Source organism: Scardinius erythrophthalmus (assembly GCF_964197995.2).
Source record: "Scardinius erythrophthalmus genome assembly, chromosome: 2".
Classification (NCBI taxonomy): domain Eukaryota; kingdom Metazoa; phylum Chordata; class Actinopteri; order Cypriniformes; family Leuciscidae; genus Scardinius; species Scardinius erythrophthalmus.
Window position 1 is genome coordinate 57,928,945 of NC_138222.1, and position 72,089 is coordinate 58,001,033.

At 36.7% G+C, this 72,089-nt stretch overlaps 4 protein-coding genes across 7 annotated transcripts in view; 1 reads left to right on the plus strand and 3 right to left on the minus strand.

Annotated features, from left to right (window-relative positions):
* Positions 1-7,453: 7,453 nt before the first annotated feature.
* On the minus strand, positions 7,454-18,723 carry LOC308706202 (uncharacterized protein). The gene is made up of 3 exons (XM_081391626.1): positions 18,512-18,723; positions 16,633-17,397; positions 7,454-14,991 (listed from the first exon to the last, which is right to left on the minus strand). Exons 1-3 carry the CDS (start codon positions 18,543-18,545, stop codon positions 9,566-9,568), a joined length of 6,225 nt encoding a protein of 2,074 aa, XP_081247752.1. The 5' UTR covers positions 18,546-18,723; the 3' UTR covers positions 7,454-9,565.
* A 1,291-nt stretch (positions 18,724-20,014) lies between these two features.
* f13a1b (coagulation factor XIII, A1 polypeptide b) lies at positions 20,015-35,335 on the plus strand. Its single transcript, XM_081391662.1, has 15 exons — positions 20,015-20,157; positions 22,816-23,075; positions 24,612-24,800; positions 26,801-27,049; positions 27,205-27,323; positions 27,816-27,923; positions 29,313-29,490; positions 29,891-30,029; positions 30,789-30,892; positions 31,075-31,163; positions 31,933-32,086; positions 32,162-32,437; positions 33,134-33,294; positions 33,914-34,050; positions 34,794-35,335. The coding sequence occupies exons 2-15, from the start codon at positions 22,820-22,822 to the stop codon at positions 34,933-34,935; spliced, it is 2,301 nt and encodes a 766-aa protein (XP_081247788.1). The 5' UTR covers positions 20,015-20,157; positions 22,816-22,819; the 3' UTR covers positions 34,936-35,335.
* A 12,640-nt stretch (positions 35,336-47,975) lies between these two features.
* LOC308684288 (permeability factor 2-like) lies at positions 47,976-49,644 on the minus strand. Its single transcript, XM_081355414.1, has 4 exons — positions 49,391-49,644; positions 49,178-49,304; positions 48,450-48,518; positions 47,976-48,276 (listed from the first exon to the last, which is right to left on the minus strand). Exons 1-4 carry the CDS (start codon positions 49,458-49,460, stop codon positions 48,210-48,212), a joined length of 333 nt encoding a protein of 110 aa, XP_081211540.1. The 5' UTR covers positions 49,461-49,644; the 3' UTR covers positions 47,976-48,209.
* A 15,455-nt stretch (positions 49,645-65,099) lies between these two features.
* LOC308684462 (tRNA methyltransferase 10 homolog B-like) overlaps positions 65,100-72,089 on the minus strand; it is a 7,097-nt gene continuing 107 nt past the window's right edge. The window contains exons 2-10 of one of the 4 annotated variants that reach the window (XM_081355697.1): positions 71,958-72,009; positions 71,718-71,864; positions 71,532-71,637; positions 68,007-68,134; positions 67,741-67,893; positions 67,560-67,638; positions 66,483-66,550; positions 66,271-66,394; positions 65,100-66,178 (exon numbers count right to left, since the gene is read on the minus strand). In XM_081355697.1, coding sequence (XP_081211823.1) covers positions 66,000-66,178; positions 66,271-66,394; positions 66,483-66,550; positions 67,560-67,638; positions 67,741-67,893; positions 68,007-68,134; positions 71,532-71,637; positions 71,718-71,864 — 984 coding nt within the window. In that variant the 5' untranslated portion in view covers positions 71,958-72,009 and the 3' untranslated portion in view covers positions 65,100-65,999. Of the gene's footprint in view, positions 66,179-66,270; positions 66,395-66,482; positions 66,551-67,559; positions 67,639-67,740; positions 67,894-68,006; positions 68,135-71,531; positions 71,638-71,717; positions 71,876-71,957 lie in introns of all 4 variants that reach the window. The other 3 variants (XM_081355696.1, XM_081355695.1, XM_081355694.1) reach the window with 3 other exon arrangements.

Genomic DNA, 72,089 nt, shown 5'->3' on the forward strand with positions numbered 1-72,089 from the left:
TGTTTGGATTAAGCGAGAGCCCCAAAACGAATTTAATTAAAAAAATAATCATTTATTTTCATTATCAGAATCAATTATAGCTAGTATTACTAATCTGCATAGAAAATCACGAACCAAAAAAAAAAAAAAAAAACGTTCTTAAAACATTTTTAAAATAGCCTACTGGATGTTTTTAACGTTCAGAAAAATAAAGTTCTTGTAACTTAAAGGAAACGTTAGCAAAACATTTTCAGAACATATTTTTGTTAGCTGGGCTTTTGGTAAAACAAAGGAGGTCAAAGAAACACTGAACAAATTTATTTGAAGTTTTATTTTCGTCATCAGAATCAATTATAACTATCACTAATCTGCATTGAAAATCACAGAGAATGTTCTCAGAACTTCTCTAATGTTCTGGCAAGGTTCTCTCAAAGTTATGAATAAACATTTATCCAGTAACATTTATCGAATGTTCATTCACAAGTTATCTGGTCTTTGATAATGTTCTCAAAACGTTAGCACAAAACATTATCTACATCATTCATGGAATGTTTCAATAAATATGACTAATTGTTTCAGAACATTCAGAGAACGTTAAAAGTAACCCATAATTTTTGCTACATGATAAAAAGTAATGTTCCCCATAACGTTTGCATAACCAAGAAAAAAATGTCTTTTTTTGTTTTAACTTGATGTTCAGAAAAATAAAGTTCTCGTAACTTAATGGAAACTTAAGCAAAACATTTTTTTAGAACATATTTCTGTTAGCTGGTTTTGTGGTAAAAAAAAGGAGGTCAAAGAAACACTCAAAAGCAAATGAATAGTTTAATTTCAAAATTATTATGTCCCCCCCAAAGCATGGGGGTCTCTGGGACTCTAAGCATAAAGAAAATGAAGTCTTTATATGGCTAAACTGATCCAGATGTAACAGACGTAGGCTAGTAAGAGCTGTGCGTGTAAACCTCACTCCCCTGATCTCAAGAGGTGAGCTAACGACTGACGCTGGAAGATGCTGTCTTTTACTTGTTAGCGCCCGCCTCCCATGCCAGAGACCCGGGTTTGAATCCTGCTCGGAGCAGAGAGGACCGGATACACGGACCCAGGCCTTCTCAAAGCAGAGCACTGACTCACTGGTTTTTGGCTCAGTAGTGAACACAGTCAGTGTGTCTTCCTTTGGTTGCAGCACGAACACGCGCTCACAGACACAAGTGTTCACGCTCCCACCTCCGCTACCCTTTCAGGCGAGACCTCATTACATGATCAATCTTTAATCTGCTCCACAGAAATGCTACCATGCACTCTCAACGCCAGCATCAAAATTTCATGCAGGTAATTGAGATAAAACCAAAATGGAGGGTGCTCTGTCTCCGTTACCCTTCGCTCGTCAAAAATACATTTCTGTGCGGTAGAAACGTAGATGGTGTTAGACAGTGCTAGACTGTGATTTTTAGGAAGAGACCAGTCACACCTGCCACCAAACACACAGAATAAACTTGCTTTGAATGCTGAATGTGGTGCCTACTTAGTACTAGGGGTGTAACAATATACCGTGTCAGAATATATCGCAATACAAAAATGCAACAATATGTATCGTGGATAGTGACAATATGTATTGTGTATAGTTCACCCAAAAACTACTGTGCATAAAAAATTCAAGTTTACAGAGTTTTAGTGTCAGTAATACATTAAACTACTAATTATAATGTTGAATATAATACATAATAATGCAATGGGGGAATATTTGTGGGTCCTGATAATATATTTGTGGGGCCAGATATCTTATTTTACCAGTAAAAGTGGTATTTAAAATCAAAAGGTTGATTTTAAATATATCTAGTCAGTGAAAGAGTGCAAGCATATTCATCTAAAATAGTATTTTCAGCTTTAGAATCATGAATATTTGTATTCGGGTGTCACTATTGTCCTGTGCGTTGGGTTAACAGCACCAAGTCCAAGCCTATTCATTTACACACAATGTAATATCAAATGTAGCATTTTAATCAACAGTTTATTTTTTGTTAACCTTTTACCATATGTCTTAAAGTATCGCAAAAATATCATATTGTAAGTTCAGTATCGTGATATGTATCGAATCGTGACATGAGGGAATTGTTACACCACTACTTAGTACTAATAAAATGGTGTAGTAAACAAACACACACAACGAACCGTTAAGTCTTCTTTCAGGATGCAGACTGTTCAAAGGTTTGCAACCTAATTTATTTGGCATACAGCTCTTTTGAGCAAAATAAGCTATATCTCTGGACAAATTCCAGTCAGAATGATCAAGGGAAATGATATATTACATAAACAGATGGAGAACATATGTGTATGAGTGTGGACTCCAAATGTGACGCATAATTAAATGCGTCATGATTCAATATGCTTAATTCTTCCACTAGGTGGCTTACAGTTGAACTTTTGACTTCTGCGCTAATGCCAAAGGCAATACTCTTGAATACGACTATGGATCGTTTAGGTTGAACAAATCAAAGCCATACACTAATAATATTGCAAATAAACCGAATATGAGTGTATGTTAACAAATAGCGAAAAACACCAGACACATCTGTTATTTTCAAACGATGACAAGATGACCTGAACTTACGACCCTCGATACTTTCCCGCGTTGTTTACAGATCCCGAGGCGAGTGTGTTCACATCCCAGACACACTGCCATGTGGAAGTCACTCAGAGGTCATGTGATTCTGCTTGTTTTGGGCACCTCACCTGAGACCCGTGAGTTTTACATTGTGCATAGGCGCATTCGCACGCATTTAACTGTTTTCTAAAACTATATGACCTTGCTTTTAACCCATAGCAGATGATGCCTCACCGACTGACAGACAAGAGGGATAATTGGAGAGGGAGAGAGAGAGAGAGAGAGAGAGAGAGAGAGAGAGAGAGAGAGAGAGAGAGAGAGAGAGAACTAAGTGAAGAGAACAGTGCCACCTAGTGCTCACCAGACTATAGCTGAATAAAAGAACCAATTAAAAAGTTTAGTGCACCCGTTCATGAAATTTCTCTCATAGTTTTTTCATTCCAGAGCTGAATGCTTTTTACTCTCGTGGAACTCATAAGTAGATTTTTAAAGAATAGTCTTTGAAATGCAACTCATGCAGCTTTGAAATGAACAGACAAGAAATCATTATGAAATATATAAAGTATTTTACAGCAAAAAGAAGCAGATGTTTTGATGATTTCATTGTTGTCATGATTTGCATTTTTGCCCTTATAAAATTCTAAGGCCTCTAAATTATCAAAAACTGATTAAAACTGCTGAAAAAGTGTTGTACTACAAAGTCCACATGCTTTCTGTCGTCTGTTAATGTTTTTAGGAAGTAGAAGGCCTTTATTGCATTGACTGTTTGCTGTGAAATCTTGACTGATTTTTATAAAGAATAACTTTTAAATTGTTAGTAATATTTCAGGATGAACAACTTACTGACTATCCATAAATCTTTTTTTGAGAAATCATGTTAAAATGTGTATCAAATATGATCCATCAGGCTTTTGAGGAAAGTTTATTTGTTAATTTCTCAATCATCAATATATTGCATTGAATTATATGTTTTGTCCCCGACAATAAAAGATACAGAGCTTTGATAATAAAACTAAGCATTTTACTAGACATATTATTGGGAGATAGAGTGACAATTGATATTTATATGCATTGCACGTAAGTTGTATGTTATACTTTTATTGTCAGGTTTATGTTCTGTTTTGGTTTAGTTTCATGGTTTCCCGTTCCTGTTTGTCTTGGTTGACCAAGGTTGCGTCCGAAAGCTTAAAATGCTGCATTCCAGTGTAGGAAGGCATCAAGGCACATCCAAATCCAATGTTAGCTCCACTGTCTCCTGACCGGATATACATTCATCTGATCAATTTTTGAAGGCAGCAGATGTATCCTTCACTATTTTAGTAGTTAAATATTAAGTTAGTTCTCACCAAACTCGCTCTATTTTGCTGTAGATCATTAAACCGTTACACTGCCTCAGGAGTCTGTCCGAAATCAGTTTCGTGAAGAACTGTGCGCAAACGCTGCCTACAAGTCATTGGTAGGCTACAAACATTATGTAACAAGAGAAGTATGTCCAAATTCATAGTACTCATAAAAGAGTAGACAAAAAGTCCCCGGATGACCTTCTTCCGGCGAGATTCTGAAGTGTGCAAATGATAAAGACTTTACTATCCCATGAGGCCGTTGGGAGAGGATTTGTGAATGAGAGTGAAGTGATGATGGTAGGTCACATGATAATGACAACATGGCGAATATAGTACGTCCAGATTACATTCAAACTACACACATCAATACTATATAGAACATACTTTTTTAGCAGTCGTAAAGTACTGAGTCAAAATTTCAGATGCAGCCCCAGTGTTGTTTATATCTGTTCCCATGGCAACCTGTTGTGTCCACCTGTTCCTCGTTATCTCACTAATTTAGTCCTGTGTAATCCTGTTTATTGTCTGTTGTCAGTTCTCTTTGGGCTAGTCTCATTACGAATAAATACTATGGTAATGCCGTAAATAAGCCCTCCTACCTGTCACAAACTTCTCTTATAGGATCGCCTTTTTATCATAGTAAAATCTACATATCATTTACAACAAAAGTATTGTTTAGCATAAAACATGGCCAAGATCAGTTGGCGGGCACTCTAGGATTTTCCCGTACCGAAAATGCTAGTTAATGTTGCTTCATTGGACAAAATTTTACTGACTTTACTCACCCAGTTTAACAACTTCTCAAAAAAAATTATACTTTTTGTGAGTGCGTTTTGTCCCCATTGGTTAAAAAATGACAGGGCAAAGCATTCGCAGCTTATGTGAACCTGGTATACATTAGTCTGTGGTGTTTGTTTAATATTTGTTCTGAGAACATGACACGGTTTTCCTCACTGGAATTCCTACACAACTTGCAACAATTCTAACACAAAGAGGACAAAGAGGACATTAGAATTCTGCCAAAAGTGTGTCCGATGTTTTCAGCGATTAGATTATAAAGCTTACAAAATGTTTATCATGCGAAGAGTAAGAATACATTTAAGTATAATTACCAGTTAGTTTGTGTTGTCTGATTCCGGGTGCGAAGGGAGACGAAGATAAAACGTGCTTGGGCTTCCGGTATACTGTCAAGGTCTTGGCGCCACCGGAAAGGTAGGCTACTATCTTACATAATTGTGTGATGTGGGAAATGTTGTTGGGTTTATGTTAATTGATGTTGGTATGATTTTGTATAGGTTTATTTATTTTTGGTGTTGATTATATGGGTGCGAGTTTACTTGAGCACCGTAAACTTTCATACTCCCCCTGGTTTTTGTAAATGGTTGACTCCAATAGGGAGGAACCAAAATGTGGCGGGATTTATAAAAAAATAAACTAGACGGTGCAAATATGTGCGCACGCACGGATACTACGCACTCATCTACTTGGTGAGCATTGAGCTTTAAATTGTGTTCTAAAAAGCAGAACTCTTAAAATACTTTTGTGCGAATAATGATCAGCGCTTGAATCCGTGCTGAATGCTGTGTCCCACCGAATTTTGTGACCCTATAGGCGCTGTATTAAGATCATCCGATTTAGCCTACTCCTACCCAATCCTAATCCTATACGATCACAACAGCACCTATAGGGTCACAGAATTCGGCACTACACCTGTTTGAATAAGTCCGATGATTTACTTAAAACCTCTGGGTGTCGTGCACAGACAGTAGCCTAATGATAACCATTGTTGGGGTCTTCCCAATATTGTGAAAATACAATTATATTTGAAGCATAGAATTTGAAGGAAACTGTAGGATATGCACTTTTTTATTATTTTAAATGTTTTGTCAGTGGCGCAATAGTCAGACAATTATTTACACTGAAAAAAATAAGGCCTATCTGTTTCCATTAAAACACATATAAACCATCATTAAATACATGTTTACCTTATAGGCAAAAATTGCATAAATTTGATTTGCTTAAATCTATTAAACATTGCCTATTTGGCCAGTAGAAATTAAAGACTGAGAATAACTCTTCTCTGTAAACTTTCTCTGAAATGTATTTTATACAATGATTTATTTATTCTAAAACAAGGCAAGGATAAAAAATGATTTTTAGTGTTGTATTGTGACGGCACATAGTCCTTTTCTTATATTTTCCTAATGTCTTGTGTTAAACGTGGTATGGTGTGCAGTTAACATTAATGCATAAAAATAGGCATTGTATGAGCCATATATGCTAATTTCAGGGAGGAGATCCATAAAAATCTTCCATAAAAAACTGGGGTTTTAATCAAACACATCTCAATTTTCTGACTACCTGACGAGCTGATCTTGGGAAGAAGTTCATCAGATGTAAGTATATTTCAAAGACAAGCACTTATGAAGTACAGGCTAATTTATGTAGCAAACGGCTTGAAACTCTGCAGGAGGTTAATAGGACAAGTATAAATGGTGAAACCTTTGTGCGCAAAAAAAGAAAATCCAAGTTCTTTAAATCATAGAATCTGAATAAAAAAACATTTGAGTCTTGCTGTGTAAAATTATTTATTGACCATTTTAGAATTCATCTATCAGGTTTTTCCATATGTGTATATATATATATACACATCAATCATTGGTACATCAGCATCATGCTTCAAATCAATCTTCATCGCTCAATAATACCACCACTTTTTCCTCTGTATTATAAATATATTTTAAAACCCCTGAAACTCACTTGCTTCTTAGTAAAAAGTTAATTTTATTATAAAGATAGGCATGATGATGCGGTCGGGCCTTGAATTTGGGAAATGTTTATCAAACTTTTGCATGATTTTTTTTTTTTTAACTGCACTGTTCTGTGAAGTGTGGACAAAGTTATATTTGATAATCCGTAAAACCATTTGCCCACATTCTTGTCCAGGTCTGAGTCGAGATGCAATATGCGCATTCAATATGAAACTTTTCAAGATACAATAAAAAAATGCCTAAAATTGTCTTTGCTTCATGGCCCATGTGTAAATGTGGCTAAAGGTTGGCCTTTACTCACAAATATGCTGATCTGAGATCAGTTCTGTAGTTTTCTCAAAGTAGGATGATAGATTTTGGGATCGGAAAACTGTTCCCGGATCAGCATTTACGAGAAGACATTATTTAGAGTGTTGCTCCTCATGGTCCATCAGAATTGATATGTCTGCCCTCAGAGACATCGGGTTGACCTTTATAAGTTCGCTGCACACTGTGCATGCAGACAGCATCTGAAGTTCCAAAGGGGCATTTTAAAGGGCATCTGGAGGGTCAGGGTCTCTCAAAGTTCGATCGGCCTATGCCTAACAAGTGACTACAATAATAAAGCATTATTTGGAATCTGTGTATTAAAACCTCTTGCATGATAATTACAAGCTGTACATAAATGGATTCCTTTACTCTTGTTTAATATTATCATATTTATTGCTATTGTGTCTATCAGGATGGACCCTTTGCAAAATAACGAACTTCATAAAGATAGCAGTTATTTTTATTTTATTTTTTAATATGTACATTTATACCATTATGTTCAGTTCAGCCAGGCTGAATTTATAGCAAATTATACAAAAAATACAGCAAAAATACTGCAAAACATTACAAATACAGCAATACTGTGAAATATTTATACATTTTAAAATAATTGTTTTCTATTTGAATATGCGTTAAAATTTAATTTATTCCTGTGATCAATTACTCCAGTCTTCAGTGTCACATGATCCTTCAGAAATCATGATGATTTGCTGCTCAAGAAACATTCCTTATTTTTTTTATGTTAAAAATTGCTTCATATTTTATGGAACTGAGGGAGTGACTGAATTTGACATGACTGCCACAAATCATCTTTTTTTCTTATTTTGAAAATGGGAATGCAATGGTGGATTTCCCCCTCTTGCTCTTAGAGTAATGCAACAATTATATGCTATATTGTCTCTCCAGAAGTTTACCCTGCTTATAGACCCAGAAAGTTGAAAAGTGCACCATTTTATGTGCATTTGTATTTGTATGTTAGTCTCCTGGAGTCACGGTATTTAGATGCCTTTCCTATCATTTGAGACAAACAACAATGCACCTACTTTGACTTGTGACTTTGCATGTTGGGAATCTGGAAGAATCCACATTTATTTGGGAAAAGTTTCTTGTAGTCAAACTAAAACAGTGTAATTCTAATTTGAAACATGAATGGAGTGAGTGTTTTACATCCTCTTATAAAAACCTTAACATTGCTTGATCTGATCTGACCAAAAAGAGAAATGGGCACATATGATAATTGCAGTGAATTTAGGCTAATTAGAATTGTCAAGAGGTTTTATCATCCATTAGAGATAGCAGGGTTTACTACACATACAATAAGCATGCCAATGAATGCACATCTAGTAGTTTAAGAGGAGACTGAAATTTGAAGTTTCTGCTGATGAAATGTTAGCTTGGCCATGTTCATTACCTTAAAAAGCTATAGTGCAGATAATGACTAGAAAACCCCAAATAGCAATTAATGGGCAAATGAAAGAAGTCGACTAATGCACTCAGACTGACACACTTTCAGTTAGATTGCATATTATTTTCGTCTAATTGAAGTGTTTTCCTAAAATCTAACAATGTTGGTCTTATAAAATAAAATCTGTAACCTACTTGATGTCAAGTGAAAAATTATAGATTCTTTCAAACGACTTGAAAATAGACCCATTCAGACACATATAAACGTCGTGGGGGAAACGACACGCTGTTGAGGAATTATTTCATCTGTTTGACGCGCGTAATAGCGAGGCGGAGGAATACTATCCTCGCGTAATTACCTCAGATTATATGTAAGCGTTTGGGTTTTCTGTGTGTGGGCCATAAAAGAGAATTTCATTTTAAATGTGTGTTTTCACTCGATGGGAAGGGTTTCTCTTTCAGACGAAACTGACCAATATTTTTAAGGTAATAATTTACCTGTCAGGATCGCAGCGGAAGCACAGCAAGACGCCACTTCACCGAGGCACTAATGGAAAGTAGCCTACATTCTGTTTATGTTCCGGAGAATCTCTGAATATGCTTGAATCGGAGTTAAATGTGAGTAATTTGTCGTCTTTATATCGTTCCAATCTCGCAACACATTATGAGGAGCTCGGCTTCTTTATGGGTCATTTTTAGACTGAAATGATCGTTAAACATAAAAAAAAGTTATGTTTACGTGAGGCGTTTTGGAAATTAACCATGCACTTTACTCATTGTATTGTATTACAAAGAGAGAAAATAGCGTATTCTTCCTCACATTTGCTAATAAATTAGCTAAAGATTATAAAATACTGTGAAAAGCAGTATTGTTTGTGAAACGACCTAGTGGAACTTTTAGTACAAGTGCGCCACCGTCTGTTAAGAGTGTGAATTACATACTTGCATGTTTGCTGTAGTTCGGCCTACTCTGTTGTACATAACACATTTTGCTCTAAAGTCTTTTGAAAATCTTGTTTATTTTCATTTTCACTTCTAAACACATAAATATTGTTTAATGCCAAGAATGTTAAGACAATCTACCAGGTAGGTCTATATCATAATTTAAATGTCATACACAGTCATTAAGGCTCTCTTTAAATTCCCAACACTCTTTTTCAGTCCAGTTTGTAGTAACATCCATTGTTTCCTCCAAGCATCTCCTCAACCTTCTCCAGCAACTTAACCACATGAGATTCCCGATATCTGTTGTCAAGCACGTGGCATCTATTCCCACACCTCCGAACCAGCCGCTCCAGGTCACTGTTTCTCTTCACGTGCTGCTGGCCGCTCTCTCCTAATGTTTCCCCCCAGGTGAGCAGAACAATAGTGTGGCTCCATGATGCTTCTCCTAAAGCTGATACGGTACGTTCCACTGCACGCCTGTACTGACCAGTGAAGGATAAATAAGCGGGAATCACCAGGATGAATGCATGCGGTCCAGGTTGACACAGAGAGACACTTTGAGAGAGATGTTTTTGAAACGTGCCTTTACTGTCAATCCCAGATCTCCATTTCAGGCCCTGAGGCTCTACAATAGTGACTTGCCTGCCGAAAATCTCTCCTCTCCAAGGGTTGCATCCATTTGCATCAGGCCCCACGATGGTGCATCTCGCTGGATGACGGGACGACCAGGAGTCTCCTAAAAGCATAAGCCTTAGATCAGATACGGGCCAGGGTGAACGTCCGGTAGGTTGGAAATTGATGCTTGAAGATTCAAAGAAGTCTTCCTCACTTTCGCCTTCAGAATTTTCAATCTCACCATCTTCCTCATTTTGCTTGGCCTTCAGAATTCGTTTAACCCTCTCCGATCTGTTGTTTGCACAGTTTTTAGTAGCCAACACCAATCGCTCTTCACATCTTGTGTCTTTTGCATCGCAAATGCCACCATCCACTCCTATTTCTTGATGCATTTGATGGATGTCTTCACCTTCCATTTGTTTCCCATTCATTTCAGCGCTGTTTGTCCATGGGCGATACCCCGAGGAAGGCTCTTTGTGTATCAATTTGAGCTCTGTGTTATACAAATACTTCTCCCATTTCTCAAGTTCCTCTCGTTTCTTTTCCAGCTTGTCTTGTTCATTATTTACCTCCTGCGTTCTGCCGTCCAGTTGGTTTTGACGTTCCTCAAGCTCCTTTTCTCTCACGTCTAGTGTTGATTTTAGGAGCTCTAACATTTGGGCTTTGGCCTCAGAATCGCTCTCTTTGTTCTTTAGATCTAATTCTTGGTTCTGCAGAAATTTGTTTTTATTATCTTTCGTAGCGAGCTCCAGTTCCAGCTGACGCAGGTCTGTTTCTCTGGTGTCTAAAGAGCGTTCTCTGTCTTTCAAAACATCCTGCTGTTTCTTCAGACCACGTAACAAGTCTTCATGCTGTTCTTCCCGTTTTTGCATGACTTGCTCTCTTTTCTCTAAATAGATTTCTTCACTTTTCAGCTTTTGCTCTCTTTGAGAAAGCACTTCTTCACCTTTTATCAGCACTTGCTCCCTTTTTCCTAACGCTTCTCTAATGCTCTCAAGCTCCAGGTCATGTTCATGCTGAGTATTGTCCCGTTTTTCCATGTCTCGTTGTTGCTCCTTCAGCCTTTGACCTTTGAGTTCAAGTTCTCGCTCCCTTTCTTGTAATCCTTTTATTTTTTGCAGAAGATCATTTTCCTCATTGCTCAACTCGGCTTGCCGTTTCTCTGCGTTGTGTTTGTTATTTTCAAGTTCCTCTGAGCTCTTTAAAAGTTCATGGGTTTTTACTTCCCACATCTGCTCTCGTTTATTTAGCTCATTTTCTCTCGTTTCCAGATTTGCTTTGAGCATCTCCAAGGATTTTTCTTCTCCCGTAAGCCTGTGTTGTTCTTTAACAAATGTCTCCTCCATTTCAAACAGCTCTTGCTCTCTCCTTTCTATCTGCTCTCTACGATTTTCCATATTTTTCTCCTGCTTTTCAGTCAGGTCTTTCATTTCCAACTCCTTGTTCTCCAATATCCTCTCCATTGCTTGTAGTTCATCCTTCCGACATTTTATCTGCTGCTCTTGCTCCTTTAATTTTTCCTCTCGAACCATAAGCTCTTCTGCTCTTTTCTCAATCTCTTCTCTCATTCTCATCAGATCTACAGCTAAACGTTCGTTATTCTGGCCCTCGTTTTCCAGATTCTTCTCCTCTTCTCTAATCCTGTACATTTGCACCTCCAAATCCTGCTTTTCATCTGTTAGCGCTTGTTCTCTCCTATTAATTTCACCCTCTCTAGTTAACAAATCTTGTTTGTTTTGAGCTAATTTCTCTTCTTTCTTTTCTACCTCCCTCTCTCTCCTGCAAAGCTCTTGTTCTTTCTCCGTCTCATGCTCTTCATGCCTTTCTCTCAGTCTTTTCTCATAATACACCTTCATGTCTTGCACATCACTCTCTTTCTCTTTCTCATTCTCCTCCAGCAGCCGTTTTAACTCGTCTAGCTGTTGTTCTAACCCGTTCATTTCTTTCATCTGTAACTCATTGCGCTCAGCTGAAGTCTTCAACTGAGTCTGAAGTCCCTCACACTTGCACTTCAGCTCTTCGAATTCTTTCTCCAGTTCTGCGTTCACGTTTTGTAGGGCGTCGTTACGCATTTGCTCTTTACTACGCTGTTGTTTCAGCTCTTCGGAGCGTCTTTCATTGTCTGCGTGTTGCTGTTGTAACTGACTGATGATATTCTCTTTCATCTCAATTATTACTCTTGCTTCCTCACACTGTTTCTTTATATTTTCCATCTCCTTTTCCATCACCGTATTCTTTCTTTTATAGACCTCCATCTTTACGTCGAACTCCTCCTCTAGAAGTTTTAGTTGAACAGCACCTTGTTCAGTATTTGCTTGAATGCTGTTTTTCAACTTTTCTATGTCTCTTATATGCTTTTCATTGATTGTTTGCAGCAGTGTGTCTTTTTCCATATCTCCCTGGTTTAATTTGGTTATTTCTTCTTCTTTTGTTTGTAGCTCCTCCTCTAAATGTTTTAGGCGAGCTGCACTTTCCTCAATATGTGCTTGAAAACTCTCTCTTAACTTTTCAATGTCTTTTTGTTTTTCGCAAATATTTTCATGCAGTGTGTTCATTTCTCTGTCTTTCTCCAGGTCTCTTGTTCTTAATTGGATTATTTCCTCATCTTTTATTTTGAATTCGTCATCTAAACGTTTCAATTGAGCTGCACTTTCTTCAATATTTGACTGAATGCTTTCTTTCAATTTTTCAGCGTCCTGCTGTTGGCCAATAATATTCATCTTAAGTGTGTGAATTTCATTGTCTTTCTCCTGGTCTCTTTGTTTGAATTTGGTTATTTCCTCTTCTTTTATTTTCAGCTCTTCCTCTAAATGCTTCAGTTGAGCCGCACTTTCTTCAGTATGCGACTCAATACAGTCTCTTAACTTTTCAATGTCTTTCTGTTTTTCACTAATGTTTTGCCTAAGAATGTCAATTTCTCTTTCTTTCTCCTGGTCTCTCTGTCTTAATTTTTTATTTTCCTCTTCTATTACTTTGATTTCCTCCTGTTGATGTTTTAGTTGAGCTGCATTTTCTTCAGTATGTGCCTGAACACTGTCTTTTAACTTTTCAATGTCATTTTGTTTTTCGCTAATGTTTTGTTTTAGTTTATCAATGCATTTGTCATTCTCTAGGTTTCTTTGCTTTAACTTGTCAATTTCATCTTCTTTTGCTTTCAACTCTTCCTTCAAAACTTTAAGTTCTGCTGTGTGTTTATCAGTATTTGCCTGCACAGTGTCTTTTAACTTTTCTGTATCCCTCTGTTTTTCGGCAATGTTTTGCTTCAACGTCTCCAATTCTCTGTCCTTTTCCTGATCTCTTTGTCTCAATTTGACTATTTCGTCGTCTTTTTGCTGAAGCTTCTCTTGCGTTTCAGCATTTCGATTCAGCTCTTTTTCCTTCTCTCTCATCGTTCGCTCTATTTCTTTGTCTTTCCCTACAAGTTTATCAATGAGCGTGTTGTATTTCTCCATAACGTCTCCATGCATTTCTCTCTCGGCTTCTGTTGTTTTCACTTGCTCTCGATAGGACATTCGTAGCTCCTCCATCTCTTTTGTCATCATCTCTATTACCTCTCTCAGCTTGTCCATCTCTTTCTCTCTCTTCTCAACTTTTTCCCTGAATATCTCACCTTGTTCTCTTTCTCTGCTCTCAGCCTTAAGTTTCACCTCCTCGATTTCTCTTAAAATGTTTTCAATTTCACTGTCCTTCTCTTTCAGTTTGCTCTCCATCTCTTGCTTTTGCTGCCTGGCCTCTTCTTCGTACCTGCATTGTGATGCATCCATCTCTTTTTGAGTTTCCTCAGCCTTTCCTCTCATCCTATCATTCTCTTTCTCAGCATCCAACAATTTGTTTTTAAGTTCATTCTTCTCATCCAAGTGTGCTCGCTGAATTTCGGCCTCTCTCTCTTTTCGTTCTTGCTCTTTCGCGGTACCCAAGCGCTCCAGTTCTAGCAGTTTAATTTGAAGCTCGTCCACTTTCTCTTTAAGTTCTTCCCCCTCGCGCTCTCGTTCCTCTAATCTCATTAGCAGTTGCTCTTTCTCTTTCAGTACCTGATGGTGAGTCACCGTGACTTTGCTTATTTCAGTGCTCAGGTCTTGTATCTCTCGCTCCTTGTCTTCCGTTAACCACGCCATCCTCTCTTCCAGCTCGCCCATCATACTTCTCCTGTCGTCTTCGCCTTTATACGGCGCCTCTTCCCTCTCGGCCTTCCCGGGAGACTGCACTTTGTCCTTCTTGCGTCTTTCGAAGAACCACCGAATGCTCTTGACCTCTCGTTCCTTCATCTTCTTCAGTTCTTCGTCCTGCCGTTGAAGCTTCTCATTAAACTCCTTGACCTTCAGTTGAAATTTCTCATTTTTTTGTCTTCCTAACTCTTGAATCTCATGCACTAGTGGCGAGAAGGCCTCACATCGATTTCCCGCCACCATCTTTTCAATCTTCTCCAGAAGTTCCGTTATTTGTGTCTTGGAATTCCGAGGTTCCAAATAAGAATTGCTGCTGATGACGTGGAACCTATTTGAACATCGTTCCACCAGCCAGCGAAGTTCCTTTCCTCCTCCTTGTATGTGCTGCTCAATCGTGACTCCCTCTCGTAGCTGGTCGCCCCTCGTGAACAGAAGAAACGTATGTCTCCAAACCGTCTCCCCCAGAAGCTCCAAGTGCTCCCGTACCGACTGGGCTTGGACAAACGCATCTACGCGCAACGTCAAAAGAAAGGCGTGAGGTCCGGGAGGACACAGCATCACACTCATTCCGATCTCTCGCTTCACTCTCTCTGGAGTTGTTCCCTCCGGTCCGCCCTCCCATCCCGGCACATCCACCACCGTCACCAGTCTGTTAGAAACCTCCATCTGCTGTCTCGAACACTCCTCCGTCGCCTCTCCACTTTGAAAGTATTCCGGTCCTCCGAGGATGGCGTTCCCAGCCGAGCTTTTCCCCGTCTCTCTCTCTCCCAGCAGAACCAGTCTCAGCTCCGGGAGACGCCGTGAACCTCTGGAGAAGAGATTCCTCTCATCCATGTCTTCAGTTTGAGTATTATCGTCTAGCAGGGACAGGAGGCACAACACACAGAAACAACCAAATTAAGTGGTTACTTGTGAATAATGGCTTTTGTTGACATATCATTTAGATGCATTTTTATTATTAAGTCTTTTTGCCAAACAAAGGTTATCTACATCACTGTGTTAATGTATTATGTAGGCCTATATTTAAATCGTACAAAAATTTTAGTGCATGCATGCATTCAAGTCACATTTAGAATTTATGTAATTCCATAATTTGGATTTACATAATGGTTCATTTTAAATGTTCAGTATGTTTATTTTTTATTTTTATTTTTTTGAGGAGAAAAAGATTGTTTGCTGTAACAGCACTAATATACATGTGACTGTTTTTAACTACATATTAATGCTGACAAATAAATAATTTGACAAATCTTTTAGTTGCTCCTACTCATCTTGTTCCAAACTAGTGTGTTGTTTTGTGTGAGGAACAATGCTGATTTACATCAGGGACATCACACCTAGTGCAATGTGTGTAAATGGGCCAAGCTTGAATTAAACTCAAGCATGAATTATGTTTTAAGCTATGACGTGGACTGGAAGATTTTTCCATAGTAGTCATAGAGGTATTTTTATGTTTTTTCTTTTATGGTTCTTTTGTTTGTTTGCTTGTTTTGTTTTGCAGTGTGTGAAAACGTGCAACATTAACTGTGTGTGTGTGTGTGTGTGTGTGTGTGTGTGTGTGTGTGTGTGTGTGTGTGTGTGTGTGTGTGTGTTTCACAGATGTATATGAATACATATGCATTTGGAACAACATGAGGTGAGTAAATCATGATAAAATGTTCATTTCTAGGTGATGAAAATGTGTCTTGTACACTGCCGTAGCAAAATTAATGGAATTAAGTCTAAAGTAATAGACATTTCTATAGTGAATTATTTTTTTTGTACCTAATAACTATGCTCTGCTCTAAAATTTTCATCAGCTAGAGTAAGATGTTTGTATAAATCATTCTTTTGTGACTGAATATTTTTTTAAAACTAGTTTCTTTTCAATTGGTTATTTTAGTGAATTTATCCATCTGAATACTGAAAACTGAATAGTTTTCCTCTGTAGAGAAACAAGTATCCCAAACTCACAGTTAGAATTTTACTTTTAAAGTAAAAAAAAAGTACTTTTATCTTGTTTTCCAATTTTCTAAATATTTTTAAATTAAGATGCATGATATTCTGAAAAAATAAATAAATATATTGTATATTGTTAAATATTATATTCCCAAAATAAAGTGAGTTTAGGCTTAAAACAAGAAAAAAAAATCACTTTATTTAATTAATTAATTAATTAAAAGGCAAAACAAGTTTATTTTTCTTACACCCTTGACATTTTTTATAGCATATACTCATTTCATTTAGGTACATTTTTAAGGCTTAATATCTTATGTAATTTTGCTTCTAAAGTAAATAAAGTATCTCAATTTAACCCTTAATCCTCTGTTCGGGTCTTTTTGACCCAAACAAATGTTATTTAGTAGTACCAGACCTTGCTTAAGCATGTTTAGATATTTGTATTGGAAAACAAGGCAAAAATACGGAGGAAGAACACTTTTCACATGCATTGTATTTATATGATATCTATCTATCTTTATGTATATATATATTTATAAATCTGCATGCCGTCCACTCACTCGTCAGCACAGCTCTGATGGTTCCTCTGTGCGTCTGCGCCTCCATCAGCCTCTGTTTCTTCCTCCTTTCTCTCGCCCTCCGTTTACTCTCCACCTCCAGCTCCAGAAGCAGCACATCCATCTCATAATATCTCCCTCCTCTCTCTCCGACCATCTCATCCAACTTCTTTATCAGTTCCTTCACCTGCGATCCATCATCGACGCGCCTCTTGTTCTCCAGAACGTGAAACCGGTTCCCACATCGTTCCAGGAGCCTCTGGAAGGCCTTGCCGCCGTTTCGAATCCTCTGTTCGATGGGAACGGAGCCCAGTTCGTCCCCGCGTGTGAACAGCACCAGTGTGTGATCCCACACCGCTTTTCCCAGAAGCTCCAGGTGCTCCTCGATCTGCTGATGGTAGTCGGCTGTCACTGACGTACAGGATCGCACCACTAAAAGAACGGCATGAGGGCCTGGTGGACACAAGGACATGCTTCGCTTCGTTTCTCTCCTCACCCAACCGGGAGTCCCGTTCACCGGATAGTACCATTCCCATCCTGGTGTGTCCACAACCGTGACGCGCCTTCCCTCCACGTCGGCGCGCCTCTTCACACACTCCTCGGTCGCTTTATTCGACTCAAACCCTCCTGCCAGGCCTAGAATGGTATTTCCAGCTGAGCTCTTCCCGGCACCTTTGCGGCCGAGTAAAACCACACGAAGTTCAGGAAGAGGAGACGGCTGGTGACTAAGACTTCCTCCATTCGCCTCAACTGTCTGCGGCCTCCTGTCTGTGACGGATAGGTACGGTTTAGTTTTAATGCACTGCCGTTCAAAAGTAATTCATGCTTTCATTCAGCAAGGATGTATTAAATTAGGCAAAGGTGAAGATATTTAAAAGATATTTATATTATTTATATATCTTTATATTTTAAAGATATTTATAATGTACAAAACATTTCAATTTGAATAAATGCTGTTCTTTTGAACTCTCTGTTCATCAAAGAATCATGAAAAAAATGTATCATAGTTTCTACAAAAATATAATTCATCATATTAGAATGATTACTGAAGGATCACATGACACTGAGGAATGGAGTAATGATGATACACATTCAGCTTTGATCACAGGAATAAATTACATCTTAATATATTCAATTAGATAAACTGTTAAATTTTTTTAAATTTGATCAAAAAATGCTGCCTTGTTGAGCATAAGAGACTTAAATCTGACCTGCACTCAAACTTCTGAATGGTAGTATATATGCATGTATTGTATTTTATATTTAAATAAGTGTAATTTTTTATTATTATATTCTTAAAAAAAAATTTTTTTTTTGGAGACAAAGCCTGAATCTCCCTTTGGAAGAAGATATTATGCAGTGACCCCAAAAGTTATTTACAGACCTAAGCCACACTTAAAAATATCTGTTTTATTGCATTAGATTGCAAAATATTAAAGCAAGTATCATTAATTTAAAGTATGATAGCAAAAACGCACCTTTCAAGCAAAACATTTGACATAAAGCCATTTGGGTGTTGAAAATGAGTCAGTCCATACACTCTCAGACAAAAAAGGTACAAAAGCTGTTAGTGGGGCAGTACCAAATGTACTAATATGTTTAAGTACTAACATGTACCTTTAAGGTACTAATATGCAGCCTTTAGGGGTAAATAAGGTCCAAAAATGTACCTTTTGAAAAGAGGTTCCTCTTATTCCTGAGTATTGTGACACTTTGTGTTGGTTTGTCGTTAGTAAATGAAAAAAAGGCTCTGAAGATACAAACACTTGCTTTGATATATCGTTTGTCTAATGCAAAGAAGTTCAGACATGTTTTCACAAATGTGTGTATGTGTACATCAGCTTCAGTGGTCTCTCTTCAATCATGATCATACTTTGCTCACCCAAGAACGAGGGATCCTCCTTCTGTTTCTCCATCTCTGTCTGTCTGTCTTCGTCCTCCTCCGCTCTTCGTTTTGAGCTGTATTGTTTTACATTGGCATCGTTTTACGCCTCAGTATCTTTCAAGCATAATCGATTCACTTCCTATATGCATGGAACGACAGCAGAGCGGAACAAAGCGCTGAACGTGGAAGCTTGTTCACGTGACTAACCTGTGGTTTTCTGAAACTCGCACAGGAAACGCCATGTTCTGCTCGCATGGGTATGGCGGAAATCAAAAGGAGCCTTGTGGTCAGTGTTGCTCATTTCAGATGTGCATTTACTAGCTCTATATCATAAAGCTTTGTTTCGAATCATTATTTGGTCTCATTTGTGTTTTTTGATGTTGTATTTCAGGGGAAGTGTCTTGATCAGGTGTATATATGCATATAATACATGCACATAACATATATGCTCATAACCCTAACCTTTTAGTTTTGGCCCACCAAAAATGTTCATGAAAAGCCCATTTATAAGCCGTGGACTGCATCCACCCTCTGTTATGCAACTAGATGTAACTTGCTAAGGTCAAACTGCTTTGACAAGCACTCGTATTGTACCAAAAGCATTACATCTTCTGAATTAAAGTTCATGGTGAAAGAAAGTTGCCTGTTCTCCAATGTAAAGGTGAGCTCATGCCTGTGACTCATAGTCTCCCAAAGCATCCGAAGGGGTCTGAACAGCATGTTTTCCCTCAGAAACATTGGCAAAATGGGATTTTTCCATATAGAATGACTGAAGCAATGACTCAAACTGCCCATTAGAGCCATAATGCAGTGAGAAAATGGAACAAGATGAAATGCTCTTATATTCTGTGCTTAATATCTTATGCATCATCGTTTGCTTCTCAGGTGAATATATCTTGCTTTAAGGATGTCTAGATGTTTTTCACTGGTAAGCAAAGAGACTGATCTGATGAAAAGTAATGGTTTACTGTAGAAATACAGAAAACTGTTCAGTATTATAAATCATATCTGTACTTATACTGCCAAACAAAGGCAATATCCAGTAATTTTGAAGCACTGGGATTTAGAAAAAATGGCTTTGATGTTATTATGATTGATTTTTATATACATTTTTCAACTTTTTTTATCAGATCACAATCTAAGAGACACTATTTCAGTTATATATCAGTAAAATTATGATTTTTATTGAAAGTTACTATGTTTTGCCTTTTGTACAGCAATATAGCATTTGCAAGTTTTGCAAAAAAATGAAACTGAATATTTTAGGCATTGATTGTAAAGTGTCTCTGCGTGTTTTGAGTCGTTGCCTAAAGAGTGTGTGTCACACAATGTGTCACATTCTACACTTTATGGCCTCATTTCTGGTCACTACAAGCCTCACACACTCACACACACACGCAGTGGTTTGCACTTCCACTCTAATCTCACACATACACAACACACCCAGTGCTTTATAATGCCATGCTAATCTGCATACATAGACACACCCACCATGAGGTTACACACACACACACACACACACACACACACAGTTATTCCAGCCCTATATAAAAGTGAAGGCAGAAGTCGTCCTGGTGTGATCCCGGACTCCAGCTTCCAGTGTCTGCAGACCAGTGCCGCCTTTCTGCCTAAACATAAACCAGGTTAGTTTACTTTTACATATTTAATAGTAAAGAGTTCACTCTAGAAGATGGAAATTGACAACTACTGTTCAAAAGTTTGAGTACTTATTAAGGCTGCATTTATTTGATCAGAAATACAGTAAAAACAGTAATATTGGGAAATATTTTTTTACGATTTAAAATAACTGTTTTCTATGTGGATATCTTTTAAAATGTAATTTATTCCTGTGATCAAAGCTGAATTTTCAGCATCATTACTCCAGTCTTCAGTGTCTTCAATGATCACATGATCATTCAGAAATTATGATGATGATTTGCATTTATTATTATTATTGTTATCAATGTTGAAAACAGTTGTGCTGCTTCATATTTGTGTGGATAACATTTTTCAGGATTCTTTGATGCATAGAAAGTTCAACTGCGATGCATTAGAAATAGAAATCTTTTATAAAATTATAAAGGTATTTACTGTCACTTTTGATCAATTTAATGCATCCTTGCTGTATATAAGTATTAATATCTTATTTTAAAAAATGACACTGAGCCCAAAGCTTTGGAAAGGTACTAGTGTATATTTGCAATTATCCAAATCCCTTCAACTAACTTTTTGTGAAATCATATGAGTGCATGGATATCCTATACGTGTGTGTGTGTGTGTGTGTGTGTGTGTGTGTGTGTGTGTGTGTGTGTGTCTGTGTCTGTGTGTGTGTGTGTATGTATGTTCACAAAAATTGATTGAGGGTAACTGGATAATTGCAAAGGACAAGTTATTGTCTTTAAAGATAATTTGTTAGTGTTTGAATTTTAAAGTTATTTTAAGTGATTGATGTATTTATATTCTGGATTTTAGACACGTTTGTGTTTGCAAATGCATTTTATGTGTGTGTTTGTGAAAGTAAGTCTGAGTGTTTACATGCAGAGCCAATTTTCCGTGTAGTTTGCAAAACGTAGCTATTTTAATATGTCCCACCATCTGTTTTATATCTACGTGATAACCGCAGAAAAAAAAAATATTGACAAACTCTTTTTCTTTTTTTTTTCTTTTTTTTTAAATTAGAATCAGCTTTTCCGTCTAGTTTACCTCGCCAAGATACTTGTGGAAAAGTGTGTTCTGCCGTGTGTTTAAGTGGTTCAGAAGTGAACAGAGACTTCACTGTGTCTGAGGTGTTACTCACGGCTCCGGTGGGGTTCACGGGCCAAACATCTCCTCAAACTTCACACCTCATTCAAGCAGACGCCCAGTTTATGTAACCATCACACAGGTGTTTGTGTGTCTGTGGTGGCACATTTTGCCAGTGTAAAAGCAGCCATTGTGCAGCCTATCATAAAAATAAGTTTTCCACATTTAAATGCCAGGGAAACACAGGAATAGGCAATTGGATGGGAAAATGCCGCCTGCATTAACAGCAGCACCAAAGGGAATCACAAGGTTTTGTGTAAAAACACACACTGTACTTATTCCCATATTGTGTTCATAAAGTCACCATGAAATCAAAATGTACAATTCTTATTTTTTGTTTAATATTGAAGTTTTTATTATAAATGATTTATCTGTGCATATCATTCTTTTTTTTTTTTTGTATTTCATTTGCCCTCATAATCTTTAATCAAAATAACTTCCCCTCCCTCTTGCAGCGACATCTCTTTTCTTCTCTGATGATGTGTTTACTGACACGAGGGCGGGGCAACCTGTCAATCGCATGAGATCAACCAATAGCAAACCACAACTAATCAATCAAGCCCCGCCCTACATTTATTCTTATTCGAGAATCAGTTTCACTCAGATATACGTCATAATTGTGCAGAAACGGCCATCACAACTTCTGTTTCATGACGACTATAATGTACAGAAAAAAAAAATCTGGTTTAGAAATAATATTTATTTATTTACTTATTTTAAACAGTTGTAAGCAAGTCATTTTGTTTCCACAATTTTTTTTAAGTTTCTAGATTTCAAAATAAAAGACAAAACACTAATTTAGTCAAGCAGATACTTTTTCAGTAACACTTTCAAAATTAAGGTCTCATTTATTAATATTAGTTAATTCATTAGCTAACATGAACTAACAATGCATGAGCGATATATTTTAAAAGCATTTATTAATATTTGTTAACCTTAATTAGTAAATCTAATTGTTCATGTTAGTTCACAGTGCATTAACTAACGTTAACAAATACAACTTTGGATTTTAAAAATGTATTAGTAAATGTAAAAATTACCACTAAGATTAATAAATGCTGTAGAAGTATTGTTCATTGTTAGTTCACGTTAACTGTTACAGTTAACTAATGTTTACAGCGAAACCTTAATATTTAAAACCTTAAACCTTAAGTGTTGCCACTTTTTCAAAGAAAGACAGAAAGAAAAGCCAAACTGCATCTTCCTCATTAGTCTAGCTTACGTTTCTACATTGGACTTTTCATATGCTGCTGTAAATCAAAGGAAGAAAGGCCAAATCCTGCAATAAAACTGTGCAGCACATGCTTTGAGTTTGTGTTTGTGTGCATGCGGTGCTTCATCCTCAATGCAAAACAGATGCCATGAATGACACCCTTCCTGCAACATTTTATAAAAATGCATGGATGTGTAAACAAAAGAAGAGGCTCTTTTACTGTTTTATCATTGAAGTCTGTATGTGATGTGTGCAGCTGACCTGTTTGCATTGTTTCTGAGTTCAGTTTAATGGCCACCACTCCAGTACCTGCCATGGCTGATCAAGAGGCCCGAGAGAACCCGCCCCCCGCCGCCACACCGTCCGTCGCACCCGCCGCCACACCCCCCGCCGCCGCACCCGCCACCACACCCGCCGTACGCCCCAAACGCGTGTCCCACCGCGGGCGCAGTGCAGGAGCCAAAGCCAGCTCTAACCAACAGGAGGGGAAAGTGGAGGAGTTTGAGCCCTTCATGTTAATGCCCAGAGGACCACCTCCACTCAATGGTGAGAATGAGAACATCTGTACTCTTTATCGGCTTCTCGAACAGGAATAAATGTAGGGCGGGAATAAATGTTGATTTTATCCATGGGGAATTGATTGGATGGGTGTGGTTTGCTATTGGTGGATCTCATATGATTGACAGGTTGCCCCGCCCTCTTCATCAGAGAAGAAAAGAGATGTCACTGCAAGAGATTAGATACAACATTATGAGGCACGAATTTTAAAAACAATGTGCACGGATAAATAATGTATAATAAACAATGCAATATTCCTTAAAAAATCTAGAATTGCCCATTTTGATTTCATGGTCATTTTAAAGTGCTAGAATATGTAAATATTGTCACTGTAAGAAATGATATGTAGAGTAAATTTCAGTAGTATCCCTTTTAATAAATCACATATTAAGAATCTTTTACGGTTATTGCAATCATCAATATTAATATTCTTGTCTTCATTTTTGTCTGTGTAAAATGTATCTCTATTTTTGTCCCAAATCAGAACTATTGAGTTAGACTAAAGTGTCAACTTAATAAAATGGAGATAAATACTGTAATAGAAACTTAATTTAAAAAAAGCGATGTCTCTCACTTAAATATGACGTCATTATTATCAGTGTTGTTATTGTTAACTAAAGCCTGAAATAAAGCTGAAATAAAATAGTAGATGAAAAACTTTAGAAAATCTTTAAATTAGGATTTGAGAAAAATAAGTACTAAACTTAAACTGATATAAAAAATAAATTAATTATAAACTAGTTACAAATAAATTAATAAAATAAGCACATAACAAAATTGTTAAATTATAACTGAAAATATTAATAGATTAATAAAAATATTAATAAACACTACACTAGTATATGAATAATACTAAAATAACACTCACCATTATTTTTCCAGTGAAAAATATCCCAACATCACATAAATTTAGCATTTCCTATGAAAACGAATAAAGCATTTAAAATGAACTACATATAAAGTGAAAGCATGATAAAATATTGTCAGTTAAAGCAAATGTTTTATGCATAACCAATTAAAATGTAATGGTGATGAATAGAGACATGAAAATTGGCTGATACGAACAAATATTTGAAATGAAAAAGTTTTTGTTTTAAAGGTTCTTTTGCGTTACATGCTCAAATTCAAAAACTTTTATTATCAGTAATAATTAATGCAGACACACTTGGTACCGTTTCTTTGTTTACTAAAATATTTGCTTGGTCTTATCTAGTCAAAAGCCCTCAACTGAAAAGCTGAAACAAATATCCTGATCACTAAGACCGTTTCCTGCATGTTTACCACTTCCACCAGATAACAGTGAGCTCTGGTCCCTCACATTTATTGCAGGAAGCACACCACTTTTATCTTGTAACATCCTGACTTTTTTGCCGTCCTCTTCCCTTCAAACCCCCAGAGAAAAAGAATGAAAGACATCCTCTGTGAGAGTCATGCCACTGTTTTTGTAGATTATTTATTGTAAAAAAGGCTAATTGATGGTTGAGCCTTTGTGAATGTGTTGACAGTCCAGTTTCTGTCCCTCAGAGTATCTTGATGTCTGGGACGTGGATGTGCTGAAACGACCTCAAGAGCTCAATAAACAAGAGCACCACACACACCTGTACTCCAGCGACTTCCTCATCGTGCGTCGGGCTCAAGAGTTCCAGATCAAGATCACATTCAATCGGCCCTACAAACCGGCCGAAGACAAGTTTGCACTTGAGTTTGTCATAGGTGAGTCTTCAGAGAATTCAGCTCAACGTGTTCACAACAGTGGGTGGTGAATGATGGGTTTTAAAATGGAGGCACACATAACAATTTTTTTGAACTGCTTTAAAATGGCTTTTTGGTCACTTATAGACAGACAATGTATAGAAAACGACACATACATCAAGACAATTTAACTATAAGTTCTCTCACCTAATCCTAGCCCATCACTTGAAGCAAAAATCCATCTTTCTGTCCTTTTAAATGTCCGTGTTAAAAGAGCGCGTTGGGTCGTTTAGTGAAGCTTTTGTACAAAACTTTTTGGTAAAAGTTTGCTTTTTTTTGCAGATCAATACATATTAAATGTTTGCACTAATCTTTAATACTGCTGATAATGACCAGTACTGGCTTGAATAAACCATAAATATGGGTCATAGATCAGCGCTTTTAATACTTAAATATTGAAAAAAGCACTTTTTTTTTTACGTGAGTCAAAATTCCAATGTTTATTAGTCTAAATTGAGTATTGTGTAAATGAGCGCCACTATATCTCAAATTGGTAATCTGGAAGTCTTTCCATTTTTTATTAAATCATTCTTCACTCTTAAAAAAGGTTCTTTATTGGCATTGGTTCCATTAAGAACCTTTAACATTCATAGAATCTTTTCATTCCGCAAAAGCTTCTTAAAGTAGAAAAGGTTTTAGAGTTTTTAGAATGTTCTTCACACTAATAAGTAAAAATGTATTCTTTTAAGAACTGTTCAGTGAACGTTCTTTAGTGAACCAAAAAAGGTTCTTCTACAGCATCGCTGTGAAGCTCTTCTTTTGGAACCTTTATTTTTAAGAGCGTACATGTTTTTTGAAGCTTCCTTCTGCTTAAATGATCAGTTTCCCCCTTTTGCAATACCTAAGAACTATTTAAAGAGGCATATTGTCCATCGCAGCAAAAAAATGTAATTCTCTATGCATTTTCTGGATGTATTTGACAGTGAAATTTCACAAGAGATGCCATTGTTCTGCAACTTCTGAGCACCATCAACACTTTCCCTTCTCGTTGGCACACTTCCCTTCAGTGACAAAACCTTGTGCACTTCTCTTTTTTTCTTGATAATATTTACACACCCAGATATTTGCACATTGCCACTGATATTTAAGGAAACTGAGCACACGAGCTGAGGGAAGTCAGCTTGATGGCTAGTTGAGCAAGGTTCTCTTTCCTGGAAAATGATTTTAACAAACAGACCAGGCAAACCTTTTTGAGAAAACATAGTTGCTCCGAACAGACTTTGCCATACGCAACCATGCAAAAGTTTGGGGTCAGTAAGATTTCTACTTTTATTCAGGAAGGATGCATTAAAAGTGACAGTAAAGACATTTGTAATGTTTCTATCTCAAATAAATGCTGCACTTTTGAACTTTCTGTTTATCAAATTATACTGAAAAAATGCATCACAGTTTTCACAAAAATATTAAGCGGTTTTCAACATTGATAACATTAAATATAATTAAATAAAACAGTTATTTTAAATTGTAATAATATTTTACAATATTACTGTTTTTATAATAAATGCAGCATTGGTGAACATCTTTCAAAAACTTTTTTTCTCCTGGAAAATCTTACACTTACTTTTAAAAAAGTAACGCTTTACAATAAGATTCATTAGTTAACATTAGTTAATGTATTAACTAACATGAACTAACAATGAGCAATACATTTATTGCAGTATTTATTTATCTTTGTTAATGTTAGTCAACAAAAATCCAGCTGTTCATTGTTTCTTCATGTTAGTTCACAGTGCATTAACTAATGTTAACTAATACAACCTTTGATTTTAATAATGTATTAGTAAATGTTGAAATTAATTAAACCTAAGATTAATTACTGATGTGAAAGTATTGTTCATGCTAAGTTCATGTTAACTAAGGTAGTTAACTAATGAACCTTATGGTAAAGTGTTACCAATATTTGTGCATAATGATGAAGCCTGTAATGCTAATATTTTGCTGTGATTGTCGTTGTGCACCAGGGCCGAGTCCTCAGTACAGTAAGGGCACCTACATTCCCGTCTTCCCCACTGCGGATCGACAGAGTCTCTGGAGGGGTCGGGTCGTAGAGACCAGCGACAATGTTGTCACGATGGGCATCACACCCTCACCAGAGTGCATTGTGGGAAAGTACTTGATATATATCGGTGTGGTGACGCCCTACGGCATCCGCAGGACCAGGAGGGACCCGAGCACCGACGTCTACATCCTTTTTAACCCGTGGTCATCAGGTTTTACATTTCTTTCTTTCTGGGAGAACAACCCATATTATATAGGCTAGGTTCTGTTTTTGAAACATATGGACGCCAGTGCGCATTGAAATTGTGTGCATGTGTTAAGGAAAAGAAGAAGATGTGATGCATGATAACTGATGTTTCTTTGAAAGCTGATCCCGTGTTCTTGGACGATGAGGAGGAGCGTGAAGAGTGTGTTATGAACGAGCTGGGGATCATCTATCATGGAGCATATGACGATGTGTCCGAACGGGCCTGGAACTACGGACAGGTTTGCTGCGGCTTCCTTGTGTTCTTTAAATGTTCAGATGAATGTGTTTAATTTTCTCTAATGTTCAGGAATAACCGAGTGCCTTTCATTTGTCCCATATAGAAGATCAAAAGTTGTATCTATTAACATTAGTTAATGCATTAACTAATGGTAACAAATTAGACCTTATTGTAAACTGTTACCAAAATTCTATACTATGAAGTAAAAATGTATTAAAAAAACAATTTTATATTCAACAAGTGATTTTATGCACAACTTTATAAGTACAACTTTATAATGTACAGTGTGATGGACATTTATTTTAAAACTGGCTAAAAATGACATTTAATAGCATTATTAAATATTAGTATTTTTTATTATCTTAAGTAAGTATTGATATGTGATGACAAAGGGATATTGTGCATCCTTAATTATAACTAAAAGGCTGTAAGAATATTTTTCTTGTTTATGAATAGAAATATTGCAATTTTCTGTATTTTGTTTGTTTTTTAGTTTGAGTTTGGTATCCTGGATGCCTGTCTGTTCATTCTGGATAAAGCAGACATGCCGCTGTCCAACCGTGGTGACGTCATTAAAGTGACCCGCGTCGCCTCGGCCATGGTGAGCGTAAAATGCAGTACCTACTGCTGTGAATATGAATCAAACAACAACAGAAAAACAGAAAATCACTCACTGCTCTTTATTAACTAGCCCTGGTGGAAAAACAACAACAACCACAAGTAAACTTGCAGCCAGACTAATTCAGTATACTTCAAGTGTGTCAATGATTAGTTTACTTGAAGTGTGCTATTTTGGAACAACTAATTTTGTACTAAGTATATTTTATTTGTAATTAAATTGTAGTAAAGCATAACTTGAAGTGTATTTTGTGTACTTTTGTGTGCTAAATTGGAACAACTTCAAGTATATTTAGTATACTTTTAGTATATGCCTGTGTAGGGACTAATTACATGCTTGATTAGTGATATTAAAGTGTACTTTATTTGTGTTACAAGTACATTACAAATTCATTATGAGTGTCTTCGAAACACACAAGCAATATAGCATAAGTGTATTATATTTGAGTAAAAAGTATATGCTCAATAATACCTTTGGCTTATTCTAAATGCTACAAATTGCACACTTTGACTTCAACAACAAATGAGCATTAATAAACAAATAGAACTTCGTACAATATACTATTGGCTACTATAATGTATTTTGAAAGTATACTTTAATGCATTGTTACAATGATCATTTCCAGCACACAGTTAAAAAATATACTTAAAATATATTTAAGTAAAGTGCAAATAAATACACTTTAAAAAAAATAAAATGAATTTTCACTTTAAGTATATTTTTTCTAAAATATATTTTCAGAAAATATACCTAAGTACAATTATTTTAAAGTGTGTTAAAAGTTGTATTGTGAAATCAGGAAAAAGCATGATGCTAATATACTTTTAATATATTTAAAGATAGTAACAATTTTTGTTAGTATATTTGCAATGTACTATTGAAAAAGGGAATATATTTCAAATACAATAATGTATAGCCTACTTTTTTCACTAGGGAGTAGCTTTAAAAGGAATTCATTTCTTACTTGAACACTGCTGTTAAATGCCCTGGTCGAGGAGATAAACATGCTGGACTGTGTACAGCTCACTGAGGGCGGGGTCTATGCTAATAGGGCGGAGTCCATCAGAAGTTGTGGGCGGGGCCTAGGCATTTCTCACATCACATTGCTAGAATCTACAAACGGCTTGTTCTGAGACACCGCTTATGATTTAGGGGGAATAAAAAGAGAAGTGTGTGGATTTTTATTATTTTACGTTCAAACACCATGTAAAAGTGAATTTTGCATCACAGGTCACCTTTAATACTAAAAACACACAGCATTTTAAAATTTCCACATGATGATTTATAATGTGTGCTGTTGGCGAAACAACACATCGTTTTCAACTTTCATGAAGTTATTGTTGAGCTCACTTCTTCCCTGGCTCAAAACAGCTGAACTCCCGTGATGACGACGGCGTGTTGGTGGGAAACTGGAGTGGAGATTACACGTATGGCGTCCCGCCGACGTCCTGGACCGGCAGCGTGGAGATCCTCCTGGACTATGCCAGCACCAAAGGAACGCCGGTCTGCTACAGCCAGTGCTGGGTCTACGCTGCCGTCTTCAACTCCTGTGAGAGCTCACTTCAACAGGACAAGACGTTCATTTATAGGTCACATGATCTCCGGTCTATATGTAAGGGATAATGTATATCCAGCTGGTTGTTATCGCTGAAACCCTGACAGGGTGATCTTGTGGTCTTGTATCACGCTGAAGGGGAAACAACCAGCTGGATGTATTAGCTTATTACATTACATTGTATTAGCTTGTATTGGATGTATTGGATCTATCTATCTATCTATCTATCTATCTACCTGTTAATTATCTTAAAATCCATTACAGTGCACAAAACAATTGTTATAAACCGTTACTTTTGACAACGGTCATTATTGGCGAATAACTGACCAATCAGAACCGAGCATTTCTGAGAGCTGTGAAATGAGATGAATTATCATCTCCTTCTTCCCCACAGTCTTGCGTTGTCTCGGGATCCCCAGCAGGGTCGTGACAAACTTCTTCTCCGCCCACGACAATGACGGAAACTTGAAGATGGACATCATTCTGGACGAAAACGGAAAAGTGGACCGGAATCGCACCAAGGATTCCATCTGGTTTGTGCTCTTTTACAGCCTGCAATTTAGCAGTACAATTTTTGGGAACACTTTACTTAAAGCCTATATAGATAATGCATTATGCAAGTATTTTAATGCTCTAACTATGTCTTGCAATGTACCTTATAATGCACTGTATGGTCTCATGAATTATTGTAACCACAGTTATAATACATGATAATACTTATTTAATCATCAAGCACACCTTTAGAAAGAGTAATGTATTAAAAAACATGAAAAACACCACATTTCAGAATCTGCAAATATTATAATGCATTTAACTTTGGTTACAATTATTTATGAAAAGATATAATGCTTTATAAAGTACATTATGAATACCTTTACAATGCATTATACATTAAGTACATAACTAAATATGAGTTAAAATTGTATAATTAATTAAAAATACATACAACACGTCATGGTAACACATTTGGAATTTCAATTTCACAAAAATTTTTTTGTTTTGGATCAAATGTTTTATATATGGCACACATGTATTAACACAATTGCATAATATTGATATTGTAATAATACTGTAGTTACGCCCTGCATCATGATGTAATGCTGCACTTGACGCAGTTCATTCATTTTATTTCACTTTAATTTGTACAAGGCTTTTTTGTCCACTTATCTTGAACTTGAGGAGGATTTTTTGTTCATTTTCGCAGTATTTTTACCCCAAGGCCTTGTCAATCTCTCACCCTGTTGCAGAATGGGGCTTATGCAGTAAATGACTTGCTTTATCTTCTTCTGCAGGAATTATCATTGCTGGAACGAGTGCTACATGGCGAGAGCTGATCTGCCCTCTGGCTTTGGAGGATGGCAGGTTGTGGACGCTACGCCACAGGAGACAAGTGATGGTAGGACATTCTCTCTCTCTCTCTCTCTCACACACACACACACACACACACACACACACACACACACACACACACACACACACACACACACACACACACACACACACACACACACACACACACACACACACACAGCATTTGTTTGTTGTTCTGTGATGTCACTGAGGCTGTTCTTCTGTCAGGTATGTTCAGGTGCGGTCCTGCATCAGTAGCTGCCATTAAACACGGTCAGATCTGCTACCCGTTTGATGCCCCTTTTGTCTTCGCTGAGGTAATGCAAGCCATGTGACAGGCCTCATTTACTCCTGGCATTAAGATGAGTTTTGGTCGATCGGATCACAAGTAGACGAGAGAGACGCATTCCCATTTACACCTGGTGTTTTAATCCGTCTCTTCTGTCCACTTTCAACCACTTCTGTCCTGATTTCTTCAAGGGGAGGGTCTATGGGCAGGAAATGTTTGGGTTCAGATCTTTCAATTTAATGGACGAAATAAGTTTGTGTAATTTACATATGAACACGACCGGAGACGATGGAAAAACACGGAGAGCATCAGCTTTAGTTTCTGCTCTGACAGCCACAAGATCAGCCGAACGCTGTGAGTGTGTGTTAGATATCAGGAATGGTGAGAGAACATTGTGCTTGGTATGTTTTTGATCTTCAAACCAAACTTGGGTCTCCAGCCGACAATCCGGTCGAATGCATTTTCCACAACCTCTGGAAGTGTTTGAAAGTGGACGAGCTCAAATTATTTTAGACCCGTTTACACCTGAATTTAGCACTGTCCACTTGTGATCCGATCGACCAAAACGCATCTTAATACCAGGTCAAAGAGTCCTTTTTGCTTTTAACCCTTAGGGATCTATCTATCTATCTATCTATCTATCTATCTATCTATCTATCTATCTATCTATCTATCTATCTATCTATCTATCTATCTATCTATCTATCTATCTATCTATCTATCTATCTATCTATCTATCTATCTATCTATCTATCTATCTATCCATTCACCTAATCTATCTCTCTCTCTCTCTGCAGGTGAACAGTGACGTGGTCTTTTATCGTAGACATAAAGATGGCACACTGGACGCGGTGAAGGTCAATACCTCTCACGTGGGCCGCATGGTTCTGACCAAAGCCGTGCTGCACGATGGCCGTCGAGACATCACCAATCAATACAAGTTTCCTGAAGGTGAGAGAAGTTGCTCTTGGATGTAAATGTCAGATAACCAGGATCGACTTCCATTTTAAACCTTTCTTCCCTCAGGGAGCCCAGAGGAGCGCCGTGTGCTGGAGAAAGCGGAGGAGTTCGGCTGTCAGAGGGAGAAATCCTCTCTTCCTAAGGGTGATGTGGATGTGGAGATCCTCAATCTGGACGTTCGCGTAGGGGACAACTTTAACGTGACGCTGCAGTTTAACAACCGCAGCGACCAGCGGCGCAGTGCAGACGTGTACATCATCGGGACTGTGGTGTATTACACCGGAGTCCCGAGCGGCGAGGTTGTGTTTAATACACCCAGAGTGAAACTAGAGCCACTGCAGAGTGAGTACACGTAGGAGAGAGGAGGGCTGGGTACACAAGTTTCTCGATTCAATATTGATTCACAAGTTTGCAAAAGTTCTCGTTTTGATATCGATTCATGTGAATATTTATCAGTTACAGTACATGTCAAGGAAAGAAAAAATCTCAACTAATGCTTGTAACTGTACAGGGAATAATGTCAGGTGGTACATTAATATAATTTTAAAGGTCCTGATTTGTATACAAACTGTTACTGTTCTTGTTATAATAACGTTATAGTAATAATGACATAATTATGTTTCAACTAGTTTTTTAAAAATATAAACATTTACACAGTGGCTGTCATAACTAGATTTATATAAACACATTCAATTTTGAAGAACAGGTTAAGTAAAAATATAATTCATATTTAATTCATATATTTAGCAAACTTGAACAGCGATCTGTCACGCTACATTGAAGTGCCAAAATGGTAATATTCATAATAAAATTGACTGAATTTGAAAGCTAAGACTTTGTTTCACATCAAAAGTTACAGCACAAAGCTTATTGTAATTTATTGGTTTGATTAAAGAAACGATATCAGTAGGCCTACATAGAAAGGTGATTTGATTCAAATCGAGAAATATCGAGAAATTAATCAACCCAGCCCTAGGAGAGAGTGTAATATGATTGGATCTATACTCATGCTTTTAATGCTCCCCCTGCTGGCGATAGGTAAGGAGGAGAAAGTGTCTGTGCGCGGCGAGGACTACATGCACAAACTGGTGGAACAGGGAAACATCCACTTCATCGCTACAGGAAAGATTAAAGAGACGGGTCAGATCATAACAGCGATGAAAGTCATCACAATGCACAACCCCAAACTCATAGTGAAGGTCAGGCATTACTATTACTGTTACTGTACCTCTCATTTACATTAAAACCAGGGTTTCCCAAACTGCCGTTGATGAGGGAACTGAAAAAGCTAAAGTATAGATAATAAAAATAATTTTAAGATTATTAACCTTTTAATCAAACGTATTATTATACTTGTATATTATTATATACAAATAAAACAATATAAAAACTATATAAATTTGAAGTTTAATGATATCATAAGTTTAATCATATTAACTGTATTTGGTCTCTTATTAATTGAAATTAAATTTAAGTTAAATTTCCTTTTTTTTTTTTTTTTGGTCAGACAAACCCCTTTGACCTAAAATAGGCCTATTTACTTGAGGGACCCCTGAGATTTTAAGTTTATATATGTATATATATATATATATATATATATATATATATATATATATATATATATATATATATATATATATAAGCTGGGTTCTGTTCCCAGGTAACACACATACTGACAAAATGTTGTTTGAATGGACTGTAAGTTGCTTTTGATAATTGAATGTAAATGAATCTGCTGCCCTCTGCTGGTAGACTATAGACTAGTTCATGTCTCTCTTCTTTCTCTCTCTTGTCTCTTTGCTATGTCTCTCTGTACAGGTGACTGGTTCTCCAAGAGTGAGCGAGGAAATGTATGTCTCAGTCGAGTTCACCAACCCGTTTAAGTTCAGTCTGGAGAATGTGGATCTGCGTATGGAGGGTCCTGGAATCATGTCCCTCAAATACAAGCAGTACAGGTGAACACTGTCAGACTGACACCATTACATCGAAATTGCACATATCTGTACATATTACATTTTAAAGTCCGCGTGAACCGGAAGTTGCAAACGTCTTTTCTCCAGTGCTGTGACGTATTTCCCAGTGAAACGGAATATTGAACAGAGGGCAGGGTTTTACTCTAGCGCTCCTCCTCTCCATCTCTCGCTCATTACAGACTAACGGTTTGAGGGGAGTGATTAAGCATTTCCCAAACCAATTCTTCAAACCTACGTCATCAGAGAAGGGATGCCATTCCAGACCAGAAGTAACTTTTCAGACTTTGATTAAAGATTACGACGGCAAACTATTTTTTTCTGTGTTTTAACTTGCACAGATTAATTGTTCACCATAAGACTAGTAATATGCGCTAACAAAGTAAATAGGGTCAATTTTGATTTCATTTGGACTTTAAATGCAATGCATGCAAGTAAAATACATATATGTTAAAATTACCATATTACACTAATTAGTGTAGAGAATAATGTGCGGTGCAAAAAAACGCAACTCTTTTTGTAAGAGTGAAATGTGACATGAACATGTTTTATGTGAGATTCACATCACTAAAGTCATGGGTTTGATTCCCAGGGAATGCATGAACTAATCAGATGTATACCTTGAATGCAATGCAAGTTGTTTTGGATAAATGCATCTGCCAAATGCATGAATGTAAGTCCGTACTGCATGTTTTGTGTCATTCTGATGTGTGTGATGTGTTTTTCAGTCTGATTTCTCCAGGCACCTCTATAACGTGGACGGAGACATTCAGTCCCCGCCGGGCCGGCTCTACTAAACTGATGGCGAGTCTAGACTGTGCTGCGCTCAGACATGTGTACGGGGAGACTGAGCTCACCATACAACCATGAACGCCACAGAGGATGAAGCTGAGAAACACACATCTGTAGTCTTTGACCAAAGAGAAATACCATATAAACTCCAGCATAGCATGTACTCTATAAACATACTGAAGCATGTTACTGGTGCATTATATTATGTTTAGTCAAAAATACAGTTATTACAATTAATATGTGCTTATATCCATAGGTTTAAAATAAAGTAAATAAACAAATCAACAAAAAGTTTTTTTTTCCTTGAAAAGGGGGAAATAAGCACAGAAAACAAAGTCGAGTGAAAGTCACTCCACAACACTTTTTTTATTGAATTAAGATTAATTAATCTCATTATAGAATTCACTCATTAGGTATGAATCTTAACTGATGTATAAAACAGGAAAGATCAATCATTCAAATAAAAAAGCAGTGCCCATTGTAGCGTCATTTTTACAGAAAAGACCATATGTGTGTTGTAAAGGTGGATTTCCTGCAGGGGTTCAGTCTGCAAGACTTGCCGGAAGACTAAAGAAACATTATTAGCAAGATGGTAGAAAACTGCACATTTCTTGTCTATTCCACCCACTGCCACTGTTATAGCAACGACGGAAATAAGAGCAGTAACAATAGCTTAAAATTTGTGGGAGAGCATTGCTATAGTATAGAGAGTGACTTTAAAGAGTAGGTTTAAAGAGTAACTAAACCCTAAACCAACTTTTTTTAGTTAATGATCTGTAAGAATGGGGCTTTATTAGTGCTGTTCATTGATTCAAGTATTATTTTTTTTTTTTGACATTTGTGTTTAAAGTGTTTTAATTTGACTAAATATGGTGTAAAAACGTCTGAGTGCTGCCCTCTTCAGGTTGAACAGTGGCTACTGCAGTTGAATTTTCCTATTGGAAGTTGTGGTACCCTCTGAGGTCAGAGAGTACCAGCTAACCACGCCCTTGCCTACAGAGAGATACATCTCAGATGCACGCCCCCTCTCCACTGGGCTCTGCCTACTTTTCCAGCATTTTTCAAATATTGCCAGTGGGTGGAGTCAGGCTCTGACCAGGGCCCGTATTCATAAAGAATCTTAATGCAAAGAGTAGCTCCTAGTGACAAAATTCTAAGAAAATTCTTAGAAATGTGGGCGTTTACTCTTAAAATTAAAGAAAAACTCCTAGTAAAGAAAAAAGTAATTCAGAAAGCATCTTAACCCTTAAAAGAGGTCTTAAGGTCAAAATTGTTAGGAGCACGGACGAGGACTTTTAAGAGGCTTAAGAGTTTCTTTAGCAGAGGAGAAAATGGCAGAAAGACGAAGAGGGAGAAGAAATGTGTTGCAGACAATAGATGACAGTGAGTTAATAAGACGCTTTAAATTAGATCATGCAGGGATCATGTTTGTGACAGATCTTTTTAGAGACACGCTAATATCTCCGACACAGTGCAGAAATGCCATAGGGCCCGAAATGAAAGTAATCACTACATTACGATATTTGGCAACTGGGAAAATTCCATGTTTGATACATTAAAACCAACATTCAAACCACTGCTTAAATAGACATGCCAGCAGTCAGTGTAACTGGAAAGAGTGGAACAATTTTTATCATTCTAAGCAATCAAATACCTTATAGGAAATCAACAGCATGGTAAATAAAAAAAGGATTTATATACACATATATATGTGTGTGTGTGTGTGTGTGTGTGTGTGTGTGTGTGTGTGTGTGTGAGAACGATCAAATAGGAAAAATTACGCATGTAAGTTCAAAGTGGAGGCTTAGAATAGACCCTATACTTAAAATCACTTTTTTTTTTCCTTCTTGGACAACCAACCAATCACAGTCTTCAAAAGATTGTGTCATACATAGCAACGGGGTCAACCCCGCCTCCTCACTAAGATAAAAGTTTTTGTATTTTCCTTACTCAGAGTTGCTCTCAGATCGGTCCCGAATCGCTCTTAAGCTAAGACTCCTACATAAAAGTTTTTAAGCTAAATTAAGAGTTTTCTGAGAGGATTCTTAGAATCTTTATGAATACGGGCCCAGGGGTTTAGTTACCCTTTAATGACAAAATATGGTTATGTTAAAATAGATACAAAATAGATGTATGAGATGATGATAACTTATATTATTAATTGTACCCAGCATATATGAAAAAATGTTACCCGAGAGAGAGAGAGAGAGAGAGAGAGAGAGAGAGAGAGAGAGACAAAGAATTACATTTTTTCAAATTATATATTTCTAAAACTCCATTTGCGAAAAATGGCATCAATCATTAGTGTCGCAAACAGGAGGGGCGACCCCCCCGCCTCACTACATTGGACTATTCCATTATCTCACTTTTACTACGCATCTGTGAAAGTGACAAGGCTGTGCCAAAAAAATGACGGAGATAAAGAAGTGATTGACAGACAGAGTGTACAGAGTAGTAGACAGAGTAAAAATGAAGCGAAGCTAGCTACCCAAGCGGTGCTGAAAAAAGGAGGAAGCGGGAGGAAAGCAAAAAGTCCGAAAAAGTGCGCGGCACGAAAGATAAACAACACGCAGTAACAGGAGGACTGGGAAATAGATCCCCAGAGCAAGACGAGTCTAAACGCGAAAATGTAAAGTTTCGAAGTTACCCAAGCGGCTCAAATAAAAGAAAAAAAGTGAAAAGACGCTGATAAGTATTTGGGAACGCTGCCAACGATGACAAACTTTTTTATGGCTACTGTTGGGGATAGCCTACAGATCAGGACAACAACGTCCAACGCACAGAAAAATCGTGAAGCAAAGAGGACACGGAGATCGACAGACAAAACTGAGCAGTTTATGAATCATGATATTTAAAAAAAAAATCTCAGCCCTGAGATTCTGTCAATTCTATTACGAAATTCAAACAATAAATAGGCCTACCGTTTTGCCGTTTTAATGTGATGTGACAGATTCCTATAGCGGCACGAGAACTGATCATATACCTAATAGTAAATAAACACGAATTAACAATGTTGAAAGATACCGTATAACTTACCGAAATGTAGCCTATATTCCTTATTCATAATATCGATCAATTAGTGTTTTTCAACCGCGGAAAGAGGTAAAACAGCTGGAGAACAATCGTCACATAACATTTACCTCAGGAAAGCCATTTAATTGGCTAGAAAAAAAGGGCTATAGAGTATTTGGCTAAATATGTGTACTATATTACTTATTTTAACCTTAAATTATACCAGCTGATAGGTTTTTTTTTTTTTTTCTTGAGAAAAAGTAACGCCTGTCGTGTGAAACGTTACCTAATATTTATCCAAATAAGTCATTGAATCAAATCACAAGAATTGAATCGAAATGGTGAAATTTGCCAAGCAAAAAAAAAAAAAAAAAAAAAAAAAACATAGCTTACCAGAAATTGTACCATGTAAACATTGTAACATGTTTCTGTTTAGGAGTAAATAAGTGTATGCAGCGTTTAAAGGGGACGTTTTTTTCTCCTCTCTAACCTTTACTTCCCCGTAGATTAGCTTTACCTCCCTATCCACCATTCAGTCGGTACATATTTTTTTCGTTCTCTTTTAAAGATTGGATGGGTAGGGGCCCATAGCCTACCTTCGCCTTGGGCCCCCGATTTGCTAAATCCTCCACTGGATAGATGACGTGACTAGGGTGACCATATTTTAGTTTTCAGAAAACATGACGGGGGAGTGGTTTGGGGGAGGCGTGGTTAAGGGGTGGGGGCGTGGTTGGGGTGAATGCATCAAAAAATACTTGACAAATGCATTCACAACCTTGCAACTATGTTATTGTACTTTAATACATAAAGTAATACATCCTTTCCATTAAATGTTTGGCCCGCAAAAATAGAATACTAATAGAAAAAAAAATTCAGCTTTTAACAACTTTTACATGACACTATTTCTTTTCATGGCCATAGCATAGGTTAAAAATCTACTACTAAAATAAAAAATCTACTACAATATTTCAGTAAAAAAAAAAAAAAAAAAATCAATCCTCCTGATGTTCTCTTGTAGCCTGTACTTTCTTTATGTGGGCTTCTAGGTCACTAGCACCGTTATTTGACACTGACACGTGCCAGCTGTGCAGTTCAAGCATTCTGCTTTACACGGATCCCGACCGAAACGAAAACACGGGATTTTTCTCTGTAAATATGTGATGACCTACCCCTACCCTAAACCTACCCGTCACTGTGTGGTCCGGATAACCGTATAGTCCCCGTATAACCGTATAGTATATTAATATTTTAGTAACTACTTTTAACTAAGAAACTCTGATTAACAAATTAGTAAGTAATAGCGCTCAGTTGAATGTGGTAGTTCCAACCCGATCTCACGGCAATTTGTAAGAATTTTATGAGGTGGCTAATACAGTGAATTCGTACGAATGACTGACCACGACCCTAAATCTACAAATCGTACAAGTTGTTACGAATTGGTATGAACTGGTCATGAGATAGCGTTGGGTAATTTGTCCCCTTTTCTCTCTGATTACATTTACTACTTCTCCTCTCTCTGCCACCTGCCTCTTTGTCAGATTGTTCGTTGACTACTGATGAAAGAAGTATCTTGTTGCACACCCGTTCTTCCTTGTCCTGTCGGGGATTCATCTAGCTGCAAGTATTATACTGTTTATGCTCTAACCAGCTCTCTGTGTCTAGTGCTGCGCTTGACTGTGCTGCTGCAGATCCCCGCTGTGCGTCTACTGTGTAGTCTCCTGTGTGACCAGAGGCTAGCCGCCAGCTGTGCCCGAGCATACGCTGACCACTGTCCAAGCTCGTATTCTAGATGATTTCTCCGTTGATGATTACTGGCCGTATGTTTTGGCTGTTTCTGTTGTGATTATTTTCAAGAAGATTTCTGTTTATTCGCCCTGCTGGTGGCATTTACATTCTATTAAAAGACTATTTGACTGTCATTCGCTACTGGGTCTTTTCTCACCTCACAACAAATAATAAATGCGCTTTTGTCTATTATTGTCCAATACATTGTGGTTTAAGATTAGGCTACATACAATTAATTAGAGGTAACAGTAAGATACAAAATGAACTGAATCTGACCACCATGAAGGCTGATATCAAGGAGATGTGCACTAAAACATGAATCACTACAAACACACACAGCAAAGTTCAGCCTCAACTCCCAAGCAGGCCAAACCAACCAGACTATCTGATGCAAATGGTACAAACCAGAGCCACGAGCTGTCCAGAAACTCCCCAAATAACCTTTTCAGTGAAAAATTCCCCGGGGTGGGGGGGGGGGGGAGTGGGGGGAAATGCACAATCTGCATTTCAGCCATGAGAGCAGCGACAATACAATCTCCTTAATCCAACGGAGAAGAAATTATTGCAACTCATAAAGTGACTTTTGACACTCAAGGACCGATGAATTCAATCTTCAACCACTTCAAGAATTGACCATGCAAGGTATACATTTAATGAGGTGCTCTGAAATAAGCTGATGGTTCTTTTTTATACTAAAATAGATTGTGCTCCATAGTTCTATTTCCTGTTTCCGGTTCCACATCACTCACCCCTTTACCTATGCATGCATGTATGGATGTATGAATGTATTTATGTTTGTTTAGTGTTATTTATGTTTGTGATTTAGTTAATAAAACTTGTGCACAATTATGAATTTGATTTCTGATCCTCTGTTTGCATACAAAGTCCCTTTTACGATTTTGTTACAGTATGCTCTAATTTCTGTACATGCTAAGGAATAATTATTTTTCAGTGACGATGAAAGATACACTTTTCTTAGAATAAATGAATAATCAAAGAGCTCATTGGAACTGATTAATTGATTGTAATATTAATTAGCTTACCTCAAAGTTAATCTAATTAACTGACCCAAATATTAATAATTAATCATAATTGGTAATTATGGATTATTATTAATATTTCCCCTTTGAGTTAATGTCATTAAAGTGAATATAATCTATTAATACCAAATAACAACTTTTGATCTGGATAAGATAGGTGATTTTTTTTCTATTTTATGATGCTAAAAAATAAATCACCTGATCATCTTCTGCCATTCTTTGCAACAAATTATGCATTTTGTTAAACACCGTTACAAAGACCACAGACTCACATAAAAAGCCAAGAGTCAAACTGGCCAACTAAAGGAAACACTGATCACCATAATGGCGATTTTTTTTTTTTAAATAAAACATCTACGCCTCTGTTAATTCTCAATAAGAGCTTCTGCTGAGATCTTAAGAGATTTATGGTCTTCTTTTATTTCCAGTTGATTTCAGGCTGTTATAGTTGAGAGTGCAAGCATAATGTTGAGCCAACATCACATTGTAACATTGATTCAATGCCATTACCATTGATTTTTTTGGATGGAATTAAAAAAATGTATGTTGATTCAATGCAGTTAATGTTGACATATTAACATTGATTAAACATTGTTTCGATGGTTGCTTGCTATCTGGGTTGTTTTCTAAGGTCAATGTTTGCCACCTCTTAGAAGTTAAAAATCTGACACTTGAGTACTGAAATTGTGGATGTGTGGAAGTAATGTATAATAAGTTAATAAATATTGATGTAATGGAAATGATTTATGTCTTTTTTTTACTAGATCCTGGATAAGTATACATATTAAATAATGTTTCTTAATGGGAAACATCTGTTATTAAATCCATATCTTTTTGTTGTTTAGAACAAATAATTTCTATTAACTTGTAGTTTAAAAAATGAGAATCAATTGATTATTAAATCTATATGAGAAAACAAACCTGACTTGACTCATACATACATCTGAAGCCATTCAAGTTAGGTTTATCTCTCCTTCTCAGCGAGAATTAAGTGAGAGTCCCGTTTTGGTTGTATAATCAAATATATATATCAATGTATATACATAGTAGTACCCAAGCCAGTAAATCATTCACAAAATGTTCTGGAATGTATGTTAATTTCATGTTGGTCAGTTCATTGTTAAATGAATGCAGGAGAGTTCGTTTTGCAGATTGTTTCTGTCTTTCCATGGTCTCTCTCTTGCATTTGGCCTGCATTCTTTAACACCCATAAAACCTTATCTGATTGTTGTCCGGGTAATGGAGACCGTCTTGTTGGAGGATGGGATGCAGATCCCAGAGAAGTTTGAAAGTTTTTATGGTACACGTACCAAATAAGTGTGTCTGATCTGGTCTCAGTTGTTACATCACCAACAGTACTTTCTTGCAACAGATGAGATATTCTGAAATTTGAATACGTTCTTGCACACAAACAGACATCAAGAATCATTAACAATCATCATGTGAATCACAGCAATGGAGTCATGTTTCATGCTGCAATACATGTGGCGCAAGGGATGTCACCATTTTTGAAATTCATATGTTGATTCTAGATTTCTGTGTGTCTTAATTTTTTTTTCCCATAATATATTTTAAAAATCAAAACTCAGAATATCTGATCTGTGGTGAGAAAGTATTGTTGGTGATTATTATCTGTTAATAACAAACAGCCACTTTTGGTCAGGGATAACATTATTGAACTATTCTACTTTATGATGATAAAAATCACCTGATCATCTTTATTTCTGGCTTACAACAAATTAAATGTTTTGGTAAACACTGTTACAAAAACCACAAACTCGCATAAAAAGCCAAGCATCAAACTGTCCAACTAAAGAAAACACTGATCATCATAATGGCGACCAATCATTCTCATGAAATAGTTTTCATAGACAGTGGTCACAGCCAGGTTATGTGATGAATTTATTCTGGGGGAAAAAGTTGCAGGCATCATTAATGAAATTCAGTTTTGGTATTTCAAATCCATATAGTAGTAGATTAAACTAACATTTACAGTATACAATACGCAGTCTTACCCGGTTTGTGGATCGTATTTGTGTGGGTTGTTCTCTGAATTATGGAGGCACCTTACAGATTCCTGTAAAGTTTGAAATTAAAAAGCGTTTAAATGTATTCACAATCTGCAAGAACCACAAAACTGAATTTTCAGTTTGAATAAGTTGGCCATCACAGTAAACATAAGAGACAAAACATATCAGTTCATAAATCTTAAAGATGCCACGCAGCGCCTCTGATATCTTACCGGTTCGTGCCGCCTTCTGCCTATACAAGGCCACCAGTGCAGGTGTGTGTTGGTCAAGCACAGCATAGAACTGGTTCCGTATGTTGACGTTTGTGATGCGTTGGAACTCAGCACAAAGCTACAAAAACAAAAACAAACAAAAATAATTAATATAAATATATATATTAAGACTACTAATATAAAAAGACTAATACTCGATTTGCAACAGAAAACACATTTGTGATGCAACATTGTTGAGCAACATGGTCACATGCAAAGTGATAGTTCTTACACACAGTGAATAGTGGCATTTGCTGTTCCATTTGAATGTGATACATATTAAAAATTTGGCATAGAAATATGTGTGAAGAGTGGCAGAAAAGAGAAGTGAGTCTGTTTTTACCTGTGATTCAATCCGAAGAGCCGGCCATTTCCCCAAGAAGTCCTTCACCTGCACAGATAAAACAATCAATATGAAACCAGTCAAATTATGCAATCAACCTCTTTACAAATTAATGATACAAAATTTCAACTGAATGTAACTTGCCGATAAAGTTGCTCTCTGGTGACAATGTAGGTCTGGCCTGCACATGCACACAAAAACAGACAGCAAGAGATTTAATTTTTAAGAGACGTTTGATTGATGCTAATGAATTAGGCTCCAAATAAAAGAAATGGTGAAAAATAGTTACAGCCTAAATTAACATTTGAGTCACCTTGATTTTGGGGATGCTCACTGCACTCCTTCCACTTAAACCTATAATGAAAAGACGTTTGCAAAGGTTTAATAAAAACTTGCATAGTTTATTCGGTAACTATTATGTCCATAACCTTAACTTTGTTTGAGTAAAAGTTAACATAACTGCTAACGTTAGCCACTAGCTCATTTGGGTGCATGTAGATAACATCACATTGAACTTGCCAGTGCAGGGCGCTTAACACAAACAGCAGCAACACACTCAAAAACAGAATGACTATCGCTTGCTGAAAAGAGTTATTGACTAACGTTGCCCTGCCACGACATTAACAGTAGCTGCTAACGTTACACAGGATATTCTGTAACTAGCAGGCGGACTGACGGCAATCGCGCCCGCGGCACCGCGCTTGCAACTTAAAAATAGCCTCGTCTAACAGTCAAATATCACGTGTAATATGATATTCTTACAATATTACAACAAGCAAAGTAGTTTTGAAGTGTTTTGGTTACAAGTTGTTTCATTCTTGATAACACGTCGCTCGAGAGGGTAGCCATCTTGGATAGATTTTTCAGGTAACGTCAGCTGCACGTCATGACGTCATATCACGTGATCGACAGTACACTTTAAAATAGTGAGTAAACCAGCGGTGTTCACTCAGAAATGCTGAGGCACACAAACTAGGGGTTGCACGACTACTGATTTCTGCTAGTCGATTTCTTATCAAAACAATACTCGAGTTACTCGACTACTCGTCGTTCATGCTACTGTAAATGAAAAGACATGAAATAGCTAGATCTTATCAATAAACATTTATTAATGCATAGCCTAATGCAACAATTACATAAGTAAACTCTCAAAACATTGTAATTATGACATTTCATTTTTAAATTTTCATGTAACAGTCTAAAGCCAAATAAATAGCCGTTCCTGCCTTTCATTTCAGACGTCTGCTTCTAGGGGCCGTTCACATATCGCGTCTTTTCCGCGCTCAAGGTCGTTATTTCAAATGTAGGCGCGCGGCCGCGGCAAGCGCGCTCATAATGAAAGCAACATGTTGCACTAGTTTTTCCAGGCGGGTTTTTCCTTCTCATCTCCAGAAATATATCTAGTAGTAAAGATAATGCAAGGGTTAGAAATAAATTAATCCTTTGCTGAATGATAACTACTTCGACGTCATCATGGAGAGCGCAGTTTGGTTGCATAGCGACGACAGACGCCACAGGAGCGCGAGCGCTTGTAGGAGACATCGGCACGGCCGCGGGCTCTTTCCACACGTTTTTAGACGCAATATGTGAACGGCCTCTTGCAGAGTTAGCCAATTACAATATTTTTTGTCATCCTTGATGAAATACTTCCACACAAATGACGTGTGGTGTCTATTGGTGACGTTCGCCATTTTTAATTCATTTATGGTTTATGGACGCTCGAGTAGTCGATTGTTTCCGACAGCGTCGACTAGTGGTTGAAGTAGTCGATCTATCGACTACTCGACTAGTCTATGAAATACATATTTGTTCATAGACATTAATAGTTTAGGTGGATCAGCAAGAGATTTTAACTGTAGTGACATCGGTCTTCAATTCAGTGGAGTAGAAAAGCTCAGGTTCCTTCTACCTTTTTAATAAATATCAAGTCACCTTTATTTATACAGGGCTTTTTACAATACAGATTGTTTCAAAGTAGCTTTACAGAGATAACAGGAAAATAATGCAAGAAAGTTTGTTTCTAGAAGAAAATAGCTTCACAGTCCAGCTTAAGTCAGTTCAGTGGTGATTCATTTTGTTGTAAATACATTTAAATGTGTATAGCCACTTTGGAGAAAACCGTGATGTCATCGTCCAGCTCAGTTCAGATCTCATATAATAGTGTCAACGCAGGCAGATCAATAATATTGTTGAATATTAAATTAAATGTCCCCAACTAAGCAAGCTAAAAGCCAATTGTGAAAAAGGTGACGAATGTTGTTGTCTGCAATTTGTAAAACTTAACAATAAAATTTGAGATATTCTGAAATGCTTGGTTCATTTTTCTTTATTTGTTCCATTAAATTTATTGCTGGAAAAAAAAATTATTGCTGGGAAAAAAATTAATCGCGATTAATCGCATCCAAAATAAAAGTTTGTGTTTGCATAATATATGTGCGTGTACTGTGTATAATTATTTTGTATATATAAATACACACATATGCATGTATATATTTAAGATTTTGTATTTATTTATATATAAATTATTTATATTTTTATATATAATATAAATTGTGTATAAATGTATATACAGTATATACATGCAAATATTTCTTAAATAAATGCATGCATATGTGTGTATTTATACATACAAAATAATTATACACAGTACACACACATATATTATGCAAACACAAAATTTTATTTTGGATGCGATTAATTTTTTCCCAGCACTAATTAAATTCCTTTGTTTATTTCATTAAATATTCAGATGTTTTTGTGAACGTATATGTTCAGACTGGGTGTTTATTTTGTCCTGTTTTTATAAAAAATATTTGATTAAGAGACTTTTTTTCATGCAGTGGTTTTAAGGCCCTGACACAGGCGACGTGAGTCAACCCTAGAGTCGGCTTTGGTCATTGCTAGTTCTTTGACTTCGGTTTTGTGTTTCAGGGCCTTAAGAATTTATTTATTTTTCTGTACAAAAAGCTTGTTTGCTGTAGCCTAACCTAGATAATTCAACCCTGAAGTCCTCCCTAGCCACCCCTCCCTCTGAGAACAGCCAGCACTGTGTTAGTGTCAGTCATTAACATATGAAAGGTCTTCACACCTAACAGTTGTCAGTCCTCTCACACCCAGCAGTGTTTCAGCTGTATATGTCCGTGAAATTTCACGGATTCCTGTATATGTCCGCATATGTGAGGTTTCCGGGTTTATCTGGAAATATACTGTTCCATGTTACTCTGATCCGCTTTTTCCCACATACATCCGGCAAACATCAAATTACACAGGAGTTTACCATGCCCGTATTTTGCCGGATTTGAGTCTTTTCATGCAGTGTTGAATGGCTTCAGATGTATGCATGAGTTACATGGTTAATTTTTATTACATGTTTACAGGCCCGGCTGCAGAATGAAATGACTGAGGGGGCATGTGAAATTGTTAAGGGGGCTTAACTTTATACCATCAATGAACAATACACATACACAATAACTTGCTTAGTAAAAAAAGATAAGCCAGCTTCATTTATTATGCATATATTAACCCTTTCCCGCTTAATTTTAATATTCTAACTGACTCTGAGTTTTTTCAAGGCGACTGTTATTTTAGAATTTAGAACGTTCCCCCTTAATGTTTCCATGGCAACGCGTCATATTTGTCACGTGACACACCGCGGATATATCGCTTTTATTTCCTTTTCCCTTTTTGATTCAAAATACTCACAAACTTGCTTATCATGTCATCAACTATCTGATAAAAAAAATGTGTATGTGAGTGTGTTTGGTCATTTAAAAACCTTTATAAATAATCTTGATCTTGATCTATAACGTGAGATGGCTGTTTCTTTGCGCCGCGTTCAGAGAATCCTGTGAGTCATCAATTTCTCCCGAAATACATGCAAGAAAGTGGAATAGAAGAATAGAGTAAACTACTTTATAGTTACTTCCACTGTGTTTGTCTGATATGATGAATAGCACACGTCGGCAAATTATATTTGAATAGATTGTTATTGCTGCTTCCACAGACATCAGTGTGTATTTTACAAACTCCAAATGTATTGTTTTACTAGTGCTTAATGTGTATTTAATTGTCTGAAACCTAAAATAAAAATTGTGAGGTTGAAAACACTGCATAGTTGTGATATATGACAGCGCTGAGCGCGTCCGACTCTGGCTCAGCGCCAACCAACGCGCGAAAGCACAGTTTGAATCTGGCCGTTATGTCACGTAACCGAACATTCTAAATCCCATATGTGGGACCGTACTCTCAGGGGCACTGAAATAAAATAAAAAAATCCCATATATGGAACTGTACCGCTCAAAAGGTTAAACATTTCATTTGTAACCATAAATACAAAAATGAAACTGAGGGGGCACAAATCAGATCTGAGGGGGCAATGCCCCCTTTTGCCCCCTCGTGGCGCCGGGCCTGCATGTTTATGATGCTTTTGAAAGCTTGAAATCTTCAGTCTCAGTTCATTGTAACTGCATGTAAAAAAAAAAAAAAAAAAAAAAGAAAGATTTTGGGTCCTGCAGAATAAAGTCATACGGGTTTGGAATGACATGATGGTGAATAGCTCAGGGAATAATACTGAATTCATGTTTAAATGTACAGTAACCTGGTAATGTATTGCAAGATGAAAAAATAAGCACAATAAAAACCAACAAAAATATCCATTAAGACAACTAAAACATTTTATTGCTAGTATAAGCGTGTCATCATTCAAAACCAATGCAAAACTACATCAACATAATTTAATGAGACAATAACAATAAATATAATAAAAAACCAAGGTCAGAAAAATTTACAGTAAAAAATAAATAAAAAATCAATTCACATTTTATAAAAAGCATGTTTTCACATTCAATACTTCACCAAGAGATGAATTAAAAAAAAAAAATTCTATAGTACTTCAGTTGCTCTTTGTGTTTTTAGAACAGGTATATGCATACTGGCTCTTGATGTTCCCCTTGCACATTCTGCAAACATGAAGAGACACACATTACATTACTGTCTGAAGGATGAAACGTGCCGCAGTGTCCGAGATTAAAAATATTAATTAAAATTCAACCATTAGCATGATTTGAATGAACTTACATTAATAATAATAAGACAGATAATAAGTGTGACACATCATCATAGACAAACTTACTCTTTCTTGAGAGAAATCACCCAGTCTACTCTAGGATTGAGACACGTCATTCCTTTCTTCAATGTAGCACTGTAAGAAACAAATGTATGACTATTTAAAATCTATAAAATGACACTTTTTCATTGTTATTATTATTTTTACACACCATTGTATGGAATTATAAATGGCATTCTGGTAAGTCACGACTTTATTGTTAAATGAAGTTCACCTCAAAAAATAGACATTCTGTCATTGTTTAATCATCCTCATGCTTTTCTAAATTTGTATGACTTTTTTCTTCTTCTGTGTAATACAAAAGTATTTATTTATAGCAGAATATCCAAGCTGCTCTTTTCCATATAAAGCAAGACCTTTTATTTTATTTTTACAGAAGAACAGCTCAGGCATTCTGCTAAACATCTGGTGAAAATAAAAGCCATACAGGTTTGAAACAACATGAAGGAGAGTAAAATAAGCCTCAAATTCATTCATTCAGACGAAACATCCATGTATCATCACCAGTTATGAATTTTCACACGCTACCAGCCACTCTAATGATCTTAAAGACCTTTTAATATGAAGGCTTAAATCATTCAAATTAGTGAAAAAAGCATCAACAAGTGTCCACCACACATGTGAACTCCTGAGATGATGAAGAGAAGAAGAAGAAGAGGAGTGTGGAACCTTGACAGATGGAAGCAATAATGTGTCTGTATTTGAAGTGTTGTTTTAGTAAGTTTCACACTCACATGATCTCCTCATTTTTGCAGTGTGGTCCAGCAGGAATCACCTTCAACGAGAGTATTCTTCCATTATGAATTGGTGGGTTTGAATGTGTTTGAATGCACTGGCAGCGCCTGCTGATGGGAGGCATTCCTGCAGTGACAGAGAGAGAGAGTTGGTGTAAATATCTGCAAATGAATTGATTTAAAACATCATTATGAATGTTATATTCTGCTTACCTTCTGTTGTGGACAGCAGTGCAGCGGTGCAGATCAGAAACACGAAGGCTGTTACGGTGAACTTCATCATTCTGAATCAGTGTTGTGCAGAGAAATGCCAGTAAACGTGTGAAGTGAGCGTCTGCTGTAGTCTAACACAGGCCGGCACTCTCCCTTTTATAGAGAGAGACTCCCACACAATACGTGTTGCGCAATTACGGTTCCTGACTGATCTTCTCTTCCAAGGAACTCTATCTCGCTTTCTCTCTCAGTGACTATTATTCCATTGTCATTTCCTCTACAAGCGAGTATAAAAATACTTCTTAACCCTATGAATATGCTAATTTCTGAGAACTCTAAATAATCAACATGATCAAAACTTTGCTGAAACTTAGTTGCACACAATCTACTACAGTCCTTCTGTCGTCTGATTGATAATTCATGCTTTTTTTGGCAAGAAGTCCACCTTCAAGTCCTTTTTTTTGCTGTGAAATCTTGAGTACATAAAAATAAACCTATAAAAGATAATTTTACATAAAATAAAAGGTAAAAATAAGAATAACTTTAGTTATATTTCAAGATGAACATATACTAGACTAAAGCAATTTAGGTTTACTTGAATATACATCAATTTTGTTAAAAGGTGAATATCAAAAATTATCCAACAGACTTTTGAGGAATGTTTATTTGTTCATTTCTCAATCATTATTGTATTGATACAAACTGCAATGCTTTGATAAAAAAACTAAGCATTTCAATATCATCTTATTATAAGACATATAGATATCAAGTGAAAACTGATATTTATATGCATTTTATGGAAGCAGTCTGCTATACTGTTATAAAGATCTCATTTATTTACATTACAAGCTTTCAGAATTTCTAAATAAACCTCTGAATAAAACAGAGGAAAATACTTAAAAGTCAGGCTTCTTATGTCAGGCTTTACAGGATTAATGTTGCCTTTACGTGCTATTGGAATAATCGTAAATACAAGTTTCCAAGTTGAAAATCGGATGTGAATGCACTCTCAAGTCGGTATTTACTACTGGGAAACTGGGATAAATTTGATACCCGAGTCATAAACTCGTTTGCATTCGAGTCTATTTTGACCCAGAAAAGGTATACTTTTTTTAAAATCCATATTCGGTAACACTTTAAAATACTGTTCCTTCATTAATGAATAACTACATAGGAAGATAAGCATAACGCACTATTAACATTATAGTATAGCCTACTAACTAACAAGAAACTCTGATTAATGAACAAGTGAGTAGCGCTCAGTCGAACTGTAGTTCACTAGCTAATCAGTAACTATTTAAAGCCACAGTATGGAATTTTTCTCCACTAGGGGTCGCTAACCTCTTTACAATAACAAAGGCGTAGTTTGATGACGCAACACATATAAGAATTATGGATCTTGTCGTCAACGTCAAGCCGACCGATCTAATAATGTTTACGGATGACTGAATACATCGATGCTTTTATCATGACTGTGATATGAAGCAGTTCGGGATTGCTTAGAGACAGCTATCAGCTCCACACGCGACGCGAGTCCCGTGGATATAAAAGGAATATGGACATTTCATTCTACCGAACTACACGCGAGTGCAGAATTACTACTCACAGGTCAGTTTATTAGACAAATTAAACTTGTGAGGTAACGCAGCGCTGTTTCACTTGGTCTAACATTACACTATCACACTAAACTGCATTTGAATGTGTTTAAATGTATGTGTTAGTTTGTCTGTATGAGACTAGCAGTAAGCTAGATCAACATATAGAATAACATACAGATCATATTCTGACATTTTAGCATTGTTGTGCTAAACTATATAACATTGATTAGTTTTATGTAAATGTGCTCACCTGTTTAATAAAGTACATGTAAGAGCGGTCGAAGTCTCGGACGTGGAGCTCTCGTTTATATACTGTCTATGGGAGCTCTCGGCATCTCGAAAACTCTGCGCTGATATTGATTCTCGTTTTAGTTATCCTTTTTTATCCAAAGTCTGCCATGGTCCATAATGTTTGAACGAAACAACAACAGCGTGCAAATAGACATTGCGAACTCCACAGTTGTCTGCGTCTGTCGCTTTGGTTAATCAGAGGGCTCTGCTCATAGCTCTGGTTACCATGGCAGTACGAGCGGAAACCATAGGCGGAAACCAGGGACAACGCGGATATGACGCCATTGACTGCGTCAAACCGGAAATAAAGAAACGTGCCATGTCTAAAAATTAAATTAAAATTTCTCCTGGTTTGAAAGTTGTTGGAAACAGTCGGGATAATGTAAGTACACAACTAAAAAAAAATATATAACATAGATATAGTGATTTTTGCAAATTTTAAAGCAAAAAGTTACATATTGTGCCTTTAAGGAACTAATAATTTGGATCAGTACTCTAACGTGAAAAGCTTGATAACTAATGTAGAGAACCGCTACAAACCAATATTTAATTAATAATCATATTAGATAATACCAAATGGAAACCTAAACAACTTCATAATAGTTATTAGAATTTGTACAAACGAAAAGGCAAAGGGAAACGAGGCCGTTGTTTCAGCGTGTGAAATGATAAAGAAGGGACGCGCATGGATTAGGGGAGACCGGGAACAGTTGCAACACTTTTTGCATTTTTCTCAGTTACTCAGAGACTATTTAGACTAGACCAACCCAATTTGTATATATTAAACTTGCATCTGTCTGCTAATTACCCATTACATTGAAATTTGATTATATATGACATATCGTTCACAGTATTTATTTGAGTGGAAGAAAGCAGATGTTGCAACTGATCCTAACCCAGGGGACAGTTGCAACACAACCCAGGGACGGTTGCAACATGTTAAAAATACCTAAATTTCAAAAAAAAAAAAAAAAAAATCCCCTAAAAAACCTGTAAATCTCTGGCAGCAAAGTTCCCAGACGGATTCTTTCCAGATAATTTACTAAAATAAATAAATTAAAATTACAAAATTAATTAAATTACAGTACTGTGGAAGAACGGATAAATTATGTCAAATTACATAAAAAGAACATTTAACTTTAAGGTTAAACTGTAAATTTAGGGTTTTATAAAGTTATTTTATAATAATGCTCTATCTACAGTAATTATCTTTTAATATATAGTTTTTCCTGTGTAAAATAACTATGAAGTTATGTATAAAAATGCAATAAGTACATAAATTCAAATACAAAGTTTGTATATTTACAGTTTTAATTTTTGCAGATCCAGTTTCACAACTTTGACCAATCTCTAATTAAGTACTTAATAGCAAATGTACAGTCAATTTCTGTTAAATTAACTAAACGTACAAGTACGGAATACCTGCACATTTACAGTATTACTTATTAAACAAACACTGAACATCAAGATACGTGAATGATAGGAAATACAAGCTTAGTATATAATTTAGAACATGTAAAAATATCCACATTAAAAGACAATTGCTGTATGCCTTTATACTCTAATATGACTTATTTTACACATTTACAATTACATTTTATCCAAAGTGACTTAAAATTAAGAGAACAATAGAAGCAACAAGAGCAGTGACAAGTCCCAGTTAGTGTAGCACAGTGCACAATTTTTTATTTTTTTTTTATATTAAAACAAAGATTTAGTATTATTGGGTCAAGCGTTTATGAAAAGATGGATCTTTAGCAGTTTCTTGAAAATGTGTTGAGTTGGGCAGGTCATCCCACCAGCAGGGAACAGTCCAGGGAAAGGTCAGTGAAAGTGATTTTGTGTCTCTTTGGGATGATGGCACCACAAGGCGCTGTACACTTGCAGAACACAAGCTTCTGGAGACACATATATCTGAAGCAGTGAGTTTAGGTCTTGCTGCAGCATCTGGATCAGTTGCAGAGGTTTGACTGATGCTGGAAGAGCTGCCAGGAGAGCATTACAATAGTCCAGTCTGGATAGAACAAGAGCTTAGACAAGGAGTTGTGTGGCTCCGACAGGAAGGGCCGGATCTTTCTGATGTTGTATAAGGAAAATCAGCAGGATCGCATGGTTTGGCTGAAACCATATGCAGTTCTGCCTTGGCAAGGTTGAGTTGAAGGTGAAGGTCATTCATCCAGCAAGAGTTTTCCATCAGGTAGGCTGAGATGCGAGCCGCAACCATCAGATCCTCTGGCTGTAATTAAAGGTAGAGATATGTGTCATTAAGTGATAGGAAAAGCCATGTTTCTAAATGACAGAGCCTATAGTTACACTACAAAAAAAGAAAGAAAATTTAAATAGATGGGTGGAATCTAACACAATCGTGGTCTTACTGTAGTAAAACCAAACCTTGTGCAGCTCCAGTGGCCTCACAAGGATCAAATGAATATTCACATGGGAAAATACAGTATAAAACAAATTAAATTTTCTGCCTCTTTTAGTGCAATCATATGGAATCATAAGACTCGGCCAATACAATATTTTAAATGACTTCTTCCCATACCTTGTTTGATCATTCTGCTTTCCACTTGACCTGAAATCAGAAAAAAAAAAAAAAAAAATTAACAACTCAGTAGCCTATTGCATTTACACATGTCAGAATATGTTCCACTGGGACAATGCAAAACCTCAACTAACTATGATCTGGAAGTTGAGCAGGAAAGGCTACAGTGAAGTTTTGAGCTGAGACACCTAGGGGTGTATAGGCCTAACTGTCTGCTCATCTGGATCAATGCAATTTTCATAACCAATGATCAAAAGTATCCTATGAAAAAGGCTACTATGATGACCCCATGCCATACAGAATGTAAGTTCATTTCTTCATCAGAACACAAACATTCTATCAACTTTTATTTTATAAGCCTAATATGCACATGTATGCATTCTATCTACGTGTTGTTGGCAAGCAGATGCAGCCAGAATATGCAATTTATCATGTTGTGTTCATATTCTAGTCTCACGTGCTTTCCTGTATCATCAAGTACAGTATTTACTGGATTCGTCTTGAGTTCAAATCTCCCGCTTGCCCAAACTAGACTGATCAGCTAACGTTAACGTTGTGGGCGGGAGTAACCAGCGGAAAAGTAATGGCGGCGAAATTTAATCTGCGTCATCGCGCGCGCACACTCACACACACAAAGCCCTGAATGTGCAGCAACGGAGATTTGGAAACATATTCATAAAATATACATGACATTATGGGAGAATAAGACAATTAAATAATGATCAAAATGAGTATAAAATAAAATGTGATTAATGTGAAAAAATTATTCAATAAGGCCTACTGTAGCGTAGGGTACTGCATGAACAAATACTTTTATTTAACCTTAAAAAAAATAAACTCACTTTAACCCACACATTCTTAATAATCTGTAAGGAAAACATATTGAATAGATGCAGATTTCCGCAGTTATACCTTCTTTTCTTTGTTTTCTAATTTCACAGAAAAAATCTGTAAAATATTACTTAATTTCTGTAAAATTAAAATTAAAATTAAAAATGATGTAAAACCAAAATACAAGCAATTACCTGTAAATTTAACAGTGGACCTTTAAATTACAGCAAATGCCTTTTATTTTATAGATATTTGCTGTATAATGACAAAACAGTAAAATTCTTCAAAAAAAAAAAAATACAATTACCTGTAAAATTACACTTTTTTTTACAGTGTAATTAACTTTAGCTTTTTGTCTCAATGAGCATAGAATTCTGAAAATGTTAACTGTTTTAGGCCTACTATAATTATTGTAGTATTATTTATTTCAATAATATTATTGTAGCCTATTATTTATTTATTTAGTCATATTTATCAAATAACAGTTATCGAGTTTTGTTTGTTCATGTGTAGAACATAGTCCTACATAGATTCAGTGTGCAGGAGTTACAGATGATATTCAATCTCTCCATATTTCAGTGTCAGACATGAAGAATTGAACAATCTGCAATGCAACAAACCTTTATTAAACATGCAATTTATAACTTGTTGCAACCGTCCCCGACCCTATCAGCCATGACAGAACATAATATTCCTGCTAGACACACTGACTTTGACACATGCTAACCATGTCACTTATAAGTCAACAAAACAATAATTCAAACTAAGTAAGTTTTGATTATTTCATACAAAATGTCAGGACAGTATGACAAAAATATATCTCATGAAAAAATTTACTTTCATACCTCCAAAACAAGTTTTGTTCAATAAATGCAGCAGCAGATGTTGAATATGTCTACTGTGTTTTTGGTGGGGGGAGGGTCTAACTGTGCATGTGCAGTATGAGTGTCATCACTCTAGCTTGTTTCTGATTGGAGAAACATGTTGCAACTATCCCCATGTTGCAACTGTCCCCGGTCTCAGAGTGACTGAACGAGCTGAAATCTGAACGCCGCCTGTGAAAACCAATGCCTAAAAACTTGACCCAATCAAATTGCAGAATCGCAATCCTAACCTGTGACTGTTGGTTGCTTCTGTCATGAAATAAAAAAAATGACTTAGGCAATTATGCTTTGAGGCTAACGATTTCTGTTTCTTCCCGTAAGGGTGGTTATCAGAAGATAAATTGTTTGTCAGTTTATTTAAACTGTCTGGCGCCCTACCTGAACAATTACAATTTTGGGAAAACCGCCTACCTACTATTGACTTAAGTCATTGTAAGCTTTTGAGATTTATAAGGTTTCGGATAGTAGGCTAATGACTCAAGTGTTACTACATCTTTAATGAATGTTAGAATGTTTGTAGTGCGTTGACTGCCGCGTTCCTGTGTAGTTAGTCATCAACAAAGGAACAGTATTCTAAAGTGTTACCCATAGTTTTTATTATAAAGATGAAATCTTGTAAGTGTGTTAAGACTGTCAGAATAAACAAATTTGTTTTCAGATTTTCAGAAACAACCAGATTTGTAAACAAACTAAATTGTTACACCTTTTGCGTTCGAGTCCGTTTTGATCAGAAAGTGAACTGTGGCTTTGTACATTAAAATTATGTTGCTTTTTTCCCCATCTGTTAGTCATATTTGTCTGAAATTTCTGTAGAATAGGCTACATCTATCATCATACTACGGAAGCTTGTTTCCGACACAGAATAAAACATTTTAAAAGATAATTGCGACTTTTTATCTCACAATTGCGAGTTTACATCTCGCAATTCTGACTTCATTTCTCAGAATTGCGAGATATAAAGTCAGAATTGCGTGAAATAAAAGTTGCAATTGCGTGTTATAAAGTCAGAATTCAGACTTTTTTTCTCGCAATTGCGACTTTATATTTTGACTGACAAGTTGGATTTATTGTTTCATGTGCCATTGTAATGTTAATACGGCAGGTGTATTAGTAGCATACTGCAACACACCCTAAAGTGTGCAATATCAGAGTTTTTTAGTTTGAGGGCAAAACCCAGCAAACACATTTACGTTGTGGCAACGTCTGTGGCACGTTGCATTTCTGCTAGGGCAACGTCGCTGTCTACGTGCTTGTGTGAGCGGAGGCTATTGCCACCTAAGATATAGAATATGTTTTGTAAATGCTCCCAACTACAGGGTTTCCAAATAAATGGAAAAAACAAGCAGAGATGCGTACAATCTTTATTTGATACCAAAGTAGTAAAAGGATAATCATACAAAAATTATAAGAAAAAAATACACAAGTTACAAATACAACAACATTCACACAAAAGAAAAGAATAAATCAAAGTGGCCACCTGTAAAATTGGATCTTGGACCGTCAATATCAATATCCCTTGGGATAAGTCACATTTGGGAAAGAAAAAGAAAAGAAAACAAAATATCCAAATGAATTAAATTCAAACCACCTCAATTCACACCTTCATACAAATGTATAACCAAAAATCACAATCCACACAATAAACAACAAGGTATAAATGAATTAAATTAATCCTCCCAATCCCAGCAGCTAATAGCCCATGGTAGTTGTAAAAGAATTGACAGTAGATAAGAACGGTGGCAATAACCACCCACAGTACTCAAGAACACAATTAGCCACAGAAGAAAAGAACAAAAAGAGTAATATCAAATTAAAGAAAATACAATTAGATCAATCAATATAACAAATAAATAATTCAATACCCAATCATCTCAGCACACGCACACACTTCCATACACACAAACGCCACCACAAACACGCGTTCACACCGAGCTCACTCAAATATGCGCTCGCCTCAACACACACTCAAATAAAGACTCGTTCACATCAAACGTGTTCACACAAACATGCGTTCACACGAACACCCGCTCGCATCTCACACGCGCACACACATAAAACCCCGCTCACACAACTGTGCGCTCGCACAAACACACGCTCGCATCAACACACACGTGCGCTTCTCAATCACAGTAGACCGTGGTGGGACTTGAGCGCGCACCCTCTTCAGTCTTCACAACACAACACCACGGGTCGCAGTTAGCGAGCCGCCACACAGCAGCAAAACAACAGCGGGCAGATTTCTATAAAAATAGTTACTCAATTTGGTCATTAACCACACATACACTATATCTAAAATTACATCTGTGATTAACAAACAACTTACAAAATAACATATCAACTTACCTACAGCACAATTGACTGGCCCTCGGTGAGAACGGTGAACAAACCACCCATACTGCCTCGATCACACTATATAAACGAGTCATCATTAAAAACGGCGCTATAAAAGAATAATTGCAGCAACATATCAATGCAGTAACATACCTTGATATATGTTAATGCAATTGAACATCCACAGGCCCACGGCAAAAGTTAAAAAAGGGATTTCCAACTTATGCAGGTCTACAACACTTAATACGCGCTCAATGCTTGATGCATAATAGATTGCTCTTGCGACACAAAAGAATGCAGCCTGCGTACCATGCCGGAAGGAAAACGGAAGTAAGAGGAAATCTCCGCATTTTTAAAGGGCCGTGAGCGTACCATGCCAGAGAGAAAACGGAAGTGAAAGGGAATCTCCGCATTTTTAAAGGGGCCGTGAGCTTAACTTCCGCCCAGCTCCATCCACCTACACAGAACGGAAGACCCTAAAAGGGTCACCCCATTACACTTGCAACATAACGTAGAATTGTAAGACGCCACAGGACTGTAGCAACGTTGTTGTGCGACATTCAGCAACTGAGAGACGACGTTCTGATAATATTTTTAGATGCTGCTATATCCCCCATTTAGCATTTTGTTAGATAATTATATATTTTTTATAGTTTATTGTTTATCTATATTATTATTTAATGGGGCTATCAACACCTGCAAGTGTACACTTTGAAGAGTAAAAATGACATTAAACTTTATTAAAACTGCATGGTAATCAAATGGCACTTCCAAAAGTAATACATTTGTGAAAAAAGAAAAAAAAAACGAAATAAACGAATATACACATTTATTTTAAGTATAATAAATAAAACATAAAAAGCAAAGGCAGATCAGAACATTTAATGAACAAAACCGGGTCTGTATGGCAGACAGTAGCCGAAAGCCGGCCGATAAAGGTCGGTAAACCGGGGAAACATCCACAAATCCAGAGGAGCAAAGAAAGGAATGAGATGACAAACTAAACAGAGCAAGCGAGGCTACATTAATCACATTAGAAATGAAAGTTGTAGGTTGTGTTTGATAGCGGAGCAAGGCTAAATTAAACGCAATACTCACGTATCCTTGCTCGATGATGAATGAGAACACAATGAGCCCAACAGGTTGGAATTTAAAAGGCTGATTTTCCCGCTTCAGGGCAGTGACGAGTAGCCTACATATGTAGTCCAGTGGTTGTCCAGACACCCTAGGCACAACCTTAAGCAATGGCCCTGAACGGTGGTTTAATGTCAACATTGTGACAATGCTGTAACAACCTTCACCACACAACGTATTTATAGCAACCTTTTGGCCATGTTGATAAAACCTTGTTAGAAAGTTGGCTACGTTGTGCCAACGTTCTGTGTTTGCTGGGAAGAGGTTGTTTAAATGACAGGTAGCGCTGTCCCGACCCGCGCATCCTGCCAACCTGGGCTGCGTTTCCCAAAAGCATCGTAAGACTAAGTTGATCGTAAAAACGATCGTACGACTGATCTTAATATTACGGTCTGTTTCCCAAAAGCATCGTAGCTTAAGTTGCACTTGAAGATCTTAGTAGATCTACGAGTGCTCTGGAGTAATCGTACATCCTCAAGTTCATCGTAAGAAGACATTTATGAGGACACCTGCAGGACAACCGGCAGATTTTTAACTTTATTCAAATGCAATGTGATTATAATATAAGGTTTTGATTGTACTTTATTGTACACTTTATTACTCTTTTTTGTTGTTGGTTAAATTAATGTATAAATTAAATAATTAAAAAGGTCAGAAAACAAAACAAAAAAATAGAAAAAAAATAATCTAATAATTTTAATCAATTAAATGAATGAACAAAAAAATAAATAAAAGAAATCCTTTAAATCTGCTAAAAATCGCATCTTTGTTTCGCTCTATCTCCTCTAAAAGGACATTAATTTCATCTTTTTGAAAGGTATCTTTTCGTGTGTGTTTTTTTCAGCCATTTTGTCAGTGCCTCTGCCTGTAGGTGCTTTTTGTCTTGATTGCTAATCCACAACAGATGACAATTATTAGGTTAAACGTTCAGACCATTTTCTGAACGTTTAACCTAATAATTGTCATCTGTTGTGGATTAGCAATCAAGACAAGTCTAAAGCACCTACAGGCGGAGGCACTGACAAAATGGCTGAAAAAACAAACAAAAAAAACAACAAGAAAAGAAACCTTTCAAAAAGATGAAATCAATGTCCTTTTAGAAGAGATAGAGCGAAACAAAGATGTAATTTTTAACAGGTTTAAAGGATTTCTTTTATTTATTTTTTGTTCATTCATTTAATTTTGATTAAAATTATTAGATTAAATTATTTCTATTTTTATTGTTTTGTTTTCTGACCTTTTTAATTATTTAATGTATACATTAATTTAACCAACAACAAAAAAGAGTAATAAAGTGTACAATTAAGTACAATCAAAACCTTATATTATAATCACATTGCATTTGAATAAAGTTGTCCTGCAGGTGTCCTCATAAATCTGTCTTCTTACGATGCACTCGGGGATGTACGATTACTCCAGAGCACTCGTAGATCTACGAAGATTTTCAAGTGCTACTTAAACTACGATGCTTTTGGGAAACAGACCGTAATATTAAGATCAGTCGTACGATCGTTTTTACGATCAATTTAGGCTTACGATGCTTTTTAGCCGGCTACTGATCTTAGATTCATATACTGCTCCTAGACTTGTGTTTCTTTTAATGCAGATTAATTTCAATTATGCAACACATGCTATCTCTGTATAATAATCATCAATTGTCCAATCTTCAATCTTCAATAAATTTAATTTATCGTCTTCTGGTTGACCTCGTTTTCTTCGTAATAGCAAACACCCAATATGACTCAAGGAAGAAATGTAATTAAGAAAATTAATTGTAAACGGATTTGTCTATCTTCGTCAAAATAGGCAATTAGAAAGATTACAAGAATGCGCACATGCTTATCGCCTATTTTTTATTGGGCGACATAACAAAAATGGTTAATATGAACCTTTAAATTAAAATAAATTACAAAATATGTTTGTAACAATATGTACGTAAGTTACTTGTCAGGTATTGTTCACATCCAGAACATTTATTCATTGCTGTTTTTACTACTGTTTTTTTTTTTTTTATAAGATTAAGTCTATAACTCCTTAACTGGCAATTGAAAATACAGTAGTAGATTAGTTCACTGAACTGTGTTCATCTGTGCACCAGAAGTTGATGGACCGTCCTCCTGCTGTTCTTCCACACTCTGGGGGCGTGGGGAGAGATAAGAATACCCGTTTATACTTAGATTTAAACTTAGATTCTATAGGCTACTCCACATAAAAATGTGAAAAAAAATGAATGTGTAGATTGTTTGATGTGTAGACACATAATATTAACATTACCTCTGTAGGCCTCTCTGTGGCAGCAGAAACGCCCATCGTCCCGTGAAGATGAGTATTTGGTTGAGTGCACTTTATAACACTATTTGTCAAAGTTTATGGTGTATTGAGTGGCTACTTAAAACTGCCTGGGGTTCTGTTGGGACAGGAGGCTCCAAAAGACCAACAAAAAAACCAACCCAAACCAAAGTAAAATAAATGGAAATATCAAAAATAGCCTTGGCTAAAAATAACACATATGTAAACCTTCTCGAGGATCTTCAGGAGTGACTGGCTCTGAAGTCCCTCCAGGAATTCCCTCAGCCGAAAATGCTTCTGCACTGCTAGACACTGGATGCTATTTAGTTATTTAATATGTCACATGTTTGTAAAGTCAGGTAGCCTACACCCATGATATGCTCAAGCCTTACCTGATTGAATTATGTTTTTATATTTAATTTTCAGCTGCTGCCATGTTCTTTTAATGCCTGCAGGATTGCACCTACATGAAAATTAAAATTAGGTGAATAACATACTGTTCATCCAGTTTCACCTCAGATATTATAACAGTTGGGCAAGTTACTCTAAAATAGTTAATTACTAACTACAAATGACATCTTCAACAGTGTTATAAGATTAATGTAATAATGACTATCTTTAGAAAATATTGCTCTACTTATTACTAAATCCCATATCAACCTCAACCACTTGAACAATACAAGGAGAGACAAGAAACTGCACTTTTAATGCTTTCAAATAAACAATAATTGCATGAATTATTCTTGAATTGACCAAAGTGTGTAGAGGGAGAAGGTTACATTAAAAATATACCTTTTAAAAATGTATGTTAAATATACAGAATTGTTCTAATACAATTACATCAGATTTGACTTTAAATTACATTAGAATTAAGAGTAAGCCCCTTAATTAAATTACAGTATTTAGATTAGCCTACTTGGTAATTAATTACTCCCGACAATGTATGACAGTAATTAAAATGTAAACTTACGTATTGACTCGAGCAACTATTTTCTCCCTAGCTAACTCTCTGTCCTTCGCTGCTGGAGCCGATATTTAAAGGGGGGGTGAAATGCTCATTTTCACTCAATCTCCTGTTAATCTTGAGTACCTATAGAGTAGTATTGCATCCTTCATATCTCCAAAAAGTCTTTTAGTTTTATTATATTTATAAGAGAAAATAGGCTGTACCGAGTCTTTCCGGAAAAAAACAAGCGTCTGGAGGCGGGCCGTGTGGGCGAAGCCAGAGCCATAGAGAGAATCCGTCGATCTGGGCTTTGTTTATAAAACATTCATCGTCGAAATGCAGGGAACAAACAGTCTACACAACTCATTTCTGCATCCACTGTTCCTAACGCTGGGTTCTTTGGTAAGCTTTCCCTCACCAAAAACACTTTGGAGACACTATGCAGCGCTGCCGATGATTTCCTGTTGAAGCGCGTTGAGGTGCGCGGTCACGCTTTTCCGGGAGAAATGCTCATATAAGGAGTTCCACTCTGGTCTACGTCATTAGATCCACGGTCAAAAAAAAAAAAAACAGCCGAAACTTGTACCAACCCGGAAGTAAGATTTTCGGCACAGAAATTCTCCGTTATTCGTCCAAAATATTTTTAAAAAACTTTGGCCATGTTAAGCATGAGAATCCATCTCTTTAACACTGTAAACAACTCTGAATACATGAAACACCATTGTACCCCCCCTTTAAATAATAATAATATGTGTTCGTACTCTCCATATGCTTGCAGAAGCACATCCAGTTCTGCTGGTGAGAAATATGCAGACCTCTTTTTGTCTGGCACTGTTGCCATGGTGACACATAATATCTGCGCTCCATTGATAATGGCTTTTTATAGTTGTGGTGCACGCGCTTAACTCTGAGTCAGTCAACTCAGAGTTGATTGTAGTAACTCAATTCAGCTGTTCTGTAACCGAAAACTCAGAGTTTCCCATCTCAGGGTAAGTCAACTCAGAGTTCAACTTTTGACTCAGAGTTGGTTGAACCTCCTTTCTGAAACAAGCCCCAGGTAACAGCACTTTGCGGGCATGAACCGCAACTGCACGCTCCATCTGGGGAATCCCCACAAAGCCCCTGACCGCCCCACCATCCAGGGTAGCGAGAGAGAAAAAAACATTTCACACAGATTTTGGCATCTTTGGTGTTCCATATTGGCTTAAAGCTGAGCTGTGACTGACAGTGTTTTTATTTTCGTCTGTGTCAGTAAAGAAAGTGTAAACATAGGGTCAACTTATATTTAGCCTATATGTTTTATGAACATAAAACATTCATTGTTTATGAACAAATAGTTGAATACTATAGTCCCCCATCAAGCTAGCTTCTAAACTCACAGACCTCTGCCTAAACTCCTCACTCTGCGACTGGATTCAAGACTTCCTCACAGCAGTTCACCTCAAACTCCATCACTCTGAATGTAGGAGCCCCACAGGGCTGTGTCCTGAGTCCCCTGCTCTACTCTTTCTCTACACGCATGACTGCGTGTCCTCTCACAACTCCACATCAAATTCACTGATGATACTGTGGTTCTGGGCCTCATTTCCAACAATGATGAGACCGCATACTTGGATGAGGTAGAGAGACTTACACCATTGTGCCAGGATAACTGTCTCTCTCTGAATGTGTGTAAAACTTAAGAGCTGATAAGAGACAACAGCAGCCCTACACTCCTCTTATGATCAGTGGGACCCCTGTGGAGAGGGTGAGTAGCTTCAAGTACCTCGGTGTAAACATCTCCGAGAACCTGACTTGGACTACACACATCCAGACACAGGTTAAGAAAGCCAGGCAAAGACTACCATCTGCGACAGCTGAGGAAATTCAAGGTCTCACCAGCAATCCGGAAAACTTTCTATTCAGGGACCATAGAAAGTGTATTGACTCAGTGCATCTCAGTGTGGTATGGAAACAGCGCCAATCAGGACTGCAAAGCATTACAGAGAGTTGTGCGCTTAGCTGAGCGCATCTCAGGGTCTGTTCTCCCCTCTCTGCAGGACATCTATCTCAAACGTTGCAAAAGTAGAGCTGTCAAAATCATCCGTAGCATGATGGCAAAAACTGAGAGACTTAGTAGGAGCTTCTTCCCCCAGGCCATCAGGCTGTGTCATAACATCTCACGACTAATGCACTTTTTGCACAACTTTTTGCACATTCCTTCTTATAGTAGGCTACTATTTAAGTCAACAAACAGACTGCCTGCACATTTGTATGTATATATACATATATATATATATTACTTTTTTCTCTCTTTATCTTATCCTTTATTTTATTATTTCGTTTTTTCTACTTTTCTTTTTCTTAATATTTATATATATTTGTTTTTTTTTTGTATTCTATATAATTGCACTGTCTTTGGAGTGGACCTGACTTACATTTCACTGCTGGTTGTACTATGTATAATTGTGTATGTGACAAATAAAATCTTGAATCTTAGGAATAATTTTCTTAGACAAGTTAATTTACTGAAGGCTACGAATGCTAGGTAGATAAGTTAATAAAATGTTTTCACAATACGCACAAATTCATTATTAATCTTATGCCTAATATGATGAAAACGTCTTTGTAATTGTTTCTTATGCCCTCAGATTGACAGTTACTAATTATTACAATACACAAATCAGGTCAATTATATAGGCCTATTTTCAATTTAAAATGGCGAAATTAGACAAACGTTTACTAGTGATTATTTTTTCGGTCGTTTCACACATAGATATCTATGGTTTCACATTCCTATCCTAAAACAGCTGTCAAATATGAAATGTTTAGTTTAGCTATCCTACTTACATATTACAAGATTACACAGTGATGTCTATAACAGCATTACATCATCTTTTTTATTTTTTACATTAATCCATGTTTCAACATATATTTAGACACATTTGGATAAACTAAATGTATGTTTAAACAAGAAATAAAACCTTACACAAGAATAACCTATTATTAACCTGCATTAATGGGGCGTTTGAATAAATATGAAATTGTAGGCGTTTAAGTTAAATAAGTACAATCTACAACAGACCTTAAAGATGGTTCCAGGAAAAAGATTCATTGTGCAGTTACAAATGTCAGCCACTAGGTTTAATGTGTTTTTAGTCAAGAGTGGTTATTAAAAAGATTCAGGACTGTAACATTATACCCACAGTTTCACAGACAAGGCTTAAGTCTAGTCCCAGACTAAAATGCATGTTTGAGCCGTTTTACCTGAAAGCAACTTGCACTGATGTATCTTAAAATATCAGTGCCATTGTTTTGTCTCAAGATGCAAAGCAGTAATGTTTTTTTCAAAGGCATGTTTATAAAAGCTACTTTGAACTAAGGCTTAATCCTGGCTTAATCTGAGCCCTGCTTGTGAAACCAGGCCCTAATGTATAATATTAACATAAATAATATATTTTAACTGCCTGTAAGTTTGATGCTGAAAGACAGCTCTGACAAAGATGAACAAGGAGATGCTGCTGTTATCACTTGTAATGTGATCCATGTCACATTGAAAACATGAATACAGTAAAAAAAGAAGGGAGAGACATTAAACTGCATATATCAGTGATATGATCCAGTGGCTTTAATGCAGACAAAATATCCATCAGTTCAGTTTTTGACTGTGCAGAAACCATCCTTGAGAGCATTTTAACATAAATAAAACGTGATACAAAAGATGCAGTCAAGTATTTTGAATCTTACTGATTCAAGTGACTTCAGTCAGACATTAAGTTATCTAATATAGATGACTTTGTAACACTGTCACTGTATATTGCTCTGTCTGCTCTTCCTGAAAGTTTATCACGTCTGTAGATGCTGCCGAGGCCAACATGTAACCTTTCCCAGGAGGGATACCAGCGACGAGTGCTTTAGTCCAATCTTTGGTGTCCCGAAATGTCAGTAGGATTTCAAACACTGAAACACAACAGCACACAGTGAATTACACACTCGGGATGAGGAGGATTATGAGTGCAGCGTGTAGAAATGTAGTCAGAGAAAGCGATGACCTTGGTTGATGGCTAGGATTTTGGAGTGGAAGTTTTTGGGGTTTGGTTTCTTCACCATGTACTCGTCAATCGGCAGCCGCGCCATGCGAATGCCAAACTCTTTCGCCCTCATGAAGCTTATTTTCTTAAAGAAAGCAGTGAGATCTTGTTGAGTTCAGCCCTTTCTTCACTATGAAATCTCTCATCAATAAATCCTCCAGCATGAGTCTCACCTTCTGTATGGTTTCATCCACTAAACCTCCGAGGATATAAACTTTATCTTCCTCCACATATTCCAAAGCTAACAGGGACAGTCAGTCATTATCAATTTATGCAGAATTAAAATTAAAAGAAAGAAATTACTTATTACAGCATTCACACTGGTTTTATCTGAACTTTTCGATTAATATCAAAATGAGCCAAGCTAAAAATGGCAAAATATTTAGTGGTCTTTTAATGGTCTTAACCATTTTAAATCACTGCTCTGCAAATTAGCAAGAATTGCACAAATACTGTAGATAAAGTAACAGCACGAAATAGCTTTTCCCAACGTGCAGAGTGTTTTTTACAGGATGAGGAGTCAGTGTTGTTCAACTCAATGTTAATGGCTTCAAACACGAGTTGCTGAAAAATGTCTTCCAGTTCGTTTGAGTTCAATGTAAGACTAAATATTTACTATATCGAGTTCAAATCTGGACTCTGCCCAGGCGAAAACATGAGCCTGATGGACTTAATTAACACCTGATCATCATTCCTCTTTTCATTTGTGGGAATCAAGCCATTCTGCAATATCCTCCTGTCCTCCGCAGCATTAAATGACTTTCCAGTGAAGCAGCTCATCATTACCAGCTGCTAAAACACTCTTCTTCCTCCACGCTTCACTGTGATAGAGATGCATTTATTATTATGTTTTGCCTGCAGATTTTCAAAGACAGATTCACTCATGTTTCATTGTGATTCATCACTCCATATTCTGCCAAAAACATAATTCTGATTTTGACTTTTGATGAGACACCAATGGCTTTTTAAGAAGTGCATTTGCCTAAATTTGGCTAGTTTCCTCCTGACCAATAATTTGTGGTTAATACAATTAAAAAACACTTGTTAGTGTTTCGCCATTTTGGGCGTGGCCCATTTTTTTCTGCTCAGGAGTGTAAATATGATTAAATCTTGATAAAATGATTATCAGAGTAGTGTGCACCAATTAATCGCACACAATAAAACCAGGAAAGTGCATTAAAACATAAACAGGGTGCATTTGTTTTCACGATGACTTAACTAACTCAATATAGAATATGTGCAAAATGAACCTTCACTTGCGTCTGGGGTTAAATATATCACATCTTCAGAGGGAAACAGATGAAACCAGCTCTCCTCCGTCACATCAATCTGTGGGACACGGAGAACATCATTATTACTGTATTTCATTTCTGTGCTTCTGTTTGTACTATTGAAGGTTAGGCGAGGATCAGTTTAGGAATCCTTTCTAACCAGATAATTCAGGAAGCCGTCATTCATCCGAACACACTCCTTATAAAGCAGACTGTCCTCTTTGAATTCTGTCAGGAAAATGTGGAATGGCTGTAAGGATTTCTTATTGGATCCGTAGAGGCGCCTGATCTGACCTGCAAGACGACTGATTTCCTACAAGATAAAAGTATGATTGAATAAAAATCCCACACTTGTTATCTAGAAATCACGGTCAGGCATCGACCTGTCAAACAGTGTGTGTGTGTGTGTGTGTTTGTGAATCTGACTTTGTTTGTCAGGCGGTCAGTCATGCTGAGGTCGACACACAGACGCAATCCCGCTGCTCTGGCGTCCTCCAGTCTCTCTTTGGTAATGGCTTTCATGACACGTTTACTCAGCTCCAGCTCACTCACATCTGCAACACACACATGCAGTCAATTAGAAAACACTCTTGGTTCCAATCAGATCATAAAGCAACATCCTCTTGAGACCCAGGAATAGGTATTTTTCCTCGGTAGAGGTCATTACATTTTAGCGAATTTCTCTGAATGTCACAGTTTTAGGTCTGGATGTCCTGTAAAGAGCACATTCAGGAGTCTTTATGGAAACTTTATGGGCGCTCTTATGGAAATATGATAATATTTTGTAATTATCATTTAAATCTGACTCTTTTTTAAACTGTTTGTTACAAATCAACATCTTAGGAAAATACAATGGGGTTTCAAATCAGAATATGACTTTCTGTTACAAAACACAACATTGATTTCATCAGGACTTAAAGGTCCCATGACATGAAATTTTCACTTTCTGAGGTTTTTTAACATTAATATGAGTTCCCCTAGCCTGTATATGGTCCCCAAGTTTCTAGAAATTTTAATCGGTGTAAATGGAGCTTTTGCTATCTTTCTCTGCCTTTGAGAAAATGGAAGCTCAACCGCGCTGATCTTGAATCTCCTCCTTGTGACGTTATAAGGAGGAATGTTACCTCCCCTGTCTCTGCTTTGCCCGCCCAGAGAATATTTTCCGCCCATGAGAAAATGAGCTAGGAAGTAGGAACGCGCGCGCGCGCGATTTTAGTTTGTCCACGAGAGATATAATGGCTTTTGAGCGAGCGAAGCATAATAATTGCTCAATAATTGGATGTACAAATGAACACCGAAGGGTTAATACAGAGCTGGGCTTGCTGAACGTCTGAAACTAAAGTCTGGATCAGTACCAACTCTCTTTGGCTCAGCTAACGTTACACAACTCAGACAAGTAAGTCAACTAATGATACAAGTTGTTGCTTTACTGTTTATGGTTACCTAGCTTGTTACACGTAGAATGTGGCTGTAACATTAGCTATGCAGTTACTTGCGCTAATGTAAAGGTAGACAGCATCAAGTATGTGTAATAATACACACACTGTAACGCGAGTGTTGTACACTTCTTTGTTATTTGGATAGCGTTTTCCTGTTGGTTATACGGCGTGCGCGATATCCGCATTTCAAGATCGCAGAGCTTGATGTAATTGTAATAAGATAAATTACAGACGTTACAGATCTCCCGTGAAAAGGCAACAGTAGGTTAGAGTTAGCTACATGATAATAACTGTAAACCATCCGAATAAAGTACCGTATCCAGACATAATATTTTAAACTAACCATTCGGAAACGTCCTGCTGGAGCCGCTGAGTTGCAACTTCTTCATCCGTTGCTTCTCCATCTGGATCAGATTCTGGGTCAAACTGAAATGCTTGAACGACTGCGTGTCTCCGTGCCATTGCAATATATCCAATGTAAACATGCATGGTCTGCCGTTGCCGCAGATGGTCAAGGCCACACCCACCCTCCACCTTACGCCGCCTTTCTCCTCCTCATTAACATTTAAAGCTACAGACACCGAAACGGCCCGTCTGAAGGAAGCTCATTCTGGGACTGGCTTATAGTGGCTATAATTCTGCACTGAGACTGAATTTTTGGAAAGAGATTTCAGATACAGTACTAGGGACCACTAAGGCCTATATTAAAGCCTACAAAAAGTAGCATGTCATGGGACCTTTAAAGTCCCCCTGTGGTGAAAATCCAGCTTTTAATGTTGTTTATATGTCTATATGGTGTTTTTAATATGCTTTAAGACAAACCATGTGTAAATTCATAAGTCGACATTATTGCTGAGTATTTTCTCCTTAAAACTGCAGTGAACCAAAGACAGTCTCAAAAACACGCTTTGAAATCGCTGGTGTTTCTGACGTCACAAACTACCTTGTAACCAATCAGATCAACGTGTGATCGTCAACAAGTGGATCTCTGAGCTGAGTGAGTGAGTGGAGGCGGGGCTCATTTGCATATTCATAGAACTGCCAATACTAAATGAGGCAAGGGTGTAGAGTTACATTCAAGCTATTTTAAAGCATGAATAAAAAAAAGAAATCCAAGGAAAAAACGTTGAAATATGTAATTTTGGTGATCAAAGATGAGTTTTAAGGAATACAATTATTGACTGGGGGATTTTAAATCATGTTAAACAGGCATTTTGGGAGACACAACAAGTGAATAGGGAAATAAATTATACATAAATATTCTTATGAGATATTCTTATAAAAACATTCCCAATTATTACACGTCTTTCTTAATTACATGTTGTCCCAAAAACACATAAATATGCAAATTAGATACAGGTGTATAGATGCATTGCATAGAAGAGGAATGGCATTAATGGCTATGTTTACATGCATACTACATAAAGTAATATGGTATATCAAATCATTCTGTTATATCTTTCATAACATAATTGAGAATCATCTTTATACAAAGTTTGGATTAAAAAAAATTGAAACCTAAAAATGTATTGGTGAATAAAAAAAAAAACATGTTTTTTTGCCTATTCATGTCTTTTCATTTTCTTAATAAATAATTACTCCAGTCTTCAGTGTCACATGATCCTTCAGAAATCGTTCTAATATTCTGATTTGCTGCTCAAATAACATTTTTGATTATTATCATCAATGTTGAAAACAGTTGTACTGCTTCATATTTTTGTGGAAACAGTGTATTTTTATCCTATTAAGACTCTGATGAATAAAACAGCATTCATTTAAAAACATTAAAACATTATTAAATGCCTTAGTCATCAATAACTTAAAATAACTTTAAAATTGTGAGTTTATGATATTTGACGTGTATGATAGGGACATAAAATAATTGATATATACAGTCAAACCAAAATTTATTCAGACACCTGGCTATCATAACTTACAGTGTCCTGCGCCCACTAGTAAAAAAAGATACAAAATGATATCGGGTGTCTGAATAATTTTTGGTTTGGCTGTAAATATTTATAGGCTATTTTAACAACAAAATTAGAGTAGAAAGTTAACACAATTCTAAAATAAAAAATGATAAACTGCCTTATGTGAAATTTAAATGTATATACACAAATCCGCTTGTATTTGAGTGATGATAATTAAATACATTTAATTAATTGATATAAAAAAAATATTTCTGTAAAACAAAATTCGGTGTAGCCTATCACTAATAAAAAGGGTTATTTTACATTTTAAACAAACAAACAAATTCAAAAGCTAAATTTAATGAATTAGTGGGATACAATTACATAAAGTCAAAGCAATTTTTTTTATTTTTTTTTTATATATATATTACTATGGGCACACCAGCACAGGGCACTATAGTCCATTAATGTAAGTTATGATGGCAAGGTGTCTGAATACATTTTGTTTTGACTCCATATGATAACTGACGTTTATGAGGGACATGAAAATGTACATAAGATTGACCCTGTTATGTAACTTATATTACTTAAGGTCAGGTCACCTTTATTTAGTCTGTTGAGTTTCTTTCTTTGCTTCTCCTCTTTTCTTTTTCTCCTTTTCACCTCCAGTCTTCTCTCCCAGTTTCGCTGCTTGCGCGTGACATTTTTCTGTTGAAGTAAGTTAATACAATAAGTGACACACTGTCTGTAAATGAATTCTGTCTCAATATTATGACTCATCATCTTACAGAGCACGAGGTGTCCTCTCTGTCAGCGCACGCGGGCTCGAGCTCCACATCGATGCGCAGAAACTCCAGTAAATCTGAGACCGCAGCGTCATTTAGTTTCGAAGCTCCGTCAGAGTAACAGCAGCTCTCGTGTGGCGCTTCTTCCATCTGTTTTATGGCTAAAGTCAGATGAATGAATATCCCCCACAAAGCAATGGAAAACACATCTATTATAACTGTACGGCAGGAGAAAATGATGACCTCGGATACTGATAAAGGTGCTATGCTGCTAAAGATCGTCTCTTCCGACAAACTGAAAGTGGAAGCAACAAATAACTGATATACCTTAGATCTATAAACGCATTAAAAGATACAGCGATCCTGAAAAACTTT

Coding starts and splice junctions, on each gene's coding strand:
- LOC308706202 (XM_081391626.1), bottom strand. CDS start 18,545: ATGGAGAAACAGAAGGAGGATCCCTCGTTCTTGG. Junction 17,398..18,511: donor GGAGGATCCCTCGTTCTTGG/GTGAGCAAAGTA, acceptor TATCCGTCACAG/ACAGGAGGCCGCAGACAGTT. Junction 14,992..16,632: donor CATCAGAGCTGTGCTGACGA/GTGAGTGGACGG, acceptor TGTCCCTGCTAG/ACGATAATACTCAAACTGAA.
- f13a1b (XM_081391662.1), top strand. CDS start 22,820: ATGGCCACCACTCCAGTACCTGCCATGGCTGATCAAGAGGCCCGAGAG. Junction 29,491..29,890: donor CGCTGCCGTCTTCAACTCCT/GTGAGAGCTCAC, acceptor TCTTCCCCACAG/TCTTGCGTTGTCTCGGGATC. Junction 30,030..30,788: donor CGCACCAAGGATTCCATCTG/GTTTGTGCTCTT, acceptor CTTCTTCTGCAG/GAATTATCATTGCTGGAACG.
- LOC308684288 (XM_081355414.1), bottom strand. CDS start 49,460: ATGATGAAGTTCACCGTAACAGCCTTCGTGTTTCTGATCTGCACCGCT. Junction 48,519..49,177: donor TGCAAAAATGAGGAGATCAT/GTGAGTGTGAAA, acceptor TGTTTCTTACAG/TGCTACATTGAAGAAAGGAA. Junction 48,277..48,449: donor GTGATTTCTCTCAAGAAAGA/GTAAGTTTGTCT, acceptor TCATGTTTGCAG/AATGTGCAAGGGGAACATCA.